Source organism: Camponotus vicinus, unplaced genomic scaffold (assembly GCF_025532165.1).
Source record: "Camponotus vicinus isolate PSW18456_S1 unplaced genomic scaffold, iyCamVici1.0 SCAF_11, whole genome shotgun sequence".
Taxonomy (NCBI): Eukaryota; Metazoa; Arthropoda; class Insecta; order Hymenoptera; family Formicidae; genus Camponotus; species Camponotus vicinus.
Genome location: NW_028141947.1, coordinates 4,789,793 through 4,861,881, shown reverse-complemented (window position 1 = coordinate 4,861,881; position 72,089 = coordinate 4,789,793). Strand labels below are relative to the sequence as shown.

The window sequence follows — 72,089 nt, the reverse complement described above, 5'->3', positions numbered from 1 at the left end:
CTCTCCTATATGTGGGGTGACACCCCGGAGAGTCCCCAGGACGAGGAAGACATCTTTGACTTGCGGCGGCTCTTTGGGGAGGAGCCCTACGCGGAAGAGGAGATTTGGGTGCCCGGGGAGATTCGGGCGCCCAATGGCATTACATATAATGGATACAGATGTAAGTACATATTTTTCCTTCTATAAGTTTTATTGTGACTAGGTTTTTTATTAATACATCTTTCCTTTTTTTCTGTTCCAGAAGCGGCCTCCTCCTTAGCCCGGCGCATCGCCCCCTCCCCATATATATATTTTTTTAAATTTTATTTCTTATATTATTATTATTATTATTTTTTTTAATTTTATATCATTTTATATTATTATATATTAAGCGCACACATACACACACACACACACACACACACACACACACACACACACACACAAAATTGTATAATACATGCACACATTTAAATAAATTTTATATTTTAATTTAAAAAAGAATGTGATTATTTACGCGCCTCTCCTTGCGTTCCCATCCCTTGCGTCTCTCTTGCGCTAGTTGTAAGTATAGCGATATCGTTCTCTCTCTTTCGTACGCGCTATCGTTTTAACAATAAGTCTCGCGTTAGTTGTAAGTCTCGCGATATCTTCGTTCTCGCTCGCACGCGTTATCTTAGCTATTATCGTTCTCTCTCGCATACGTTGTTCTCGCGATATTATAGTTCTCTTTCGTATGCGTTCTCTTCGCGATATTATCGTTCTCTCTCATTCATATGCTCATCGCTATCACTCACTTACCTTTGCGTCGTCCTTCTCCCACCTATGCAGCATCTTACAATGCGTCGTCCTTGTCCCACGTTGACGCCATCCTTGTCACACGTTGATGATGTCACGTGTCATCCTTGTCGCACTGTCCTCTTCACACACTTTACGCTATCCTTTTCAAACCAGTGCACCGTCCTTGTCACACGTGGACACATCGCGGGCCCGCCGCGGATCCCCCCTTCCCGCGCGGAACCCCTCGTCCATCGGTCGCGCCGCGGATCCCCCCTACCCGCGCGGACCCCCTCGTCCATCGCTCGCGCCGCGGATCCCCCCAACCCGCGCGGACCCCCTCGTCCATCGCTCGCGCCGCGATCCCCCCTACCCGCGCGGACCCCCTCGTTCACCGGTCGCGCCGCGGATCCCCCCTACCCGCGCGTGACGTCACTCCCCGCACGTGACGTCATCATCCCCCGTACGTGACGTCATCATCCCCCGCACGTGATGTCATCATCCCCGCACGTGACGTCATCATCCCCGCACGTGACGTCATCATCCCCGCGTGACGTCACACCCCCCCGCGTGACGTCACACCCCCCCGCGTGAAGTCACCCCCCCCGCGTGACGTCATCCCCGTGACGCCCCCCCCCGCGTGACGTCACCCCCCCGCCGGTTCCCCCTCGCCCCTCACCCCCCTCGGAGCCCCTGGGTTAGAAACCTCATAGTATTACTACTGCCATATTTTCGAGTTATTACAGTATGAATGATAGAGTGGGACACCTTGTATATAATTATATAGCAGATATATTTAACTACATATGTACACACACACACACACACACACACACACACACACACACACACACACACACACACACACACACACATATATATATATATATACAGTATATATATACAGGGTGTCCCGCAATTCGCAATTGAAATTTTAATAACATATTCCTGAGTAAAAACTGAGACGAAAATTCTAATGCAAAAATGTTGAGGCTACAATAGTTTTTGAGTTATAAACGATCAAAGCTTGCCAATGATATCGTGTAGAATTCGCGCCCTTAGGTTCGTAATTATATTTACATGTGTACCGACCTGTCATTTGTTATTGATTTTTTCATGTTATCATCATTGTCATTAGATGATATTGATTTTTACTGCAGCTGATTTCATTTTTTATTTCAGTTTTTTATTATGTACATCATACATTATGGTGATTAATTAATATTAACAAATTACAATTCCCATATAACATCGGACATTCTATGAATATGCATATTTTCTCCATGATATGAAAATAATATCTTGTATGTAAAATGTTTATACATTTCATATACATGATTTGGATATACATAACAATATATAATATGTATATACATTGATGTATTTTATATGTATATATAATAAATGTATGTTAAATGTATGTCAAATGTCTATACATAATATGTATATATTTCGTTGTACGTCAGATATATATACATTGCTGTACATTACACGTACATACATTATGCAATCTCTAAATATATACATTGCATATACATAATATGTATATGCTTTGCTGTACGTAAGATGTATATGCATTGCTGTACATTATACGTACATACATTATGCAATCTCTAAATACATACATTGCATATACATAATATGTATATGCTTTGCTGTACGTAAGATGTATATACATTGCTGTACATTATACGTACATACATTATGCAATCTCTAAATACATACATTGCACATACATAATACATATATACTTTGCTGTACGTAAGATGTATATACATAAATTCTGATCAATCTCTCTCTCTCTCTCTCTCTCTCTCTCTCTCTCTCTCTCTCTCTCTCTCTATGTATATATATATATATGTATATATATATATATATATATATATATATACATAGAGAGAGAGAGAGAGATAGAGAGATAGAAGTTCATATAAACAAAAATCCAAAATTCATTTTTGCAGTCATATTTAACTTGAAACTTAAGTAAGATAATTACAAAGCGTGTTTTAATATATATATATATATATATATATATATATATATATATATATATATATATATATTAAAACACGCTTATATATATATATATATATATATATATATATATATATATATATATATTAAAACACGCTTTGTAATTATCTTACTTAAGTTTCAAGTTAAATATGACTGCAAAAATGAATTTTGGATTTTTGTTTATATGAACTTTTTTGCTCATTTCGATGAGTAGAATGCAATTCCTAAAATAGCGGCTCACTTTTAAGAGACACCCAATATAATAAATTATAATAATATTATTAATATATAAGATGATATAATATAGTATTATAAGTAAATATTATAAATGTAAATAATATTAATATAATATATAAATTATATATATATATATATATATATATATATATATGTATGTATGTGTGTATATATATAAATTTATATTTTAATTAATAATGTGTATATGTTAAAACATTAAATAACATTATATATATATATATATATATATATATATATATATATAATTATATAAATATATTATATACAATATATATAATATATATATTATATAATTATATTATATATAATATATATATTAATATATATATTCGCAATAATATATTAAATATTTATTATATATATTTAATTTTTAATATATTATTGCGTATATATATATTAATTATAATAGAAAATAAATTGTCAGTATCTTCTATTATAAATTCTATTATTATAATAGAGAATACTAATTTATTATTTGAGCATCAATAAAATAGCTTTTAATATGGCCGCGCGTACATGCGATGTGCAAAGTGCTCTGCGCATCACATGCGCATTACATACGCGATTCACATTTGTTTTATCTTCTTCACTGCCAAGTCGCCACGGTAAGCCAAGACCTCGTGCAGCCTGCATTTCGCGATTATTAATACCCTTTTCCCGCCAAAAGTTTCTGTAGTGTAATACACATATTTTATATATCATATTCGTTTATTGTGTATATGGTTATTGGACGAAACCTTCCTTTTCGAAGTAAGTACGATATATTATATATGTATAAAATATAATATAAATACTTGATACTCGAACATTTCTGTTTTTAGTCTAACCTAATAATAATAGCCATGAATAAGTCAGAGACGAGGAATAAAATAAAGTTTCATAGAAAGCTTACAAATAAGATTAATCGATCTCTAGCATTAATTAGCAACAATTCAGTGTTATCTTGTGATTCTCTATCAGATAATTTTAACGATTCTCAAAATATTAATAACATTAGAAAAATCGCAGATGATAATATTACTATTGATAGTGCAAATAATGATATAAACGTTAATATTCCATACAACAATGAGTTATCTACTAATAATGTCGATGAATCATCAAATAATATTAAACATAATCATAATAACAATAGTAATAATGCCCAAAATAATGTATCGTTAACTTCAAAACTAGCTGCATGGGCTATAAACGAAAATATAACTTTAGCGGCGTTAGGAAAACTACTTCCTATAATACGAGAAATACCGGGATGTAATGATATACCAAAGGATCCAAGGACACTTGTCAAAACACCCAGAAAAATAAAATCTATAGGTTGTGGGACATATTTTTATTTTGGTATAGAGAAAACGTTAAATTCGTTTTGTATAAATCATAAAATCAGCATACAACAAAATGAAGAGTTCTTATTAGCTATCAATATTGATGGTTTACCTTTAAGCAAAAGTTCAAATAGCTCGTTTTGGCCTATTTTATGTTCGGTAAAATCAATAAAAATTCTTATAAATCAAGTGTTTTTAGTTGCATTATATCATGGTTCAGCAAAACCAAAATCTGATGATTTTTTTAAAGATTTTATAAATGAATCTACTCATCTATCGACTAACGGAATATTAATAAATTCTGTTACATATAAATTCCGAATTTTAATGTTGATTTGTGATTCACCGGCAAAATCATTTGTTTTAGCTATTAAAAATCATACAGGCCATTTTTCATGTACAAAATGTGACCAAGAAGGTGAATTATTTAATCATGTATTATGCTTTATTGAAACAGAGCGTTTTTGTAAAAGAACCGATACTTCATTTAGAACTACTGCTCAACCAGAACATCATATTGGTAGAAGTATGCTATTAGATATACCGAACTTTAATATGATAGACAGTGTTCCAATAGATTATATGCATAATCTTTTATTAGGTGGCATGAAAAGACTTCTTTGTCACAAACGATATGGATGGATTTATGGTAAACAACCGCATAAATTACGAGCTCGTGATGTTAATAAAATTTCAGAAAATGTTCTAAAATTAAAACGATATGTTCCTCACGAGTTTTCCAGAAAGACACGTTCTATACTTGAGTGTAAAAGGTATAAAGCTACGGAATTTAGATTTTTTTTGCTATATGCTGGTCCTATAGTTTTAAAAGAAGTTCTGTCATCCAAAGTCTACAATAATTTCATTACATTAAGTCTTGCAAGTTCTATAATGATCAGTCAATATTATTCGAGATTTGAAAATTATGTGTTATATGCTAATAGTTTAATGAAAATTTATATTTGTCAATCTATTAAAATTTACGGTCCAGACTTTATATCACACAACATACATAACTTCTTACATTTAAGTGACTGTGTAAAATTATATGGCTCACTTGATAATTTTAGTGCTTTCCCTTTTGAAAATTATATGCAACAATTAAAAAAAAAGGTTCGTAAATCTGCTTTGCCTTTACAACAAGTCATACATCGTGTGTTTGAGGAAAGTAATATAAGTCAAAACGTTTTGTCTAATATTACGAATAATGATTGTGTAAAACTATTAATGGAACATTTCAATGGTCCTTTGATTAATAATTGCACATCTCCACAATACAGAAAAATACAGACAAATAATTATTATTTAGATATTTCAAAAATAGCCGATAGATTTGTCGAATTAAAAAATAATGTAATTGTTGAAATTAAAAATTTTGCTTCTTATGAAACCTCTATATGCTTATTAGGATACAGATATAGTAAGCAAGATAATTTTTACTCAAAGCCATGTTCCTCGTCTTTATTTGATATCCAATATATAAAGAAAGAAACTAACTCACTTGAAGTATGGAATATCGACTTTATCAAAAGAAAATTGATAGTACTACCTTACAAGCACAATCTTGTTTCATTTCCTTTATTACATATTTAAATGATTGCTAATTTTAAACTTATCAAAAAATGTATAATTGAAATTTACTTGTATATAATATATAATATTTATATAATAATTTTTTTTATATAAGAAAGATATGCTTATTTTATTAATATATTTGTACCTTTTTTTGCATAAAAATTTACATACAAATTTTATTTTCTATTATCAAATAAGTAAAAGTGTGTAAAATTAGCTATATTTTATAAACTTATTTATTTGCATGTGTTTTAATATTTTTTGTCATATATACATATTATAAAATATTATTTTTTTTGTTATAAAATTAACAACGATCTGATGACAAGATGACCTGGTTCGTTGTGAAATTTGATGTTGAAGATACAGTAGAAGCAGTACCGAATACATGGTATATAAAAAAAAATGCACAATGTTATTGGCCACCTGAAGGTACTATAAAAAACGTTATAATAGACTTCATAAAAAAGAAACATATGCCCGAAGCAAATTGGATACTCTATGAAGCTACTCTTTTGGGTGTATATGGTAAAGTATATATTTTTAAACATATAAAATATATCATTATTGTATAATTGCTTTCTATGTAATATAAAAAATATATATACGTACAGAATATATATATGGCACAAATATATTTTAGAAATAATTTTAGAAATCTTTATATATGTATATAGAAACTGTATTATATAAGTAATAATTATATATACTCATGGCTTATTAATAATTTATTTTTGAAGTAAAAACACAGATTTCTCACTTTTAGAATTTAATATTAATTAAATTATTTATTTAAAATATGGTTTTATAGACAATTATAAAACAGCGCAACAGAAAGCTAATAAGGCAAGGAATACGAACAATCTTTCCTCCAACAATGAAAAATTAAAACAAAAATATAGACGAAATAAAAAGAAAAATGGAAGGCATTCTAACAAATCTGATAATGAATACGAATTGTCCACTGAAACAGAAATATCTTCATCAGATGATGTAAGATATCCTGACATTCCAATTGAACAAAGTGACTCAAGCGATAGTAAGTAAAAAACACGATAATTGCATAATACATATATTATATTCATTCAATATGTTATTGTATTAATTCAATGTTTTATAATACAAAATAAGTTAGACAATTTTTGGGAAAATATTTATAATAAAAATAATATTTTAAAAAATACAAAAACATACAGGAAAAAGTTTAAAATTTTATTAGCATTTTGTCCCTATTAATTATTTGTAGTAGTTATTGTATATTATACATACAAAAGTTTAATAATTATATGCGAAAAAAGTATTTTTAATTTACATTTTTCTAGAGATGAGAGTAGACAATAATATTGATAAGAATATTCAGCTCAAAGCTTCTACTTCTAATACACATACTACTTGTACATCTGGAACTATAGTGAAAACTGCATCGCTATATCATAAATCTGGTTCGACTTTTGAACAAAACATTAGTGAGAAAGGTATTTTGATATTTAATAATTTATTATACTATCTATATGTAAATAAATAAATAGAGAGTGAGAGAGAGAGAGAGAGTTTTTAAATTAAATTCTGGAAGAAAGTATTATTATATGTAAGAAAATATTACTACACAATATTTACAATTATATAATTATTTACATTTTAGAGTTTCAAAAACGGGTTTTGAGAGAATTGTACATTCTCAGTTTGAAAATTGATGACATTTCTGAAATTATGAATGCTGTACTGAAAAATAAAGCAGATGCAACGAATAAATTATCTGCATGTAGTGAGGCTCCCGATATTATCAAATTGTTCCCAGTAAATGATGATGCTTTGGTTCAATTGGAAGATTGGTTAATGAGTTCCGAACAAAATAAAACAATATTGGTAAGAGAAATCAAAATATTTCTCTACTAAATAAAGAGTGCAGTAGTGTCAAAGAATTAATATATCATATTAGAATATTCTGTAATCATGTAATATATATAATATATGTTCAATATTTTCTATATTTAGCACTATATTTTCTACATTAACATTTTTTTTCTATATTATTTAACTAAAAAAATCTCTGTAAGGTTATATATATACAAAAATATATAATAATATAAATAATTTGTAATATATTCAATATTTTCTATATTTAAAAAGGTCTGTGAAAATATATATATATTATATTGAATAATAAATATAAATAATTAAATTTTTATCTTCTTATCATTCCAGTCTCAAAATTTAAGTCGTATTGGAGGACTTAACGTTAAAGAAGTTGTACGAAGGATAATGTATCGGGTTTTTACTAATGAAGTCGGCATGTCTTATTCTTGGGAAGGAGCAAAGAAAAAAAAAGTATTCAAAAATTTAGCTGTTGCATCTATTATTATCTGTAAGTTATTAAATTACTTTATAAAGTCTTTTTGTCTAATTTTATCAAAAAATAAATAATATTAAGTATTTTTTAAAGTGGAAACATTAATATTACATAATGAAATGAAAGAAAATAAAGAAAGAATAATTGAAAAGTATCATGTGTATTCGTTAAAGTTGTAAATAATTTTATTTTAAGGTATATTTATATTTTATTTTATATTATAAATATTACATAAACTTATAATATTTTATTATTTATTTATTGACATATACACATAAACAACGAGACTTTTTAAAAAATTATAATTATTTCTGTAACATATATTATAATGCAATATAGAGTTTTTGCTTTTAATAGCCTATCTAATAGCCAAACATATGGTAAAAAAGTTTTGTATAAAATCGTTAATATTTTTTTATTTGAAATAAAATTTCAAAACGAGTACAACATCTTTGCAAGCATTCATATTTTGATATACTTTTATCGGCATATATTTATATTTTATATGTTACTAAAAATGTGGTATGATCTAATTTTAATTCAGTTTAATAAAACTATATGAACTGGAAAAACAAATAATGTTTTATAATTTTCATATAAATTATAAAAATTAAAATTAAATATGATACAAACACATACTTAATTTTAATATAAGGTATTAAGGGATACTGTCGCGTGTCCTGTGCACAAAACACACGTGTAGTAAATAGTAAGATGGATTGCTTATTTGGTTGAGGGAGTTAGTATGAATCTTAAAGATTAACAAAGAAAATAAAGCAATTTAGACATAATTGTTGTATGTGTATTTACGTGTAACATAATTTTAAATATTTATGTATTTTACATAAAATATATTTGAAATATATATATATATATATATATATATATATATATATATATATATATATATTGTGGCACAAGCACGCGTATGCCTTAATACTTTATAACATAAAAGATATACTATATATATATATATTTTTTTTTAAATAAATACATATATATATATTTTTTTTTCTATATATATATCTTGTATAAATGTTTACAGCTGCTGTACGACTTAATAAGAACACTCAAGATTGTACAGATTCCGAAATAATATGTTTTATAAAAGCGTGGCTTGTAAGAAGCAAAGATCGCTTTAACAATAATAACAAAAATAAAAACATCATGTCTGAAGAAGATGAAAGAACTGAAGAGTCGACTCATTAACAATGGAAAAGAAATTTTGACGTAAAAAGTTCATGCTTAATATTAAGTAATAATATTATTTCAATATACAAGGTATTTTACATAAAGTATTATAAGCTGTCTCTTCTGCAACTGCTAGAGATATTAATTTGAATTTTTGAATTAAATGAGAGCTTCAAAATTTGGTGAATAAAAAAATAAATGTCGGAGGCTTTTAACGAACAAAAGAGGATTCTCCTAATTTTTTTAAGTGGAACCACTATATTTTTTTTATATAAACCGATTTCTTGCAATATTTGACACAAAAAGTTATAAGGGTAGGATGATCAAAACGTGAATATTTTATACGATATTTTGTACTTTAATGTGGCATAAATTTTACATAAACTATATAATATTTTTTAAAATACGCAATTTCTGATGATTTTACCTCAACACTTTTATGCACAAAATAATGAGAAGAATCAATTGGTGTAAAGAAAACACGTGTTGTTTTCAAGAAAAAGTATATAAATTGCAACTAGCAGTTACATATTTTTTCTGGAAAAAAACTATGTTTTCTTTACATCAATTGATTCTTTCCATTATTTTATGCATAAAAATATTGAGATAAAATTATTGGAAAATGAATATTTTGAGAGATATTTTATTGTTTATATAAGATTATTATGTCATATTAAAGTACAAAATATCTATTCACTTTTTGATCATATACTATTCTTATTCTTTATGCTAAATATTGCAAGAAATCGATTTATATAAAAAAATTATAGTAGTTCTATTTAAGAAAAATAAAAGGAAAGTTTCCCTTTTGTTCCTTAAAAACTCCCAACATTATTTTTTTTGATCCATCAAATTTTCAGGTATCTTGCTCCATTTAATAAAAAAATTCAAGTTAATCCTTAGTACTGGCAAAGAAAACAACTTGCAACACTTTATGTAATACTCTGTATTATATATATATATATATATATATATATATATATATATATATAATTTAATCTATTTTTTGTTTTATTATATATTATAAATCAATTAACTTGTGCAATTTAATTTTTAGATGTAATCTAATTTTCTTATTGCTTACTTTAAAATGGATTTTAATATTTTATTTTCTTTTAAAATTTAAAACATGTTTGCAGTTTTTTTATTGTTTAAATTTTTAAATCAATTAAATTAATTTGTGCAATTTTTTATTTTTACATGTTAAATAATTTTCTTTTTGCTTAAATAATAATAGATTTTAATATTTGTAGTTTCTTCTTGTTTACATTTTTTATTATATTACAATAATTATATAACTACAATAACAAGATGTATTAATTAATAAAATAGCCTATAATTTCCAAAAATATCAAAAAATAATTTTTTTATCCATTTTCGAGATTACATGTATGGATAATATTGTATTCAATATTATATATTCAAGAAAAATTTATGTTTTTATAAAGACATAAATAATTGTATCCGAAGTTACATATGCAATATATGTGTGGTTTATTTAAGTCTGTTTTTTCTTTAGTAGTGTTGTTTCCCTTTTACATGATTTTTATGTATATGTATATATAATAATAGTATAGTATAATATAGTATATATATAATATAGGTAGATTAGTAAAAGCATAAAATATATAGTAGAATTGCTTCTCTTCTACATGACTTTACACACATACACACACACACACACAAACACACACACACACACACACAGAGAGAGAGAGAGAGAGATACCATGGATCTTCTATGTATATACAGAGTAAAGATTACATTTGCACATACATATCATATGTCAATGTATGTCTATTCGATTAATGAAGTATATACATGAAATATATAAATGTATATACGATGTATATACTAAGTATATTATTTTAATGTTTATTTGATATGTAATTTATATACAGATGTACATACACAGTATGTACATACTAAATGTAAAATGTATATACAGAATGTATATACATAGATTGTACTAATCATGTGCATATGTATATACTATGGATCTATTATGTACATAGTTCCGGTTACATTTGCATATACTTTTCACATACATTGTATGTGTATTTGCTAAATGAGGTATATACATGGAATATACAATATACATAAATGTATATATACCGCATATACTATGTATATTTTAATGTTTTATGGGAAATAATATACAGAAAACATTTAATTTTTTTTTAAATAAAAATTTAAATAATTGTTCAGCTATTACATTTAAACAGAATTATACAATCTAACGTTTTAACATATTTGAAAAATGAGATACATTTCTTTTTAATCAAAGAAATATTTGTAGAAATTATTCTATTATTATTATAAAGTAAAATAAAAAAATAAAATCAGCTGTGCAGTAAAAATCAATATCACATGAAAAAATCAATTACGGATGATAGATCAGTACACATGTAAATGTAGTTACGGATCTAAGCGCGCGAATTCTACACGATATCATTGACAAACTTTAATCGCTTATACCTCAAAAACTATTGTAGCCTCAATCTTGTTGTGTCTCAGAATTTTCGTCTCTGTCTTTGCTCAGGAATATATTATTAAAATTTCAATTGCGAATTGTGAACACCCTGTATATATACATATAATTAATAATAATTTATTACATATATATATATACACGTAGTGTACATATATATAGAGTTTATTTTATTTACCAAATTAGATATGTTTAAAAATAAACATTATAATAAAATAATTTTAAATATATTTAATATTTACATGTTAATCTTTCTTTCTCAATATATTTATATATATATATAATTATAATTATTATTAATTTATAAGTATTATTATCTTATATTCTGATATAAATTATGTAAATGTAGGATCCCGTGTATTTCGTTCGTTACAACAAACGGTTACTGAACAAATATTTTGGGAGAGTATCCGCAAATATGTAAGGGATAAGTAAGTAATATACTGTACTACTATAATTATTCTACTACAGAAAACTAAATATGATGAATGATTGATTATATATCATAAAAGTCTTTTATATTTATTTTTATTTCAACTTACATCGAATCTTTCATACTTTATTATTAACCATACACAATTTCCTTTATCTTCAATGTCATTAAATATTCAAGATAAACTTTCAATTTACACATACACTTATCTTTTAAAAATAATTAAGTTAGGCTATTCCTAGTTAAATTATAGTTAAAAACTGTAGCATATCAAATATTTATGGAAACTATAAGTCATATGATTAATTACATAATTATTTATATAACTAATTCAACTAAATAAAAAATATAATTAACGTAGCAATTTTATATATTGTGTTAATATTGTGTTAATTTTATATGTTTTTATAATATTTATATGTTGCTCATAATACTTTTTGACACTTCGACAATAAATTTTGCACAAATTTTGTAACTTTAGCAAACCTGTTGACTATTTTGCTGAAATGGAGAATCCTTCTACACAAAAATCTGCAAACAATTTATATCTTATATGGCTGATAATTAAATCTTGGACAGTAATATTATCACAAAAATATTATCCTGTATTGAAAATAACACGAGAATATAGTTCTTCTGTAGAACGGGTACAGGTATCAACGCACAATTTAAATAATTTAAATAAGTTGGCGAATTATGACGTACCTATAACGTGTACTACACAGACGCATATTGGTAATTCATATAAAATTTCATTGAACGATGTTCTACGATTGGGAATACCTCTTGGTTTTGAAGAGGATGGCTGGGTACTATTTGACATAAAACAAACTGGTAAATATGTAACAAATTTATCACACTTTATAATGTTTATAATATAATGAAAATTTTATATTATTTTAATTATATACAAGCTCCTAAATTATCTAAACGTTTTCACTTGTTATATATTCAAAATGATTGACTGTAGAATATAATGATAATTATTCTGTTACTCTCTAAAAGTGAATCAGTGTACTATTACTGAAAAACAGAAAATAATCACTGATATTATAGCAGTTATAAATACAGCACTGTAAATCACTAATATAGCACTGTAAATCACTAACATTTCACTGAAAGAATTAGTAATATTAACTGTCTGAATCAGTATCAGTAATATTTTATTTATATTTATTATATTAAAAATTTTATTTTATTTATATTATATGCATGTTGAGAACTTGTTGTCTTAAATATAATAGATAATGAATGGATCATTTTCGTTTATTCGCCGGACATTTATTTGTGTCCGACTTATAAAATCGATTTAATATCTGAAGTTCCTCTGTTCAGATTGTATCAGAAATTAAATCGAAGTAATATTTTTAATTTTATCTGTCGTCTTTTGCAAACTTTACTTCTCACGACTAAAACTTAAATACGAAAGGGATAGCGCATCGTAGCGATAAACGAACAAACTAGCGATTACTAGTTTTACAATGAAATTTACTTCCACTGACCATAATCAGTGAGATATAAGATGAAGTAACAAAAAATAAACGTTTCCACTGAAGAGGGGCGGGAGGGGGGGGGGTCAATGAAATACTCGTTGATTCTCATGTCAATGAAATCTTATTTTATTATTTAAATTAGTGATATTTTCATTGATTTATTTTTAGAGAATACATTATCATTTGCAAAAAGATATACTTCTTTTTGTATAATATTGAATAACAAAGTTATTTATTCTTACAAATGTATAGTAAATTTAATAATATATCTTCTGTGTTAAATTTAAATATATAATTTCAGAATTCCATTAAATTTTTGAGTTTACAATGCATTTAAGTCTTCAATAAAATTGTGTTTGTTTTGATATTGTATATTATTAGACATGGATATTTTAATTAAAGTTTAACTACAACAAAAACTTTCCTCTTATTTTGCTTAAATAGTTTTTTTAAATGCATAATGTAATTTAAAGTAAGATATAATTCATATAGATGCATTGTATATATAAAAATAAGATTCTTTTCATCTAATTAATAAATGTATTATTTGATAATTTAATCAACTTATTTACCATGTTACAAACTATTGCAGATCAATTTTATTATCAATTTTATTATTTTGGTAATATATACATTTTGTATTAAGTAGCATTGTGTGCGCGCGCGCGCGTATGTGTGTGTGTGCATGCATTTGTGTGTAAATTTTAAGCTACATTTTAAACCATTTATAATCCACTATATAACACGAAATATAATTAATGATTATAAAAAAGCTTTTTTATTATAGTTTTAGATTATGTTTTTATATGAATATATAGATAAAAACAAATAATATTATATAATATAATGCTATTTGTTCATTATTTATATAATTAAAAAGTTAGTTTATATTTATGTAAAATTTTTTGTACAATTATTATACATACTTAATTTTAGTGCAAAATAATCTTATATTTATATTTTACAATCTGTTTTTCTATTTATTTATAATTTTTGATACCTTTTTTATGTGAGTTAATGTACAAAAACAGATATTTGTATAGAAAATTGTCTGAAAGAATTATAATCGTTATATAATTTATTTGTTATCGGTAGGATATTTTCGAGTCAATTACGATATCGAGAACTGGCGAAGAATTGCATGTTATCTAAATTCTGAAAATTATATGAAAATACATGTTTTGAATCGTGCCCAAATTATCGATGACGCTTTCCACTTAATGATAACAAACCAACTTAATTCCACTGTATTCTGGAATATTACGAAATATCTATCACGAGAAACAGACTACGTGGCATGGTATCCTATGTTCAAAACTTTGGAATATCTGTCCAATATCTTTCTATTTTCGGAAACAAATTTTGAAAACATCAAGGTAAATATTATAAATTGCCAATAATGATGTTAAATACACTAAAACGTACTTATTTCATATATTAATAATTATTAATCATTATTACATATATTAATAATTAATAAATATTACATATATTAACAAAAATTACATATATTAATAAATTATGCGCTTTTATAACAATAATTATCATATACTTTCCAAAAAGAGACATACAATAAAATACATGTAGCTAAAAAAGTTTGATTACGTTTTTTTAAATATATTTTGGATGAAAGATAAGTATCTATTTGTAAATTAATATTCGAATAGAGTATGTAGGGGAGACCGGAGACAAAAGTAACAACGTCATGAAAGTGTAACAAGCCTCCTACTAAACTATACAATATGTTGAATACTTTATATTATATAGTCAAACGCGTACGCCCCGATTCTCTTCCTTTTTAGCTAATTGTTGTAGAACGATCGCGCCAGTTACACATGCAGGAATGAAATTAGTGTATTTGCATTATTCACCTAAGTATTTCTTCTTTTAGTTTTTTTGTATCTATGTCTAATTAAAGTGTATATATTGACGTAATTATTTGCCGGTGTATTCTTCTAAAATGTATTCATAAGTTTTTATAGTTGATTTGGCTAAGTCTTGCATCATATTTAGATTATAATGCTTTTATTTAAAAAAATGTGTTTGGGGACAAAAGTAACACGACACTTTGTGGACGAAAGTAACATGTTTCAATGCTTAGAATGTAAGGGCTGGTCCCATAATAAATGTACCAAAAGCGATTCTTATTACGTATAATTGTGATTCGGAATAGATATCAATCTATTTTGTATAAGTAATTATCATACAATTTTTACACTATTATTTAGAATTAAACTATTATTTAGACTTAAAAAAGTAGAAAACTGGTGTGATATTAAGTATAATTATTTTATGATATTACTTATAATTATTTTGCTTAACGAAGATTATTTCTTTTAAGTTTTTCGAAGATGATAAAGTAAATATTTATTTTATTTTTTATTTTAATATAACATAATACAAAATAATAAAAGTTATCTTGCTTAATAAAAGATTATAATAAAAGTTGCCTTAAATTGAAAAAAGTCATATTTATTTTATTTTTCCGAAAATAAGAACTGGAACTTTTATCCCCATACTATGTTACTTTCGTCCCAGTATAAAAGTAACAATCAACGTACTTGCGAGAAACTATAGTAGCTCTTTAAATATCTATCATTTGAGATTGAAACACAGGTATAATAATAGAGCAATAAGTGGAGTTTTTTAACATATAATATAATCTTTTTTTTTATATCTCTAACGATAATTAATTAGTGATCTATAATACAAAAAATGTTACTTTTGTCCCCAGTCTCCTCTACTAATTATAAGAAGTTGGAGAGGGAAAAATTTGAAAATTGTTACCATTTTTAATCACAGCATGATATTCATAATGACGATTTAAATATCATTAATTTTGAGATAAAAAATTAGTAGGAAACATATATATTAGTTATCTATGTGTTTAATACACAAACAGTTTAAAAGTTGATGCATTATATTATACATATAATGTCCAAATGTATGTCTACATGTCTACAATATATGCATAAAATGTATGCACTTCTGTATGTTTATTTTATGATATGGACATGTGTTAAGCATGTGTGAATGTGCACATCAAAAAAATACAAATTTGTGTGTAAATACGTACATAATAAGTACAGCTATATAATAGATATCTTTATAAAAAAAATTCACAGCTTTTTACTAATGCAGAACGTTCTTTATATATAAAACCATGTAAAATATAATTGCGGAAAGTATCTTTTTATATAGCAAAATATAATGCAAGAATCGAAAAATATAAAATTTATATCAATTAACAATATATATGCACTTATATATTTAGATGGATATGAGTAACTTATTATACAATTTGCTTGACAAACTTGGATACAATGAAGTTTCTAATGAACACGATCTTACAAAGAGTTTAAGAGTGGAGGCTGCGAAATGGACATGTAATCTTGATGGTCGCATATGCATAGAAAAAGCCCAACATAACTTAAATCGACATCTCGCAGATCCTGAAAATAATACGTAATTTTTCTTGTATATTCCCGATTATTTTAATTTAATTGTTTTGTAGATACATGTGCAATGTTTATTACATTATTTGATCAAAATTTAACTTTATTAAATTATGTTATAAAATTATAATTTGTTAAATTATTTGATCAAAATATTAGATTAATATATGCAAAACTTTTATAACAGAATTTGTTTTTTATTGAATCTCGTAGGCTTTTGCCATGGTGGAAAGAATGGACATACTGTCAAGGTTTAAAAGTATTGTACTATCCTCTTAGAGGATTCTATGAAGATTCTCCTTGGTGGGGAGTATATCGTCTAGGAAAAGAAAAATTTAAAACTAAATTTTTAAAATATCTGTCTTGCCCTAAGGATTCACAATTTATCAAAGATTATTTAAATCTAATAAAAAATGATAGTACAACATCGATTATGTTTTTAAAAGATTTTTCCGATCAAGATTATATTAATTATTTTCTTTTTATTATCGCGAAGCATGCAAAGAATTCTGCAGTACTCAGTTTCATATTACACAATCTTGAAAATATAAAACCTAAGTAATACAGTTTTCTCCGTAAATATATATCTATCATTCAACTATTTATGTGTGTATCAATAAATTTATTATTTTACTGTTATAGACAAGTTAGCGAGTATGCAACGTTTATTGTTATTATTAATCATGTTTATTCTACGAATCAACTCGAAGAGGTAAAAATTGCATGTGTTTATATATATGTATAAAATAAATAACCATGATGCGACATCAATTTATCATTAAATATTGTTGTTCAATATAATCAAAATAATCTGTTTTAGATAAACGACTTCCTAACAAATATATTTATTAGTCTATTACAAGTTGAATTAAGTGAATATAAGAAGATAACATGGTTTTCATATAAGAAAGAGAAAGAGAAAGATGTGAAAGTAAAGGTAAATTTTATGAATATCATTTTATCGAATATACATATATTCCGTTATTAATCGTTGATATTTTTTGTTTTCATACAGAATATATTAATTTAGTCACAGTATCTCAAAGCGACAAGCAAAAATTAATGTTATCTAATTTCTCTTATAAAATAACCATATTTTTATTTCTAATTTCCAAAAATATACTGTTTTTAAAATACACTTCTCAAAAAAAAAAAAAGAATACTTTTTGTACCTTAAAAATTGGGCTATTTTCAACCGCCGAAACTCGTCGAAAAATCATCGTAGATAAAAAATTAGAAAAGCAAGCTTGAAAGCTTCGAAGCTTGAAGTTTCAACTTTAATGCGCAGTTGGTGGTTTTTAAAATTTTTTTATCTTCCTTATTCTGCGTTTTAAAAAAGAATACACTGTTTAATTCCTTAAAATTATGTATTTTTAACACGCAACTTAACTCTTGATATAAAAGGGGCCGTGGAGCTGGGACGATTGTGTCAGAGATAAAGTAAAATATTCTTTGCTAATAAACTCTGTTACGAAACTTTATTAGAAAACGAAGCGACCCGACACTCGCGTGATTACTGCGTAATGACGAGTGCACGAAGATAAAGAGGTACGCATACCGGGGAGGATTGACAAAAGAAAAAAGTCTTTAACTGAGAATCTATTAGATATCGCCACGGGAGTCGCCACATAAGACGATATAACATTAACAATAAAATTTTCTCGAGAAATTCACCTCAAGTTCTATAAATTACATTTTCCCTGCGAAAAGCTTTTTTAAAAATTTTCCTCCGACTTTTCTTGACCGAGTAATATAAAAAATAAATACGATTTTGAAATTAAACCAGCATTTTTTAGATATGATGTTGATACTCGGCGAAAAATTGTCGTAGACAAAAAATAAAGAAAGCATTTTGAAGCTTGAAATTTCATCTTTAACGCGCTATCGTTAGTTTTTTTAATTTTTTATCTTCCTTGTTCTATGCTTCAAAAAAAGACATTGTTTTGTTTATTACGTATTTTTGACACTCTGTAGTTCGATAAAAAATACTGGTTTATTTTCAAAATTGTATTACTCGGTCAAAAAAATCGTAAGAAAATTTAAAAAAAAGCGTTTTAGCAAAAAGCGTTTCAGGCAAAATGTTGTATTTTATGAAATTTTAGTTGAATTTCTCGAGAAAAATTTTTTTATCAAGTTTCGGTGTGTTAAAAATATATAATTTTAAGGAACCAAACAATGTGTTCTTTTTTAAAGCGCAGGATAAGAAAGATAAAAAAATTTTTTAAAATCACCAACTGCACGTTAAAGTTAAAGCTTCAAGCTTCAAAATACTTTTTTGTCTACGATGATTTTTCGACGAATTTCAGCGGTTTAAAAATAGCCCCATTTTTAGGGTACAAAAAGTGTTCCCTATTTTTTTTTAGTAGTGTATCATAATTTTTAGTGAATAAGAGAGTGAGAAAGAACATAGGAGCAAGCGAAAGCAAAAGAGAAAGAGAATTTCTTTACTTGGAAATTTTAGTGATCTTAATAAAAAATAGATTTATATAAACTTTAAAAAGAGAATTTATAGCTTTCAGATGTTAAATAGTTGTTAGTTAAATAAATTGAAATATTTCTTCAATATGATTGAGAGAGTTATTAGGTAATGTGATTAGCATACTCTAATATTACATGAGTCATTTGTTAAACTAAAACTGTGATAATGATAGGTTAACACAACAATTAATGCAATGACCTGCTAGATAGAACAATTATAATATTATAATATAATGATATTTTCTCTGTGATAGCCGTAGCTCTTATAAATTTCTAATTTTAAATCGCTAATTATAAATTCTGTGAATTTTCAAATCGCTAATTATAAATTCTGTGAATTTTTATTTGTCAAGAATTACTTATAAAATATTACTTATAAACATTCTTTGCAGACATAAGAATTGTTAAATAAAATATGGTGCAACACTATGCACATAATGTAATAGAACACGTAGTATAATAGGAGTATGATTTCATTTTTGTTTCAGCAACTTCATCTCGATATTTTTTCGCCTACGCTTTTTTATAGGGATTAGGGATTATTTATTTTAATAAAAATCTTAAATTAAGACTTCGTTATTTAGTATCGCATCGAGGAAAGAAATGTATTCCATGTACGACGATTTATTTTGAAAGAAAAATTAATTTTCTTTGAAACTGAGGTTATAACTATCATCCGCATTTCACTTTCTCTTCCTAGTTCGAAAAATTTAAATTTATATTTCACATTTAGAGCTTTACTAATTTCTTAAAATTCATATCACTTTATTCGATTGCTGACAAATTTTTTACAAATATACGAAACCTGGATAGAAATCGACATAGTAATTTAAAATGTTTACAAACTTATAAATCCGTTTTTTCTTCGGGATAACTAAAATTTTGATTCTGAGAAGAGAATATAATCTTCATAATCTATAATTATTATTTATTCCAATTATATTTAAGATTATTATTATAAATAAAATGTTTATAATATATATATATATATATATATATATATATATATATATATATATGTATATATATACGAGATAATATTTAATATAGTATTTATTGATAATTGATAGTTGCTATTCACTACTAATTAATATCGATATAATCTGTTTTAGACAAGCGAATTGGGTAGAAATGTCGAAGAGTTCAAAAGTATTAAGCAATATATTTTAAATATTCAAAGCAAGATACAGACACGTTTTCGCGAAATCAAAAGTCAAAAGGATTACTTTCAGAATTTTGTAAAATATCAATAATATCCGTTTAATGAAAGTAATAATTATGATGCAAATATATCTATATATCTTTCATTAAAATAGCTATTTATAATGTTTATAGTTATCGATTTATTATTTATGCTTATGTGCATTAATAATATATAATTAAATGCATTTACAAGGATTTATTTTATCCTGCAATTCATATTTGCACTGATGTTTTTATATCCTTATTTACATGAAGTAATGCAAAGTGTAAATTATATTTATAATTATAATATATAAATAATTATAATTAAATTATGTTATATTATAATTAAATTAAATATAAATTATGTTCATAATTATAATATATAAATAATTATAATTAAATTATGTTGTATTATATAAATAATTATAATTATATTAAATGAGAAAGTATCTGCAATATATTTAACATTATATTATTAATGTACTAAAAATGTATCATCTAATTTAAATTGTATCCTGATTTATTTTTTAAATTGTATTTTAATTCTTTAATATTTATATATACATATATAATAACAACTTTATATATATTGTATATATATATATATATATGAATGATAAATTGTTGTTATAAATTTAATATGTATTATTAATATGTATTTAATGTGTATTATTAATATCTTCAATATATATTATTAATTGTTTGAAACTCATGAGCTTTGTAAATTTCATATAATCTTTAATTTATAATAAGTCACATGGCACAATTTTCTTATACATCTACATGTCTATTTCTCTATACTTCTTCTTACATATATTTAAAGAAATGTAACATATATACACTCGCGTGCATTCGTGCGAATATTTACACACGGACGCGCGCACTAATGCAAACAAATTATTTTGCACCTACATGAGCAAATAGCGATATTTTTTAATAAAAAAGAAATTATAATCATGAATCATTTTTTTCTGTAATTTATAACAATATAGAAATTATCAAATTTAACAATTTTCACTTGATGTCACATAAAAGTCACTGCTTTTTGTTAGATTGATATATATATATATATATATATATATATATATATATATATATTGATATATAGATTAATATGTATATTCGTGAATCGCTGCATACTATCCGATTTCAATCCGAGTTCAATCTTTGGATGTTCGTTTAAAAAACGGCGTGGTAATTATATACATTAGCGATATATATATATATATTGTATATATATTTTATTTTTTGTATGTTGTATATATTTGTATTGTATATATATATATTTTTTTAAACAACTATGTATTCCATTAACAAAAAGGATTAAGTTGACCTTTATAAAATTTTAGTACTTATACCCAAGATCAAATTAATATCCTTATTATTTTCTCCTACAAACAAAATGGTTTTTATCTAAAACATTCTTTGTCATAATGCGTATTTTATGCAAAAATGGCTTGTAACACTTTAAATACCTCACCCTGTATAATACATTTAAAAAGATACTCTATAATACGAAGAGAATTATTTGGCACATTCAATCGCAACACATGTACATTGATTAAATTTAATGTGCTTTCTACATCTATAATTTGCGTGATGCGCTCGGTGATGCTTTTAAGCAGCGAGATATATGCTGCGCATCGTAGCGTTCGGCAGCATCGGAGATCGTGATTGCAATCGTGAACTTGTATATATTGCCATTACGGATGAAATGCACGTACATCGCGGTTCCAGATCTTCGGATGGTCAGGCACCGGTTACAGCGGCGAATAAACATGGTCATCGTGTGTAATCATAGCTTGCACGTGGATACGTTCTGTACGACGTCGCCTGTCATCGACAAACGGCGATCGGATTATGTATCTACGAGTAATCGCTGTGACAGGTGGCCAGGATAATCAGGGGACGGAACTGTCGTTCACGAGAGTTTCTGTTATTAGTTCGCAAAGCAATAGAATAGCGTAATTGTACCCAAGGGGACTCGAAATTTCAATTTCTATTCCTACCTTCGCTGCCGCATATACAGAGTGGCCCATTTTAATCCATCCAGTCGAATATCTCGAAAACCAAGCCCGGGAGAGAAAAATGTTTCAGACAAAAGTTGTTTGGTTTCGAGGGGGCCATAAGATGGTACCATTGGTTTGACCTTGAAGAGTCATTTGAAGGTCACGTGAAGATCACCTTTAATTTCTTAAATGGAACCTACTATTTGTCATTACATATTCTTGTAGCTTATCTCGAGAGCTTTCCAAAACACTATAATTAAGTACCTTTTCGTTAAGTACTTTTTGAGTTATGAGGCTTGAAATAATTTCTTAATTTTACATAAACCGTAAAATATCTTGTAAAATATTCATTTTTCGATTATCTTACCTTAATACTTTTACGTACAAAATAATGAGAGGAATCAATTGGTGTAAAGAAAACACATAGTTGTTTTTAAGAAAAAATATGGAATTGTTAATTGCAAATTACATATTTTTTCTTCAAAACAACTATGTGTTTTCATTACACCAGTTGATTCCTCTCATTATTTTGTACGTAAAAGTATTAAGGTAAGATAACCGAAAAATGAATATTTTACAAGATATTTTACGGTTTATGTAAAATTAAGAAATTATTTCAAGCCTCATAACTCAAAAAGTACTTAACGAAAAGATACTTAATTATAGTGTTTTGGAAAGCTCTCGAGATAAGCTACAAGAATGTGCAAAAGTATATAGGGTATCCCATTTAGAAAGTTGGAGGTAACCTTCACGTGACCTTCAAATGACTCTTCAAGGTCAAACCAATGGTATCATCTTATGGTTCCCTCGAAACCAAACAACTTTTGTCTGAAACATTTTTCTCTCCCGGGCTTGGTTTTCGAGATATTCGATCGGATGGATTAAAATGGGCCACCCTGTATATATCGGGAGTTCCATAATACAATCAAGTATTTAGCGTTGTCACTTCGTCAAAACTGGACCGCAAAAATCTATGTAATTGTAGATAAAAAATATGTTCGAGCTATGGTAACGTTATAATTATAGTTGCAAAAAATTAGATTACGTGTTTTGATGATGATTGTACTATATAATGAAATATGTAGTGATATTCTAGTTAATGAATTTTCGCGAAAATACGCTATTTAAATAATTTGTATAAGGTAATTATTTTTACGAAGAAATTTACATGAAAAAAATGCTGCTTGAATGCAAACTATATAAAATCGTAATTGGAATTTTGCTCATATTGAATAATTTTGAAAGACATTATTCACGAGTTATATTTTTTATTATTATATTTTTTTATTATTTTTGTTACATTTTTTGTTACATTTTTAAAAAATTTATATTATATTATTTTATTATTATTATTATATAGCCTGTGTGTATGAATTTAAAAGTCCAAGACACATGAGTATAGTAGCTTATTGTGTCAAATGGAATCAGGCACAAGATTGATACGATGTACGTATATGAGAGGAACAAAACTCATCGGTATATTAAAATTTATCTCGTGCCCATCTCGGCGCTAGCAGAAACCTTCGATTTTTTGCTTCAGTCCACCTACTGGACTTCCAAGGATGAATCCATAATCTTGCGAAGGTCGATAGGACTTTAGGAGAAACTATTTCCGACTCTTATCTCCCGCGGTCGACGACAACCAATGAATGTCAATGAAAAAAGAAGATTGCCCGTACGGCAGAGATCAATTAGGAAAATGTAGAACGTTACGTACTTGAATAATCAATGGCCGAATCGATACATATCTTTTTTTGCTTCGCAGTGATATTTATAAACCTCAGCCTCTTTCTTTCGCGACGAAAGGAAAAAGAATTCATCTGTCTGCTAAAGATAACGATGAAATAAAGATGCTTCAAACGCACGCGGTGAAAAATGTAAAAATGGAGAACGGAGGAAAGCACTCTTCTGTAAGAACACTCTTCATATTATTAAATTCGAGAGATAAGCTCTGTAGAATTTGATGATCGTATATAAAACGTATTTAATAGTTCCCTCCAAGTGCAAGATCTTATATTAACGAATGAAAGATGAATATTTTCTATATAAGCAAAATTATCTTATTAATTTCTTTTTCGAATTCTCTCCGTTCGAATATTAAAGTGAAGAGAAAAAATGCGAAGCAAATTAATAATGTGTTATAATAATAATTTGTTCCGATAGTGTCATTATTTAAGCACGAGCAATTGTGCTTAAATAATAAAATAATTTTGATATTTCGTATATACAGGGTGATTCAAAATAACCCCTGTGTCCCTGAAATGACATATTCTTGAATCAATTCTAAGACGATTTTTCCTTCGGCAAAATTTCGTCCGAAGCTTAGTTTTTGAATTATTAAAGGAAGTAGTTAACGTATGACGGGTCGAATACAAGAGGCAGGCAAGGGTGGCGCGATTCACCGTCAGACGCGGGAGCTTACGCGGGGCGCCTGCTGCGATCAGCTGATCGCTATACACAGACACACATGCGAACACATACATTCTCTCTCTGTCTGTCTGTCTGTCTGTCTGTCTGTCTGTCTGTCTCTCTCTCTCTCTCTCTCACTCTCTCTCTCATTCGCTCACTCACCTGTACATTTTTTTTTTTTTTTTTTTTTTTACGAGAGAGGGGAAAATGCATTTTATGCATACCCACCGGTCGATCCAGTGAGTTATGTGGGACTCGAGTACCAAGTCGAATTACCAACTCGGTACTCCCTACCCACTAAAAACCCCTCTCTTTTCACGAATTTCCTTTAACACACTGTCCCTCTGACTTCCCGAGATCTGTTTTCACATAACGTCAAAAAATAGTTATTATTACCTTGTTCGATGACTTTTGATGTATTGCTGTAATTGCTTGAAGGAGAAATGAATTTTCCGATAGATCGTACGTTCTCAAATTTAACGTAGATATCACGTTGCAAAAGACAAGAAATCCACACTAAATTATTAACTGAAAGTTTTTCTTCTTTCATGAACTGTATTCTTTTATTAAACTTTAACGTAATCACATTTATTTACTCACTCGATGAGACGAGAAATTTACTAATGACTCTATCACTAATCACTATTAATCACTGTCGAATAATAATTGTTGGCGATTAAAAATCATTCGATGAAAGAAACACGCGCGGACACGTTATTACACGACGCGACGACGCGACTACGCGACAATGCGACGATAATTACGACTCGGCGACTGCAAGCAGTTTTTTGTCATGGTAGGTTGCGGTAGGTTAAGGTACTACTGGCGCTATCGAACGCGATCATGTGTTCGATTGAAGAATGCGGTAAACATAATAAACATTTAACATATTAATATTATTATTATCATGAATGTGTGTGATATCCATACATCGTATGATATCTATTTAAAAATTAATTAGATTAAATAAGTGTTTTTAAAATATTTATTACATTTACTATTATCATATAAAATATTAATATTAAATATTTATTTAACTATTTTATCTATTTATTTATCTATTGCACCTATTTATTTTTAACTATTTATTATCAATGATCGAAAATCGGTCATTGATAATAAATAGTTAAAAATAAATAGATGAAATAGATAAATGAAAACATATTAATTAATCGCGTTTTATTCTCTCTCTCTTTTTCTTGTGTTTTTAATTGCAAAATAAGATACTCCATACGTTAAAAAATTGGTCGCTCTGAAAAGAGCGGATTGTTTTTGATCGCCTTAAAAAGGGCGGATTAATTTTGAACATTTATAATAAATGTTCGAAGTGGCCCCCATCCATTCTAACGCAAGCTCTCATGCGTTTCAATAAATTTTGTTGAATATTTTCCATTACGTCTTCTTCTATGGACCATATGGAATATCGCAATCTTGTTTCTAAATCTTCTACATCTTCAGGGAGCGTTTTGTAGATCGTTTCTTTGCAGTATCCCCAAAGAAAAAAATCCAATGGATTTAAATCCGGGGATCTTGCAGGCCAACGTATCGGACCATATCGGCCCATCCAACGTCCAGGAAACTTGTTGTTTAGAAAATTTGTCACAATCCTGGCATTGTGTGGACCAGCACCGTCTTGTTGAAATATAATTTCTTCTCTTTCCAATAGCGGCACTTCTTCTAGGAAATCTGGTAAATTATTCTCCAATAATTCCAGATATGCTCCGCTGGTTAAAATATCCGGGAGGATAACAGGGCCCAGTATTTCTGTTCCCATAATTCCAGTCCAGACATTGAGCTTCCAACGAGTCTGAAAATTTCTGACTCGTGTAGCTCTGGGATTTTCTTCGCTCCACAAATGCATGTTATGTGGATTAAATATTCCTTCTCGTGTAAATAGCGATTCATCGCTAAATATTATACGAGAAGGGAATCTAGGATCTCTATCCACGCTCCTAAGAAAATTTTCGCAGAATGTTCTTCTCAGAGGATAATCTTCTGGTCTTAAATGTTGCACGCGGGTATAATGATAAGCGTGCAACTTTTCTTCTCGTAATATCCTCTGTACCGTTGAATATGAGAGATTGTGCTCTCGAGCAATAGTCCGAATACTTGTCTCAGGCTCTTGCTCGACAGCACGAATCACTTCTTCGGTATTCCGCAAATTTCTTGCGGTTCGGTTTCTTCCAACGTTGTGTTTATTCAGGAGAACATTGCCCGTTTCGAATAATCTTTGGGCTGCTCCGAGTATAACATCAGGCATTGGATGTCTCGCCCGATTTGGGTATAATTCGGCGTATCGTCTTGCAGCAACGTAATGCTGCCCGTCGGATGCACCGAGTGACATTATCATGTCGTAATATTCTTCAATCGTATAGCTTGCCATGTTCTCTTAACTCTTCTTCTAATAATCGAGCGATTATTGATTTCAATATCGATCGTCTCTCCGTATTTATACGATCCTCGCGGGGGTCCATGCCCCCTCCGCGCCTCCCGCGACGAATCCGCGACCCGCGTGTCGCGGGTCGCGTGTCGCGTGTCGCGGGTCGCGGATTCGTCGCGGGAGGCGCGGAGGGGGCATGGACCCCCGCGAGGATCGTATAAATACGGAGAGACGATCGATATTGAAATCAATAATCGCTCGATTATTAGAAGAAGAGTTAAGAGAACATGGCAAGCTATACGATTGAAGAATATTACGACATGATAATGTCACTCGGTGCATCCGACGGGCAGCATTACGTTGCTGCAAGACGATACGCCGAATTATACCCAAATCGGGCGAGACATCCAATGCCTGATGTTATACTCGGAGCAGCCCAAAGATTATTCGAAACGGGCAATGTTCTCCCGAATAAACACAACGTTGGAAGAAACCGAACCGCAAGAAATTTGCGGAATACCGAAGAAGTGATTCGTGCTGTCGAGCAAGAGCCTAAGACAAGTATTCGGACTGTTGCTCGAGAGCACAATCTCTCATATTCAACGGTACAGAGGATATTACGAGAAGAAAAGTTGCACGCTTATCATTATACCCGCGTGCAACATTTAAGACCAGAAGATTATCCTCTGAGAAGAACATTCTGCGAAAATTTTCTTAGGAGCGTGGATAGAGATCCTAGATTCCCTTCTCGTATAATATTTAGCGATGAATCGCTATTTACACGAGAAGGAATATTTAATCCACATAACATGCATTTGTGGAGCGAAGAAAATCCCAGAGCTACACGAGTCAGAAATTTTCAGACTCGTTGGAAGCTCAATGTCTGGACTGGAATTATGGGAACAGAAATACTGGGCCCTGTTATCCTCCCGGATATTTTAACCAGCGGAGCATATCTGGAATTATTGGAGAATAATTTACCAGATTTCCTAGAAGAAGTGCCGCTATTGGAAAGAGAAGAAATTATATTTCAACAAGACGGTGCTGGTCCACACAATGCCAGGATTGTGACAAATTTTCTAAACAACAAGTTTCCTGGACGTTGGATGGGCCGATATGGTCCGATACGTTGGCCTGCAAGATCCCCGGATTTAAATCCATTGGATTTTTTTCTTTGGGGATACTGCAAAGAAACGATCTACAAAACGCTCCCTGAAGATGTAGAAGATTTAGAAACAAGATTGCGATATTCCATATGGTCCATAGAAGAAGACGTAATGGAAAATATTCAACAAAATTTATTGAAACGCATGAGAGCTTGCGTTGGAATGGATGGGGGCCACTTCGAACATTTATTATAAATGTTCAAAATTAATCCGCCCTTTTTAAGGCGATCAAAAACAATCCGCTCTTTTCAGAGCGACCAATTTTTTAACGTATGGAGTATCTTATTTTGCAATTAAAAACACAAGAAAAAGAGAGAGAGAATAAAACGCGATTAATTAATATGTTTTCATTTATCTATTTCATCTATTTATTTTTAACTATTTATTATCAATGACCGATTTTCGATCATTGATAATAAATAGTTAAAAATAAATAGGTGCAATAGATAAATAAATAGATAAAATAGTTAAATAAATATTTAATATTAATATTTTATATGATAATAGTAAATGTAATAAATATTTTAAAAACACTTATTTAATCTAATTAATTTTTAAATAGATATCATACGATGTATGGATATCACACACATTCATGATAATAATAATATTAATATGTTAAATGTTTATTATGTTTACCGCATTCTTCAATCGAACACATGATCGCGTTCGATAGCGCCAGTAGTACCTTAACCTACCGCAACCTACCATGACAAAAAACTGCTTGCAGTCGCCGAGTCGTAATTATCGTCGCATTGTCGCGTAGTCGCGTCGTCGCGTCGTGTAATAACGTGTCCGCGCGTGTTTCTTTCATCGAATGATTTTTAATCGCCAACAATTATTATTCGACAGTGATTAATAGTGATTAGTGATAGAGTCATTAGTAAATTTCTCGTCTCATCGAGTGAGTAAATAAATGTGATTACGTTAAAGTTTAATAAAAGAATACAGTTCATGAAAGAAGAAAAACTTTCAGTTAATAATTTAGTGTGGATTTCTTGTCTTTTGCAACGTGATATCTACGTTAAATTTGAGAACGTACGATCTATCGGAAAATTCATTTCTCCTTCAAGCAATTACAGCAATACATCAAAAGTCATCGAACAAGGTAATAATAACTATTTTTTGACGTTATGTGAAAACAGATCTCGGGAAGTCAGAGGGACAGTGTGTTAAAGGAAATTCGTGAAAAGAGAGGGGTTTTTAGTGGGTAGGGAGTACCGAGTTGGTAATTCGACTTGGTACTCGAGTCCCACATAACTCACTGGATCGACCGGTGGGTATGCATAAAATGCATTTTCCCCTCTCTCGTAAAAAAAAAAAAAAAAAAAAAAATGTACAGGTGAGTGAGCGAATGAGAGAGAGAGTGAGAGAGAGAGAGAGAGAGACAGACAGACAGACAGACAGACAGACAGACAGACAGAGAGAGAATGTATGTGTTCGCATGTGTGTCTGTGTATAGCGATCAGCTGATCGCAGCAGGCGCCCCGCGTAAGCTCCCGCGTCTGACGGTGAATCGCGCCACCCTTGCCTGCCTCTTGTATTCGACCCGTCATACGTTAACTACTTCCTTTAATAATTCAAAAACTAAGCTTCGGACGAAATTTTGTCGAAGGAAAAATCGTCTTAGAATTGATTCAAGAATATGTCATTTCAGGGACACAGGGGTTATTTTGAATCACCCTGTATAAATCAGCAAAAAAGCGTTTTTTCCTATAAAGAGCTGTGTGCACGCGTCGCAAATGTTTACTCGCGCAAGTGTATGTGTGATCCATAGGCTGCGGGAACTTGAAAGTGAGAGTCCGGTATTACTCTATCCATATTCCACTAAACTTGACCCAGTCTTTGTCTCATGATACGATATCTATATACATGATACGGCATCTATACACAGTAAAAAATAAAATGTTAATTATAACATTTTTCACATGTCCCAGAAAATCCACTCTAAATTTTAAATTAAAATAACTCATTCGTCGTATGTTTTTTATTGCCAAACTAAAAATGTTAAATAATTGACACAATATTTTACATTTATTTGTGTTAATTTGTAGTTTTGTTAATTTTAAGTGTAATATAAAAATAACATACAAATTAATTAAAAATTACATGAAAAAATAGTTACAATAACTCGTAAGAAATGTTGAGGATATTAACATATAATAGTAATTATTTTAATTTAAATTATTTGTAATAGAAACATTTGATTTTAGTAAATTTGATTATTTTTGTATGTCAAAGTTCAAGATTATTTGAAGAGTCACTTTAACTTTTCTTAGAATGTTAAACTGACTTTGAGACATGTTGATTGTTTAAAATGATTATGTTCAAAATACTCAAAATAATATTCCATTTCTAAAAGACATATACAAAGTTATGAAGGTGACATAAATGTAACACATAAAAACGTTATAAAAATAATAATATATAGGTTGTATGTTAATTTTACATTTAAGTTCTAATCAAAATGTGGTAACACAAGAAAATTTTAACATATGGATGCACAATCTTTTACTGTGTAACGTCGCGTACATTTGCATCATCTCACTTCCTTCTTCATTGAAGCCTACCTATGCGGTTGATCACGCATATAAGTTACCTGCATTCAGCACAGATAACGTGACATGTTCCTGCAGCTAGGTAACTAGGTCAAATTCATTCCGGAGACGAGATAATATAGTAGACACACGGAAGTCTTATTTCACGGTCACAATGCTGAAAAGTTATGTAATATTTCCACTGCATTTATTAAGAGTTAATGATATTTATTGCTTTTAATTAGAATTTTTTGTTGGTATAATTTTATTAATAAAAAATTCTGGTAAATATATTCACCTTTATATATGCTTCCCACCACAAATGATTTTGATCTTGACATATGTTGTCAAGGTCATGTCCCTGAGTAATATGCAAAATAAAATGCGTTTTAATTTCTTAGGGTTTTAATTATACTGGAGGTAGGGTTTTAATTGTCTTGCAAAGATACTCTATGCGTTTGTATTATAAGGGTACTTCATGCATGATTATAAATTTTCTTATAGCTCTGCAAATCTGAAATATTTAAATCGTACTATTAATTGTGCAAATGAGAGAGTTATTTTTTAATACGTAGATTAATATATTTTGTTAATATTATAAAAATAAGCTGATTGCTGGATCCTTACTATAGTAACTCCATACATATAAAATTATATTTTAATATTTATTTATTTATTTTAACATCTCTTAAGTTTTTTATTATATTAATAAAATATATCAATATATAAACATTTAATATAATATAAAATTATTATGAATGTTGTATATAATAAAATATTATATGTGTAATTAATATTATAAAATACTGTACATATAATTAATATTTAAATATACCTACTTGTATATAAATATTAACAAATTAGTGCGTTATATTAATATATGTTATTAATATTTTAAATCCTATAAAATTATTCTTTATGAATATGTTTTATTAATATACTATTAATGGTTAATTTAATAATAAATTATATGGCACAATTCTTGGAGCATGCTATCTCCATAATATTTCTATTCCACATTATGAATAAAAAACCTTTCTCAATTTAAATTTAAAAATCTGCTTCGTTATAAGAAAGACATGATTATTGATTTGATCGATTTGAGGGATTTCCTGTTGTTTTATTCATAAATCCAAATAAATTTGAAAGAGCTCGTGAACAAAAATCTAATAAATAATATTTATTTATTACATTTTCCTATATACGATACTGTAATATTATACTCTAGTGTGAATAAGTTACGTTTTTTCGTTAACTTGTTTAGAGAGAATTTACCGATACAATCTTGTAATAATATAGTTTTTAAAATTTTATTTGAATGTATATTGTAAATTATAAAAATTCTAAAATCTTTGGTAAAGGAATATATTACTTTTAAATAGTATAAAAAAATTCAAATATATATATATTTATATATATTTATAGATTTTTGTATTCTACGCGACGGTGGCCCCTTTTGGTTTAGACCGGCGCGAAATAGACGGGCCTGCTTTCTTACGGCGCTCGACCGCTAGCACGCATTTGGAGTAGGAAAAACGGCACCGTGCTTTGCTATTACATACCGTTTCTCGATCAAACGTATGACCTCAGAAGTTGTGTGTTTACATGACATACATATTTATTACAATATCGCGTACCCCAAGTGTTGTTAGTCTTTGGAAGTTTCTCGAGATATTAAGAAGTCATAACTGTGCATATGTATACTTTCCATATTACACTGATGATAATGGATAAAACATTGATTTATTGCGGCGAATTCTTATAAGGGGACATACATTTGCATCCATTTTGTTATATATCTCAATATACAGAGTAAGTCATTAAAAATTAAGTACAGCTACATGTTTGTCTTTATTTCTTCTTTCTTATTAAACTATGACTAGAGACAGCGTTGTATTTAATTTGTCCGTTTGTTCTTTTCAACAAAAAATGTTTTTACAGATATTTAAGAAGATAGTATCATGTTTGTAAAACTATTATTATGTAGCAGTTTAACAATCATCGTATCGGTCTTTTCAATTGACGATCAGATAAGCAAACTAAATGAAACATATATGCAATCATTCTATATAATACCGAAAAAATATGATATCATTTTTACATCATATGTTGAACGTTACGCTTTTCGCGGCAACTGTTATATGAGTATTAGGATAGTATCAACAAAACCAATTCGAAGAATACGCTTGTATTTAGATATACGATATGTTAACGATATAATAATGTTTAATGATCCACCAAAATTTACTGATGATGGAGAAATGATCGTTTATAAAATGATAGAATTGTCTCGTCATAATGATGTTCTCGAATATATATTCCTGGTTTATATATGGCCGGGACATTACATCATAAAATTAACCTATAGTATACGTGATAAAACAGGCCTTTTTAAAAACTTTTATAAAAAAGAAGAACAACAATGGTAAGTTAACTGTTAAACTATTAAAGTATTAAATATGTAGTAATTACAGGATGATACAATCCTGGTGCAGCATTCTATTTATTAAAAAGTGTTTTCTAAGAAAAGACTTATATAGACATGTGCCTATCTGAAAAGTTTCCATTCCTAATTATATGTTTCTTAAGATTTTAATAACAAATGTATTTTGCAATTTATTATTATTATCATTATTATTATCATTGTTTTTAAAATGAATGTAAACTGCAAATAAAAATCAATTTAATTAAATCAGCAATAATGCACGTCTTATACAATATTTTATCGTCAACAGTCGGACGAATTCAAATATTCCGGTAGTGTCTTGAATTGTTTTCAAAATCTAAATAATACAAATTCTGAAATATTTATGTTTGTTTTCATAGAACTTGCTTATTTGAAATTTAAAATTTTGACAAATATTTCATTTTCACATTATTTGCTAATACTAAACTTTGAGAAATCATTATTAATATTTAATAAAGCCTATTACCGAGGCATTTATAACATAAAATTAATCTATAATATAGCTGATGACACAGATCTAAAATATTTTTTTAAAAGTTATAATAATTCGGAACGAAAACATTTCCAGACACATGTATGAATTTTTGTATGAATTTTGTATGAATTATTTGTATGAAGTTTATATGAATTTTCTTGTTCATATATTTCATAGAAGTCACTAACAAAATTTGATTAGATCATGAACAATCACTCAATTTTCATAAACACTTTATATATAAAATTAAATATAAATATATAAAATTAAATATATATATAAGCTATATTTATGCTGTTTTATATATTTAAACATTTACATACACGCGCACACATAGTACCCATTTAAAAACAACTAAAAACATATATATGTGATTCATTTAACAAATTATCACTAAAATATGCAGTTTCTTTAACATGTATAAAATTATGTATGGAATGGTTAGGTAATATATCAATGTCAATAATCACAGTATAGTAATTAAAATCAATTAAAAGAAGTTATTGTTCTAATACTGTGTAATATTGAAATTTATTTTAATTTTATTGAACGAAATTTTTTTAATTTTAATTTACTGGAAATTTATAATTTTGATACTAAAATATTAACAATTAAATATTAATTATTTATTTTGTACCTGTATGTCCTAAAGTAAACATTTCATGACCATTACTTTTTATTAATGTCAAAATAATATCAAAATCATTATTAGATTAAGTAATGTTATACAAGATATAGATCAAAAGAGTAAGAAGAACTCTATGCCATAATTTTCTATATATATTATTTTTACATATAAATTGCATCCGTATATCTTCTATTTATTCAATTTTTAATATTTCTATGTAATTGTTGAAAATTTATTATCGTTAATTCATATTTCTAAATGTGATAGGTTGGCAACATATGTTGGTAGTAGTGGGAACGAATACATAATTCCACGTGTGCTCAAATTTGTTGCATTGTCCCCTTGGCCTGCCTATTATAATATTAGTATAAAACACGATCAAAATTATATAGTTTTTTCAAATATACCGATAGAAAAAATGGAAATGAATGATGAAAGTATGACGATGATAACACATTTTCATACTACGTTTGTAAGGCCTAATTATTTTGTATTTCTGTCTAACCGGACTATATCTTTCATGCCTGGTCCAAGTGAAAGTAAGGTCAAGGTTGATATGTGGTGTGGAATGCACTGCGCATTTGCACACGAAATTGTTCAAAATATAACTCTATACTTGTTTCGTAAATGGGGACGCCTGAATAAATTTTGGCGAATAAATCATGTTGCAATTCCGGATATTCCGGAAAACGAAAACATCATAAATCTGGGCCTTGCTATTTATAGGTAATTATATAATTAAAAAATATTAATATATTTCGAAAGATGAAAAAAGGATAATAATTTGTACCTAAAATTATCTACATATCTTTTGTCTATTTTAAAAATATTATTTAAATATATTTTAGAAAGTAAGTAAAATTGTATAAGACAATGAGAGAAATATACTTAAATGTTTATTATATCTTTAATCTGTATCAACTTATACGAAAAATAAAATTAAAATATATATATATGTATATGTATATACCCACACAGAACATAATATCTATTAGATATCTATTAGATATTCTCAATGGGCATTAGGAATATCCACGAATATATAGGAAACATTTATTAGACGTGCTTTAGATATCCAGATGTCCGCCATTCGAGATCTCATAAATATTCATAGGATATCTACATAAATATCCATTAGATATTCATACAATATTTAGTGGATATTTCTGTAGATCCATTGCATGTATACTGGATATTCATCAGATTTCTGCGTGGATATTTATTCAATGTTCTATAAATATCTACAGAATATTTAAACCAATATCCTGTAAATATCTATACAATATTCAGTGGATATTTATTATATATAGATACATTTATTACGTATATATTGATATTTATTTTTGAGTGGATATTGATTTAATGTTCTGTATATAGATACCATATATAACGGAATTTAAAAAAAAATTAACCGTCTGCGGTTAATTATATGGAGCTCTGGAGCTCCTCGCAAAAGCTAGAGGACATGCGGCTATAATAGTCTGCGCTCTTTGACCGATAAGCCGTGACTCGTGGGACCTGTGCTGCGGCCTTATATAATGTCTTAGATGGATCCCACTTTCGGGTTAGGCGTTTTCCTTTTCGCCACCTAGCGGCGAGGCGTGAAGCTCGTAGAAATATATGAATATCCATTGGATATCTTTGGTAGATTTTCAGTAGATATGGATATGTGGATTTTATATGGATGTCCAATGGATATCCTTGATAGATTTTCAGTGGACATGGATATGTAGACATTATATGGATGTCTAATGGATATCCTTGGTAGATGTTCAGTGGACATGGATATGTGGACAATATATGGATGTTCAATGGATATCTTTGGTAGATTTTCAGTAGATATGGATATGTGGATTTTATATGGATGTCCAATGGATATCCTTGATAGATTTTCAGTGGACATAGATATGTAGACATTATATGGATGTCTAATGGATATCCTTGGTAGATGTTCAGTGGACATGGATATGTGGACAATATATGGATGTTCAATGGATATCTTTGGTAGATTTTCAGTAGATATGAGTATGTGGATTTTATATGGATGTCCAGTGGATATCTTCCATAGATTTTCAGTAGATATGGATATAGGGATTTTATATGGATATTCAATGGATATCATCATTGGTTATTCAGGAGATATAAACATTTTAGACGTCTTTTAGATATCTATTGGTTATCCATAGTGGATATGGATATTAAATGGATATGTAGATATCCAGTAGATATCCATTAGATATTTTCTTCTGTGTGGGTATATACATATTTATATATATATATATATTTTATAATCATAAAATTAAAAATTATAAAATAAAAACATTAAAATAATTAAAATTAAATAACGTATTATTTTAAAGTTTTCATATTCTTTATCGACCAAAATTTAAGAAACATATATGTATATATATGTATATATATATATATATATATATATATATATATATATTGGAAGCATTATTAAGTAAGTATCGCATTATTTCGTGATGAATCATTCATACGCGCAAACATTATAAAACATTAATATATAATTAATATGTTAATTTATAGAATTATTTAATTATATTAAATTTGTAAGCACAAAATGTTTTCAACAGTAATAAGTTTTCTATGAAACATTTTTTTTTTAATTTTCAGAGATGCAGATGTTACCTACATTCAGAATGTCGATTCTGTTGCGAGTAAAATTAAAGTTGCTCACTTCATAGCCCATAAAGTAGTACAGGAATGTCTTTATTATGAAAATCCACTTTGGTCGTTATCCTCTTCGTTAAATCAGGCTATTATCGCACTTCTTGAATTATATGTCACCGATAAAGTAATTAATTTAAGCATTCTTTAGCGCAAAACTTGTAACTTACTTTTGTAACTTAACTTGTAATATACATATATATGTATCATATTGTTTGCAAGTGAGCAAGGTTTGAGTTAAACATAAAGATATATGTATATACATATATAATGTAAAAGCTCTTTATAATTTTAGCTTTATCAGAGCGTATAAATTTTTTGGTGAATTAAAATATTACGCGAAGATTCTATATTTACAAAGAAAAATGATAATTTAAAAAGAAATGCTAATTTTTCCAAGTAAATCAGTAACAAACGTAGATAAAATATTCTTATACTTTTGTGTTTCTTTTATGTATTAAAGTCACTATTATATTACATTTGTTCGACATCTTTAAGTTATTATATAAAAGAGAAATTATCATTCAGATTGCATAAATTATAGATAAAGTTATTATAAAGTTAAGCATATGTATACATATGGAAATTGTGTAATATAATTGTGAGATAATTTTGCTATATTTTATAAATAAGAAATATTTAATTTAAAAGTTATATTGTGTAGCCATTTTTGCTATTATTAATATTATTTTTGAATTATTTATTTTATATTTTAAGATTATTTTAATATTATTTATTTTATATTTTAAGAGTATAAGTAATAAAGTTTTTTACATAGAAAGTAGCAGCCCTAGTACATATTGCTGCTGTATGTAAATCTAATATCAAATGACTAAATACATTAAAATTATTTTTTATAGGCTCTCCCAAATGTCCGAATAATAGACTTGTTTGTGGTACAGTTTCAACAAGAATCCCTTCATTTTGATACTGAATATGATACATCACTTTATAATACATCATTGAACAGTGCTTTCAAAAATCCCCGTTACATTAAAGGTAAAGATATAATTAAAAATTGAGTTTTGAATATGCTTAAAAAGTTAGGCGTTATATGTAAAACTTATATATAGATTTAAATGTGTAGGTCTCATTTTTTAATATTTACACCGTAATAACTCGAGAACAGTGCGTTTTGGAAAAAATTTAAATAAAAGTTATAGGGTTTGGAAAGGGAAAGAAGGTAAAAATATTAATATATATTGGACTATTTGAATGTAGGTGTCAAGGTCCTGTGAAGGCCAATTTAGTTCTTTATAATGAGATTATCTTAATTTGTTTACATAAAACAATTCCTTATAATATTCCACGTAAAGAGTTATAAGGATAATATATCCAAAAATTGAGTAATTTACAAGATATTTTATACTTTAAATTGCCAAAATTTTACATAAACGATAAAATATTTTATAAAATATTTATTTTTCGATTATCTTACATTACTATTCAAATCAATCAATGCACACAATAAAAGAAATTAATTAAAATTAATAAAGAAAACACATAATTATTCTTAAAAAAAATGTGTAGCTGTATGTTGCAAATTCTTCACATTATTTTGTGTATAAAAATATTGAGGTAAGATAATTGAAAAATAAATATTTCATGAGATATTTTATAATTTAGATAAAATTGTCAACATATATAAAGTATAAAATATCTCATAAACCATCCAATTTATGACTCTTACTCTTATAACTTTTACATGGAATATATGAGGAATCATTTTATATAGACAAATTAGAGAGAGAGTAGTCTCATTTTAAAAAACTAAATTGATCTTCATATGACCTTAACACCTACATCCAAGGTCCAATTAATATTCTCTAATATAATCCTCTTTCCCTCTCCAAACCCTATAACTTTTATTTAAAACTTTTCTTTTCCAAAAGCCATGTTTACGAATTATTACGGTATGAATGTTAGAGTGGGACACCATGTATATATTTCTAGAAGGTATATTTAACTACACACACACACATATATATATATATATATATACACGGTGAGTCATTTTAATCTATAATCCCAATTATCTCGTTGGCAAAGCATGACAGAGAAAAAATTTTCCCACAAAAGTTGTTTGTTTCTTTAAGGGCCATAAGAAGGCACCATTGGTTTGACCTTGAAGAGTCATTTGAAGGTCACGTGAAGGTCACCTTCAATTTCTTAAATGGAACTTACATTTTCTCATTACATATTCTTGTAGCTTATCTCGAGAGCTTTCCAAAACACTATAATTAAGTACCTTTTCGTTAAGTACTTTTTGAGTTATGAGGCTTGAAATAATTTCTTAATTTTACATAAACCGTAAAATATCTTGTAAAATATTCATTTTTCGATTATCTTACCTTAATACTTTTACGTACAAAATAATGAGAGGAATCAACTGGTGTAAAGAAAACACATAGTCGTTTAAGAAAAAATATGGAATTGTTAATTGCAAATTACATATTTTTTCTTCAAAACTAAGGTAAGATAATCGAAAAATGAATATTTTACAAGATATTTTACGGTTTATGTAAAATTAAGAAATTATTTCAAGCCTCATAACTCAAAAAGTACTTAACGAAAAGGTACTTAATTATAGTGTTTCGGAAAGCTCTCGAGATAAGCTACAAGAATATGCAATGACAAATAATAGGTTCCATTTAAGAAATTGAAGGTGACCTTCATGTGACCTTCAAATAACTCTTCAAGGTCAAACCAATGATACCATCTTATGGCCCCCAAAGAAACAAACAACTTTTGTGGGAAAATTTTTTCTCTGTCATGCTTTGCCAACGAGGTAATTGGGATTATAGATTAAAATGACTCACCGTGTATATATATATATACAGGGTGTCCCAAAAGTCCCGGAACGGTCGAATATTTCATAAACTATGCACTTTAGAAGGAAATGTTTCAGACAAAAGTTGTAAGGCTTGAAGGGGCCATAAGATGGTGTCATTGGTTTGACCTTGAAAAGTCGTTTGAAGGTCACGTGAAGGTCACCTTCAATTTCTTAAATGGAACCCCCTATTTCTTGTTACTTATTCTTGTAGCTTATCTCGAGAGCTTTTCAAAACACTATAATAAAGTATTTCTTCATTGAGTACTTTTCGAGTTATGAGGCTTGAAATAATTTCTTAATTTTACATAAACCATAAATATCTAGTAAAATATTCATTTTTCGATTATCTTACCTTAATACTTTTATACAAAATAATGAGAGGAATCAATTGGTGTAAAGAAAAAACATAGTTGTTTTTAAGAAAAAATATGTAATTTGCAATTAACAATTCCATATTTTTTCTTAAAAACAACTGTACGTTTTCTTTACCAATTGATTCCCCATTATTTTGCGCATAAAAGTGTTAAGGTAAGATAATTGAAAAATGAATATTTTACTAGATATTTTATGGTTTATGTAAAATTAAGAAATTATTTCAAGCCTCATAACTTGGAAAGTACTTAATGAAAACTAACTTAATTATAGTGTTTTGAAAAGCTCTCGAGATCATCTAAAAGAATATGCAAAAGCATATAGAGTGTCCCACTTAAAAAGTTGAAGGTGATCTTCATGTGACCTTCAGGTGACTCTTCAAGGTCAAATTAATGACCTAACCATCTTATGTCCCCCTCGAAACCATACAACTTTTGTCTGAAACATTTTTCTCTAAATTGCTTCGTTTCTGAGATATAAATTTGTAACTCTTTACGTGGGCCACCCTGTAAATATATATATATATATATATATATATATATATATATATATATACAGGGTCACATTCTATAGTTAATTTTAGGTAGAGTTTACTTTAATAGAATTTTAATTTAAGACTAAGTTAGAAAGATACATGATGACAAAAATTGGGAATATACAAAAAATAATGATCTCCCTCGACATTTTCGCTGAGGAAAAATCGTTTTTAAATTGGCCAGAGAATCTGCCTTTAAAATATCAAGCATTAGTTTCGGGACACCCTGTATATATATAATTGTAATTATTATTAACTTATATGTATTATTATCTTATATTTTGATATAAATTATGTAAATGTAGGATCCAATGCATTGCGTGTGTTTCAACATGTGGTTAATGAAGAAATATTTTGGGAAACTATCCGCATATATGTAAAGAATAAGTAAGTAATATACTGTACTACTATAATTACTGTATTACAGAAAACTAAATATGATGAATGATTGATTATATATCATAAAAGTCTCAAATTTTATAGTTATTTTATAGTTATTTTTATTTTAACTTACATCGTATCTTACATACTTTATTATTAACCATACACAATTTCTTTTACCTTCAATGTCATTAAATATTCAAGATAAACTTTCAATTTACACATACACTTATCTTTTTAAAATAATCAAGTTAGGCTATTCCTATAGTTAAATTATAGTTTAAACTATAGCATATCAAATATTTATGGAAATTATAAATCATATGATTAATTACATAATTATTTATATAACTAATTAAATTAAATAAAAAGTATAATTAACGTAGCAATTTTATATATTATGGTAATATTGTGGTAATTGTATATGTTGCTTATAATACTTTTGACACTTTAACAATAAATTTTGCAAAATTTTGTAACTTTAGCAAGCCTGCTGCCAATGTTGGTGAAGTTTTCAAGCACTTTTCGTCTCCACAAATATCTCTAAACAATTTAGTACTTATATGGAAGATAACTAATTGTTTGAATGAAATATTATCACAAAAATATTATCTTGTATTGAAAATAACACGAGAATATAGTTCTCCTGTAGAACGGATACAGGTATCAATGCACAATTTAAATAAATTGGCGAATTATGAAATACCTGTAACGTATACTACACAGACGTATCATAATTTTACTGGTACTTTAAATAATACTTTATTGTCCTATTTTCTGACTTTTGGATTACGTTTGAAATTTAAAGAGAATGGCTGGATACTATTTAACATACAACAAACTGGTAAATATGTAACAAACTTATCACACTTTATAATGTTTTTAACGTAATGAAAATTTTATATTATTTTAATTATATATAAACTTCTAAATTATTTAAACATTTTTCACTTGTTATATATTTAAAACGATTGACTGTAAAATATAATAATAAGTATTCTGCTACTCTCTAAAAGTGAATAAGTGTATTATAACTGAAAAACAGTAAATAGTCACTCATTATAGCAGTTATAAATACAGCACTGTAAATCACTACCATTTTACTGAAAGAATTAGTAATATTGACTGTCTCAATCAGAGTATCAGTAATATTTTATTTATATTTATTATATTAAAAATTTTATATTACTTATTTATATTACTATTTATATTATTACTATTTATATTACTTATTTATATTACTTATTTATATTACTATTTATATTATTTTATTTATATGCATGTTGAACTTGTTATATTAAATAGATAATGAATGGATCATTTTCGTTTATTCGCCGGATATTGATTTGTGTCCGACTTATAAAATCGATTTAATATCTGAAGTTCCTCTGTTCAGATTGTATCAGAAATTAAATTGAAGTAATATTTTTAATTTTATCTGTCGCCCTTTGCAAACTTTAATTCTCATGACTAAAACTGAAATATGAAAGATACACTGAAAAAATTGTATTCTCAACTTAAGAATATGCCACTTATCTTTAGAATATATACTAAAATAGGTGCCAAGAGCATCTCTTCTTGGCACCTATTTTAGTACATATTCTAAAGATAAGTGGCATATTCTTAAGTTGAGAATACAATTTTTTTCAGTGCATAGCACATCGTAGCGGTAAACGAACGAACTAGCGATTACTGGTTTTACAATGAAATTTACTGGTTTTACAGTGAATTTTGCTTCTACTGACCATAATCAGTGAGATATCAGATGAAGTAACAAAAAATAATCGTTTCCACTGAAGGGAGGGGGGGGGGGCAGTGCAATACTCACTGACTTGCTTCTCTTGTCAGTGAATCTTATTTTACTTAAAATTAGTGATATTTTCATTGATTCACTTTTAGAGAGTACATTATCATTTGTAATAAAGATAAATACTACTTTTTGTATAATATTCAATAACAAAGTTATATATACTTACAAATGTATAGTAAATTAGATAATATATCTTCTGTGATAAATTTAAATATGTAATTTCAGAATTTCATTAAATTTCTGCAATGCATTTAAATCTTCAATAAAATTGTGTTTGTTTTGATGTTGTATATTGTTAGGCATGGATATTTTAATTAAAATTTAATTACATCAAAAACTTTCTTTTCATTTTGCTTAAATAGCTTTTTTAAATGCATAATATAATTCTTTAAAGTAAGATATAATTTATATAGATGAATGTATATATAAAAATAAGAATTTTTTTATCTAATTAATAAATTTATTATTTGATAATTTAATCAACTTATTTATCATGTTATAAACTATTGCAGATCAATTTTATTATCAATTTTATCATTTTGGCCATACATACATTTTGTATTACATAGCATTATTAAATAGCATTTTGTGTGTGTATGTGTGTGTAAATTTTAAGCTACATAATTTTAAACCATTTATAACCTACCGTTTAACACAAAATGTAATGATTATAGAAAAACTTATTTATTTTAATTTTAGATTATGTTTTTATATGAATATATAGATAATAACAAATAATGTTATGTAATATAATGCAAATTGATCATTATTTATATAATTAAAAAATTGGTTTAAATTTATATAAAATTTCTTGTACAACTATTATATATACTCAATTTTAGTGCAAAGTAATTTCATATATATAATATTTTACAATCTGGTTTTCCTATTTATTTACAATTTTTGATACATCTTTTTATGTGTGTTAATGTATAAAAACAGATACTTAGGCCCAGTTCAACAGTGGCCAGTTAGCTTAACTAGTAGTTAAGTAGTGATGCCACCCACTGAAACAAAATTCGGTAAGCTATTTACAAGGTTAGATTTTGACAAGTTTACTCGTCCAATATCTTCAGCCAAGCCTCTTCTTTGTCTCTGACACTCACAGCATCAGTCCGCTTATTTTCTATTATCAATTTATATTTTTTTATTAATGATACAAGTACCAGTTTTTCCTCATGACAAAAATTTGGTGTTCGTATACGATTTGTGATATCCATTTTCGATGAATATCGTAATGAGAACGAAGCTGAATATTAATTAAAATAGCTTGTAAATAGCTTACCGAATTTTGTTTCAGTGGTTGGCATCACTACTTAACTACTAGTTAAGCTAACTGGCCACCGCACTGAAAAAAAGGCTTGGTTATAATAATCCAAACTTGATAAATGTTACCCACCGCTGTGGTGAAATAGTTTCAACTAAACGTATAGGTGATTAAGACGAAATTATTTAATTATTTTTAATATTTAGTGAACTCAATTAAACGTAAAATATTTATAACTATTTTTGGAAAATGTTTATAACTATTACTAAATATTTTGTTATTATTATCATACTTGATGATAAAACCTAAATATTTCAAAAAATGCATTACTAAATGCATCTCATAGATTTACCCAGAATTTTTTTTTAGTATGTTGAACTGGGCCTTATATTGATAAATCTATTTGAAAGAATTATATCGTTATATATTCATTTGTTATCGATAGGATATTATCGAGTCAATTACGATATCGAAAACTGGCGAAGAATTACAAATTATCTAAATTCTGAAAATTATATGAAAATACATGTTTTGAATCGTGCCCAAATTATCGATGACGCTTTCCATTTAATGATAACAAACCGACTTAATTCCATTGTATTCTGGAATATTACGAAATATCTATCACGAGAAACAGACTACGTGGCATGGTATCCCATGTTCAAAGTTTTGGAATATCTGTCCAATATCTTTCTATTTCGGGAACCAATATATTTTAACATCAAGGTAATAACAAATATTATAAACAATATCAACAGTGATGTATTAAATATATTAAAACGCTTTAAACACATTACTTATGTATTACACATATTAATATTGTGTGCATTTATGACAATAATTATTAAGTGCTTTCCGAAAAGATACATACAATAAAATACATGTAGATAAAAAAATTTGATTACGATTTTTAAATATATTTTGGATGAATGATAAGTATCTATTAGTAAATTAATATTCGAATAGAGTATGTAATAATTATAAAAAGTGCAGAGGAAAATAGAGAAAAATATGAAAATTGTTACCATTTTTAATCACAACATGATATTCATAATGACGATTTAAATATCATTAATTTTTAGATAGAAAATTGGTAGGAAACATATATGTACATTAGTTATTTGTGTGTTTAATACACACACAAACAGTTAAAAAGTTATTAAATTATATTATACATATAATGTCTAAATGTCTACATGTATGTCTATATGTCTACAAAATATGCATTTTTGTATGTATATTTTGATATGGACATGTGTGCATGTGTTAAGCATATGTGAATGTGCACGTAAGAAAAATTCAAATTTGCGTAAATACGTATACAATATAAGTATAGCTAATAGATATCTTTATAAAAAGAAATTTAGAATTGTTTACCAAGACAAAACGTTCTTAATATATAAAACCATGTAAAATACATTTGCGCAAGATATCTTTCGGTATGGCAAAATATAATGCAAGAATCGAAAAATATAAAATTTATATCAAGTAACAATATAAATACATATAAATATATATATATATATATTTATATATTTAGGGGAAAATGCTAAACTTACTATACGATTTGCTTGATAAACTAAAATACGATGAAGTTTCTAATGAACACGATCTTACAAAGAGTTTAAGAATGGAGGCTGCGAAATGGGCATGTAATCTTGATGGTCGCATATGCATAGAAAATGCCCGACATAATTTAAATCGACATCTCGCAGATCCCGAAAAGAACACGTAATTTTTCTTATATATTCTCGGTTATGTTAATTTAATTGTTTTGTAGATACATGTGCAATGTTTATTACATTATTTATATATCAAAATTATATATCAAAATTTAAATTTATTATGTTATGTTATGAAATTATAATTTGTTAAATTATTTAATCAAAATATAAGATTAATATGTGCAAAACTTTTATATTAGAATTTGTTTTTTGTTAAATCTCGTAGGCTTTTGCCATGGTGGAAAGAATGGACATACTGTCAAGGTTTAAAAGTATTGTACTATTCTCTTAGCAATGAAGATTCTCCTTGGTGGGGAGTATATCGTCTGGGAAAAGAAAAATTTAAACCTAAACTTTTAAAATTTCTCTCTTGCCCTGAGGATTCACAATTTATGAAAGACTATCTAAATCTAATAAAAAATGATAGTACAACATCGATTATGTTTTTAAAAGATTTTTCCGATAAAGATTATATTAATTATTTTTTTTTTACAATTGCGAAGCATGCAAGGGATCCTGTAATACTCAATTTCATATTACATAATCTTGAGCATATAAAACCTAAGTAACACAGTTTTTTCTCCGTAAATATATATCTATCATTCAACAATTTATTTGTGTATCAATACATTTATTGTTTTACTGTTATAGACAAGTCAGCGAGTATGCAACGTTTATTATTATTATTAATCATGTGTATTCCACAAATCAACTCGAAAAGGTAAAAATTGCCTGTGCTTATGTACATATATATATGTAAAATAAATAACCATGATGCGACATCAAATATTGCTGTTTAATATCATCAAAATGATCTGTTTTAGATAAACGACTTGCTAACAGATAAATTTTATAAAGTGACGCAAGTTGAATTAAATGAATGTAAGAAGTTATGGTTTTTTGTGAAAGAAAAAAATACGAAAGTAAAGGTAAATTTTATGAATATCATTATACTAATATTTCATTTATTAATCATTGATCTTTTTGTTTTCATACAGAATATATTAATGTCACAGTATCTCAAAGTAATAAGCAGAAATTAATGTCATTTAATTTTTTTTATAAAATAAGCGTATTTTTATTTCTAATTTCCGAAAATATATTATTTTGAAAATATGTAATTTTTAATGAATGAAAAAGTGGGAAAGAGTGAGCGAGCAAGCAAAAGCAAAAGAGAAAGATAATTTCTTTACTTGGAAATTTTAGTGAAAATCGATTTATATAAATTTTAAAAAGAGAATTTACAAGCTTCAGATTTAAATCTTAGTTAGTCTAGATGTTTAGCTCTTAGTTAAATAAATTTAAATGTTTTTCAATATGATTGAGAAAGTATTACGTAATGTGATTCGCATACTTTAATATTGCACAAGCCATTTGTTTACTAAAATAAAAATTTAATTAAGGTGGATAAGTTAAGAAGAATTAATGCACTTGCTAGATATAACAGTTATAATATTATAATATTATAATGATATTATCTCTGTGACAGCTGCAGCTCATATAAATTTCTAATTTTATTTTTAAAATTTCTAATTCTAAATTTTGATTTTTATTTGTTGAAAGTTACTTGCAAAGTATTATTTATAAACAGTGTTTTCCGTTATCTGGATAAAATTATCTAGATTTTCACCTAGATGCAATTATTGTTTATTTTATCTTTTATCTATATAATTCAAGTTTGTGGTATCTTTATCTGTATCTCAGATATAAGAAAAGTGATATCTTTTATTAAAACACATAAGATAATGTAATCAGTGTGCACTGAGTACAATTTCTTCAAACTAGCAATTTACCGGCCGGCTACTCTAATCGGTCAATTTCAACATTTCAATCGTAATCGAGCCCGCAACCTATAGTGTAATACGGATTTAAAAGCGTTCCACTTAATGATCGCGGAACTCGTAAACATAATGTGTCTTTGTTTAACTTTTAGCGAACAACAAGGAGAAGATGATTTTGCGAGCGTTGCGATTGTTAAGTGGAACGTAGCCATAATCACATTGGTCGATTGACATTGACATTGTGGACACGGCCTATACTCGTTATTATTGTCAAATGAATACATGCTTATTTTCTGTAACTTTTTGTCTGGAGTGTATTATTTTTATATATCCTAAATTGTCTTAAATATTATCTTAAAAGTATCTAGATAAAATATTTAACTAATACATCTTTTATCTAGATACACTCAAACCGAATTATCTTTATTTTATCTGAGATACATGAGTATATGATTTATCTAATCTGTATCTAGATTATTTTAAGTTACCTAAGCGCAACACTGTTTATAAGCATTCCTTGCAAACAAAAGAGTTGTTAATTAAAATATAGTGCAACACAATGCACATAATATAATAGAACACATAGTACAATAGAAGAATGATTTTATTCTCATTTCAGCAAATTTGTAATTTTCATAATCCATAATTATTATTTATTCCTATTATGTTTAAGATTATTAATATTATTGTATGTATTATATATATGTATTAAATGTATTAAAATTATATATACAGGGTGTGTCATTTTAAGTGATGCAGCTGAATATCTCTTAAAGTAAAAGAGATTGGGAAAAATGTTTCAGACAATAGTTATATGGTTTCGAGGGGGACACAAGAAGATGCCATTAGTGTGACCTTGAAGAGTCAGCTGAAGGTCACGTAGAGGTCACCTCCAACTTTGTAAATGGGACACCCTATTTCTTCTTGTAGCTCATCTCGAGAGCTTTCCAAAACACTATAATTAAGTTAGTTTTCATTAAGTACTTTTCGAGTTATGAGGCTTGAAATAATTTCTTAATTTTACATAAACTCTAAAATATCTTGTAAAATATTCATTTTTCGATTATCTTACCTTAATACTTTTAAGTACAAAATAATGAGAGGAATCAATTGGTGTAAAAAAAACACATAGTTGTTTCGAAGAAAAAATATGTAATTTATAATTGCAAATTACATATTTTTTCTTCGAAACAACTATGTGTTTTCTTTACACCAATTGATTCCTCTCATTATTTTGTACTTAAAAGTATTAAGGTAAGATAATCGAAAAATGAATATTTTACAAGATATTTTACAGTTTATGTAAAATTAAAAAATGATTTCAAGCCTCATAACTCGGAAAGTACCTAATGAAAACTAACTTAGTTATAATGTTTTGGAAAGCTCTCGAGATAATCTACAAGAATATGCAAAAGCATATAGTGTGTCCCATTTACAAAGTTGGAGGTGACCTTCACGTGACCTTCAGCTGACTCTTCAAAGTCAAACTAATGGCACCGTCTTATGTCCCCCTCGAAACCATACAACTATTGTCTGAAACATTTTTCCCAATCTCTTTTACTTTAAGAGATATTCAGCTGCATCACTTAAAATGACACACCCTGTATATACACATACACGAGATAATATTTAATATAATATTTATTAATAATTATTGGCTATTCACACTAATACTTAATACCGATATAATCTGTTTTAGACAAGCAAATTAACAGAATTAGCAGAAAAGTTCAGATGTATGCAGCAATATATTTCAAATATTGAAAGCAAGATACAAATGCGCTTTTTCGAAATCAAAAGTCAACAGAATTACTTTCAAAATTTTGTCAAATATCAACAATAACCGTTTAATAAAAGTAACAATTGTGACGCGAATACATCTATATATCTTTTTTACAAATAGCTTTTTATAATGTTTATAGTTTTCGATTTATTATTTATGCTTAATAATATATAATTAAATGCACGTGCATTAACAAGGATTCATTTTAGCCTGCAATTCACTGATGTTTTTATTTCCTTATTAACATGAAGTAAAGCAAAGTGTAAATTATATTCATAATAATAATATATAAATAATTATAATTAAATTATGTTATATTATAATTAAGTATATAATTAAATTAAGTGTAAATTATGTTCATAATTATAATATATAAATAATTATAATTAAATTATGTTATATTATATAAATAATTTTAATTATATTAAATGAGAAAGTATCTGCAATATATTTAACATTATATTATTAATGTACTAAAAACGTATTATCTAATTTAAATTGTATTCTGATTTATTTTTTAAATTGTATTTGATTTGTTCTATATTTGTAAATTTATTTGTTAATATTTATTAATTATATTATCTTGAATCAAATTTTTATTATAGGTATAATATAGATATAATAATGCATATTAATATTTAAATAACATCTAAAATTAAAAATTTATAAAACGTATTACAATTCTTTAATATTTATATATATAATAACAATTTTACATATATATATATATATATATATATATATAATAAATTGTTGTTATAAATTTAATATGTATTATTAATATTTTAAATATATATTATTAATTGTTTGAAACACATGATCTTTGTAAATTTTATATAATTTTTGATTTTTATAATAAACCACATGGCACAATTTTCTTATACATCTACATGTCTATTTCTCTATGCTTCTTACATATTTAAAGAAAACATACACTCGCGCGCATTCGTGCAAATATTTACACACGCACGCACTAATCCACACAAATTAATTTGCACCTACTATATAAGCAAATAGGGACATTTTTAATTAAAAAATAAATTATATAATCATGAACCACTTTCTTCCATAATTTATGACAATATTAATTATAGCGATAAAAATTATCAAATTTAATTCACTTGATGTCATATAAAAGTCACAGCTTTCTATTAGAGTGATATACGATATGTACATATATTCGTGAACCGCTAGTAATGTATGTGGTTATATAGTATCCGATTTCAATCTGAGTTTAAATTACGGATGTTTGTTTAAACAACGGCGTTAATTATAAATTTATTTAATAAGTTCTGTTTTCTGAAGCAGCATAAAATATGAATAATTTACGATATTTAAATTATTTGTCAAAGAATATTATGTGTTTGTTTAGTTCTCCTCGGTTTAAGTTTAGTTCTATGTCATATATCATATAGTAGTGTCATTTATATCGTAGTATTGAACTTACAAGGAAAGGCACGGAAGTGTCCCCCTCCGATTTTGATGAACTTTTAATATGTTATTTTCTAGACAAAAATAAGGAACACGTATTTTTTTATTCGTGCCCATACGCGTGTCTAGGGGGTAAAACACCCCTTTGAAAAAAATCGATTTTTTCCTTTCGAGATGAATATTTCAGAAACTATAAGAGATAGAAAAAAATTTTCAAATTAAAAGTTAAATGGCTTCAAGAGTACTTTACAATAGCAACAAAAAAAATTTTAATTTTTTTAATTTTTCAAAATACCCCCACCACTAAATATATATTTTTCTAATTTTGAAATTTCTTTATTACCAAGTGAAAGGTTATTTTTTTACAAATCCAACTATATATGATTGTTATGTTTCGAAAAGTCATTTTTCAGAATTAATTATAAACCTCTCTGTAATACGCTATTCGTGTCCGTCCATGCGCTCGATTTTTCGCGCAACACATCTTGTTATTCTGTAATAAAAGATAACTAACACGGATACATTTATCTATGTAATTATGTTTTTTTCGCGTGCATAGCTAGAATAACATTGATATAACAAATCAAATTTATATTTAATATGTTATAAGATATTAAAACGTTAAATATAAATAAGCTCAAAATATATGCATGAAATGACGCACGAGACTCTAAACTTGTTTAATTTAAGATGGCACAAGATGAAATAATAATAATAATAATAATAATAATAATAATAACACTTATGTAAATAATATTATAAAAGAAGTAATATATATATGAAAATTTTGTAATTGTAACATACAATTTTATAAAGATCATCAATAAGAGAGGAGGAGAAAGGATAAGATAAAAGAAGATGTAAACATATAATATCCATTTATTAAATCATATACAGGGTATCCCATTTTAACTTTCACACTCGAATATCTCGAAACCATGGCGATTTCGGTGAAAATGTTTTAAACAAAAGTTGTATGGTTTTAAGGGGGCCATAAGATGGTGTCATTAGTATTACCTTGAAAAGTCGTTTGAAGGTCACGTGAAGGTCACCTCCAACTTTCTAAATGGGATACCCTATATACTTTTGCATATTCTTGTAGCTTGCCTCGAGAACTTTCCAAAACACTATAATTAAATATTTTTTCATTAAGTACTTGTCGAGTTATGAGGCTTGAAATAATTTCTTAATTTTACATAAACTATAAAATATCTAGTAACATATTCATTTTTTCGATTATCTCACCTTAATACTTTTATGTACAAAATAATGAGAGTAATCAATTGGTGTAAAGAAAACATACAGTTGCTTTTAAGAAAAAATATGGAATTGTTAATTGCAAATTCCATATTTTTTCTTAAAAACTGTATGTTTTCTTTACACCGATTGATTACTCTCATTATTTTGTACATAAAAGTATTAAGGTAAGATAATCGAAAAATGAATATTTTACTAGATATCTTATGGTTTATGTAAAATTAAGAAATTATTTCAAGCCTCATAACTCGAAAAGTACTCAATGAAGAAATACTTTATTATAGTGTTTTGGAAAGCTCTCGAGGCAAGCTACAAGAATATGCAAAAGTATATAGGATGTCCCATTTAAAAAGTTGGAGGTGAAGTTCACGTGACCTTCAAACGACTTTTCAAGGTAAAACCAATGACACCATCTTATGGCCCCCTTAAAACCATACAACTTTTGTTTAAAACATTTTCACCGAAACCGCCATGGTTTCGGGATATTCGAGTGTGAAAGTTAAGATGGAACATCCTGTATATCATATATATGGTGTAAGAAAACGTTATGTTTAAAACATTTTTTCATCCACCATCTTTGTAACAATTTTAAACCATAATTTTATTTATGTACATAATTATATCAAATGCATTTACACATTTATATTGTGCAATTGAATTATACAATTATGTTATAAAATTTCTTATTTGTCTATTTAATAAACAGCATTATATATTTATATATGATTTAATAAATGGATATATATTTACACCTTCTTTTATCTTATCCTTTCTCCTCCTCTCTTATTGATGATCTTTATAAAATTGTATGTTACAATTACAAAATTTTCATATATATTACTTCTTTTATAATATTATTTACATAAGTGTTATTATTATTATTATTATTATTATTATTATTATTATTATTATTATTATTATTATTTCATCTTGTGCCATCTTAAATTAAACAAGTTTAGAGTCTCGTGCGTCATTTCATGCATACATTTTGAGCTTATTTATATTTAACGTTTTAATGTTATTCTAATGTTTATCAATGTTATTCTAACTATGCACGCGAAAAAAACATAATTATATAGATAAATGTATCCGTGTTAGTTATCTTTTATGATGGAAAAACAGGATGTGTTGCGCGAAAAATCGAGCGCATAGACGGACACGAATAGCGTATTACAGAGAGGTTTATAATTAATTCTGGAAAATAACTTTTCGAAACATAACTTAATTATATATGGTTGGATTCGTAAAAACATAACCTTTCACTTGGTGATAGTGAAATTTCACAATTAAAAAAAAATATATTTAGTGGTGGGGGTATTTTGAAAAATTAAAAAACTAAAAATTTTTTTTGTTATTATTGTAAAGTACTCTTGAAGCCATTTATCTTTTAATTTGAAAATTTTTTCTATCTCTTATAGTTTCTGAAATATTCATCTCGAAAGGAAAAAACAGATTTTTTTCAAAGAGATGTTTTACCCCCTAGACACGCGTATGGGCACGTATAAAAGAATACGTGTCCCTTATTTTTGTCTAGAAAACAACATATTAAAAGCTCATCAAAATCGGAGGGGGACACTTTCGTGCCTTTCCTTGTTAGATCAAAATTAAAGATAAAAAGTGATGATTTAAGTGATAGATTGTTAGCACGTTGTACTGTTGTACTAAAATTGTCCTGGCAAGAATAGTAGAAAGTGTGCCCGAGCACTTGAATATTTTTGATTAAGTAAATAGATAGACCACCCGAGCACTTGAGATAGATATAAACAGATAAGTGCTCGGGCGTTTTCGGTCCGCGATGTCAAGAGGCAGTGAGAATCTCGGCGTCGTTGCGAGAGCACGATTAGTTGCAGAAGGATCGCGCGAGTAGAAAGATCGACCCCTTGTATACATGCAGTTAATAAAGAATTATATCCTTTTAAGCTCAGAGAAGTGGCTCAGCTCATTTACAATCCCGATATTCGCGATTACGTTCATAACAACTGGCGACCGTGACAGGACAATTTGTTCGCGAAATCGGGAATTAGAATTTGAATCTTTGTTGTGTCGACGCCGTGAAGATGGATGCCCTAAAGAAACGAAGAAAGGCGCTTCGTATAGCCTTTACAAAGGCTCTCACTGCGTTCTCAACAAGATTAGAGAGCGACTGCTCAAGAGAAGAAAAGATAGTGGCGTTGCAATTCCTTGAAACGAAAATGACTGAGCTGGATGCAGTACATTCTGCATATAACGAAACACTGTTCGAATCAGAGGCGGACGAGACTGATATCAACAGAGAGTTAGAATCGGGCGATGTATACAAAATTCAGTACCTATCAGCGAAAATGAAAATATCTAAGATAACGCCATCGACGTCGGACAACATATCGAGAATGGTCTCGACGAACACCCTGAAAACGTCGAAGCTTCCTAAGTTAAAATTATCAAAATTTGGCGGTAATATTAAAGATTGGCTTTCTCTTTGAAGCCAGTTTAAGAAGATAAGCGAAGATCCTTCAATTAGTGAAGAAGATAAAATGCAATATCTACAACAAGAAATGATACCGAATTCGCGCACGAACGAGCTCGTGCGAAGTTTCCCGCCTACGGGGGAAAATTATAAAAAAGCAATTTCGAGCCTAAAAAATCGTTTTGGACGAGACAATATCATTGTGGAATTTTACGTGCGCGAACTACTAGGTCTCGTGTTGCAAAACGCAGTAAAGGGAAATAAGAAGTTGTCCCTTACGAGCCTATACGATAAGCTCAAGTGCTACATTCGTTCATTGGCGTGACGACGAACAATTGTGCCGCTATGCTGTACCCGCTCGTCAAGTCGTCTCTCTCAGAAGAGGTTCTTCGAGCATGGCAACACAGTGGACAACGGAAAACGATGGAAACAAACGGACAACGTGAAACAATAGATCGACTCACAAAACTTCTTAGATTCCTGCAGTTGGAAATGGAAAGCCAGGAGCGCATCGACATGGCATTGACAGGCTTCGGTTTATCGACGGAACAAGAGAAAATGAAGAAGCTGAAAGGTAAAACAGAATCGACGGCGGAAGGAGGCAGCTAGTGCTAGTGTGCTTCTCGTGGCAAAGGACCAATGGAGGCTAGAGTGCATTTTCTGTAAGTTAAATCACGATAGTCTAAACTGCGAATCCGCGCGTAAATTAATATTAAATGAACAAAAAGACATTGTTAAGAAAGAAGGCTGTTGCTTTAATTGTCTAAAACGCGGACATATTTCATAAAAATGTAAAGCTAAAGTAAAATGCGATTGGTGATCGAGACAGTACGTTCTATTAATGTGTCCGAGTATAGTTCGCAAGGAGAACAATTCCGTAATTAAACCGAGCGTTTCTGTAAATAAGTCGAATGATAACGAAAAGATTGTCGATGATCAGAACCTAGCTTTATTTTGCGAGACGCCGGATGTTTGTTTACAAACTCTTCGAATAAAATTGTGTTCTCAAACGCGAGAGAAAAGTGTAAGTGCGATTTTTGATACGGCGTCACAACGTTCGTATATCCGCACAGATATTGCGAGAGAATTAGGTTACGTTTCGCTTGGTGAATTAAAAGTTTCACATTCGCTGTTCGGCGGAATCAAATCGGGAAGCGAAATTCACAATATGTTTAAGATACACATTCAGAATTTAGATGAATCGTACGCGTGCAATTTCTCGGCCATAAACCGGGATATTATTTGCGCTCCGATCGCGAGTATTAAGCGAGATGCATGGGTCGATGAATTACAAGCAAAGAATATTAATCTAACAGATATCGGAGGTAAAAGTGATTCTATAGAAGTGCTAATCGGTGCGGATGTAGCCGATAAATTATTAACTGGTAGGAAATGCGATTTAAAGAATGGATTAACGGCTATCGAGACACGTCTAGGATGGACGGTGTTAGGCAAATTATCCACGAGAAAGAATCCACGAGATCTGACGCGATGGTAATGATAACGACAATGTTCGTGCAGGAGGCCAATCTATGCGATTTGTGGCGTCTAGATGCTATCGGTATCACAGATTCGATCGAGAAAGCGGATTAAGCAGCGAGAGACGAACAAACGCGGAAGTTTTTGATAGAAACGGCTAAATTGAACGCGGACGGTCGATATGAAGTTTGATTACCGTGGACGGAAAGTCATGAGCTTGTTTCCAGCAATTACGATATAGCGCGCAATAAATTTGAAAGATGTCTGGATAAACTTGCTTCAAAAAATTTATTAGAAGCGTATGATAATGTTTTCAAGGAATGGCTGTCAGAAGGGATTATTGAAAAAGTACCTGACGATGAAATTGACAATTTAGGCCATTATTTACCGCATCGCCCAATGATAAAATTGAATAGTACGACTAAAATAAGACCGGTGTTTGACGCTTCTGCTTCTAAGAGAGGATATCCGTCTTTAAATCAATGCCTCAAAAAGGGCCCTAACTTAATTGAGTTAGTACCTTCGTCTTTGAATAGATTTTGAGAAAGAGAGATCGGAGTAGTGTGTGTCTGATATAAAGAAAGCGTTTTTACAGATAATTGTAAACAAGGCAGACCGGGATTATCTCCGTTTCTTTTGGATCGTAGGCGGTAAAAGGATAGTTTCCCGTCATTGTCGAGTAGTATTCGGTCTAGCCTGCAGCCCATTTATATTAGCAGCGATCATTCAACTCCATTTATCGACGTTCTTAACAAACATTGACGCGAATAAAAAATCAGCGGAAAAATTAAGAGAATCGTTCTATGTCGACAATTATGTCACGAGTGTAGATTCGGAAGAAGAATGAAGAACGTTTATATCAGAATTCACGACGATAATGAAAACAGGCGGTTTCGAACTTCGTGGCTGGGAAAGTTCACATGATTCGAGAGCTAGCGAAACAACACTCGTTTTGGGAATTTTATGGAACAAAAACAAAGACACTATTTCGGTCAATCCGTCAGTGTTGAATTTGAATATTTCAAGCGTTATAACGAAAAGAGTAATTTTGTCCGCAACGCACAAAATTTTCGATCCTATCGGCTTTACGTGTTCCATATCGTTGTTGCCTAAATTATTGCTTAAAGAATTATGGACGGAAAAGAAAGATTGGGACACAAAGGTCGCGGATAATCAAGCAAGTAAATTCGTGAACTGGGTAAACGAGTTACCTTTATCGAATCGAATCGACATCCCGCGAAAACTCGGCAGGGATGATTTAACATTACATACGTCGTTTTGCGACGCCAGCGATTCGGCTTATGCAGCAGCTGTTTTCGCGAGAATGGAATATGAGAGCGCAGTAAACGTTACACTTTTGAGTGCGAGATCTCGCATAGCTCCCGAAAAAGCTACAATTCCGCGTCTCGAATTGATGGCGGCCACAATAGCGGTCAGACTTACAACCTCTGTTATTAAGTCTTTAACGCGAAAGAGTTCTAGAACGACGTTTTAGTTAGACCGACTCGACTACAGTGTTGGCGTGGATCAAACGCGACATGCAATGGGGAACGTTCGTTCGGAACAGAATAAAAGAAATACGCGAGTTCAGTAGACAAGAGGAATGGAAATATGTACCCGAGGATTTAAATCCTGCGGAAATTCCGTCGCGTGGTTGAAGTCCCGCTCAGCTAGTACGATCTGAGTAGTGGTTAGGCTCCTCATGGCTTTATAAGCCAGATATAGATTGGCCCAAAGGAAAGGGCGACTTTGTCGAAGAAGAAATAAATAGAGAAATTAAAAAGTCGGCTTTAGTATATACAATTAGCACGGAAACTACTACGTTTAAAGTCGATGATTACTTTTCGTCTTATAATAAGCTAATACGTTTTTTGGCATGGATGCATAGGTTTCTTTTAAATAGGAAAAAAGAGATCGATAAAAGAAAGAAATTAAACGACGATCTTGATATGCACGAATTGCCTAAAAAAGCATATTTATCTGAAAAAGAACGAAAGAGATTATACTTAACTTTCGCGGAAATAAAAGCAGCAGAAACTAGATTATTTAAATATCTACAAGACAAATGTTTACGACTGTAAAAGGTAAAGAAAAATTATCTACCTTTAAGATAATGAAGAATAAATACGATTTATACGTCTTAAAGACTAAGATTTGTAATCGAATCGATGATCTCAATTTTTTATGTCCTATTCTTTTAGATAATAATCATGACATAATTTATATGCTAGTGAAAGAAACTCATGAATCCATGGGCCATGCCGGAACACAGATTATTATCAATTATTTACGGGAAAGATTTTGGATTATTTCTCTTCGAAAAATAATAAGAGCGATGATAGTGTTACGTCCAGACTCTGGAATGGATGGGCCGTATGGAAGGTCGCAACTTACTTACCCCGTGACACACTTTATTCGGGCGTGTGTATAGATCGGGTCGAACGAATGTGAAGGGCCTGACACAGGTCAGCGACCGAAGGTCTCTATAACGCTGCGTTTTAAGCCTATTCGTTCGATGGTCCCTTTTCGATAAAGGAATTTAATCCTTATTACGCGGGATGGGACCTAGTGCGATCTCAGGATTTAGGGAAGAGAACGGGTTAAATAATTAAATTATACATTAAATTAAAGGTACATATATTATGCAAAAATAAAGAAAGAAAAATACATTTTAGCAGTTGTAGCTATGGGTGAGTAGGTATCTGCGGGTGTGTGTATATATTCTCGCGGGTGTTACAATCGTTCGGAGGTCATCAATCAGAATATACAGGGAAGAATTTACGTTAAGAATTAAATTCTGACTGGTTAATACAATATACATATAATTAATATAATATAAGAAATAAAGCAAAATGAAAAAGTGAATGTGTAAATAAAAAAAAAAGGATGAATAACTCTTACTAATTAAGGGAGGTATAGAATTCGTCGGTTGCGGATAAGTGTGTGTAAGTTACAGGAAGTGGGGGGTTATGTACAAATTTATTGGGTGAGGGAAAAAGCGAAGGGTCAGAGTTCTTCAATCCTAGCTGTGGAAGGAGGAAACCTCCTCCAGAGGGCTTGGATAGGGACAGCTAAAGGGAGGTGATAACCCGGGAGGTACCAGGGGATGACGGAATTGGAAGGGGCGGTGGTTATGTGATTCAGTAGGTCTTGGTGGTTAACTCGGCCTGGGCCCACGCAGAATGTTCCTTCAGGTATGGGGAGATCGAAGAAGGGGAACTGAGATAAGAAATAATTTAGAGAATCGGGATGGGGAGATTCAGGTGTTTCGTTATGGTGAGGATGTTCCGACGGGGAATCGGGAGGGAAGTCGAAATCGGGGGAATCTTGTTCAAGGTCGGGAAGATCTCTCGCGAAATCTCCTAGAGCCTCGCTGAATTCAGAAAACTCTGAGGAGGTGGAAGGGGAAGGAGGGTCTGAGTCGAGGGTGATGACAGGTATGGGAGGAGTACGCTCCCGGACAGGAGGTGAGGGGGAACGAGGGGGTTCGGGAGAAGGCAAAGGAGAGGGTTGGAATACAAGGGTTGATGAAGTAGTTGGGGAAGGAGAAAATTCTGGTGGGGTCAGGGTAGGAGATCTGGGGGATGAACCAGACGACGGCGCGGGGCCTGGAACAGGTGTACCGGGGAAGGTCGAGGAATGCCCTGGGGACGAGATTGGAGAATAATTCGGAATACAGGGTGAGGAAGAGGGGTTAGGTGTGTGTGTGTTAGTGTCGAGTTTTTTACTGCTAACGGGCGCGTCAATATTATCTAAGGTATCGCCATTAATAGGTTTAGGTAAAGATTGAGCCTGTATCCGTCTGTTCAGCCGATTCCGCCACCGCAACGCTGCCCGCCGTTTACCGGTGGGAGGCACTAATAATAATTTTGACGCTGAATATCTTACTGATTTGATGTTAGACTAGCTATTATAAAATATATCACTGTTGTCATTGGGAAAAGATGGATAAGCCTTAGGCAAAATAATAATTCGTTCTGAAAGATTTTATTCTTAAGTTTAAATTGGTCATACAAATAAAGAGATAGTTAAGTAATAAATAGAAGGGGAATGAAATGAATTAACGTGACTCTAAAATGGTTTCAAATAAAGGTTTGAAATTTAGGAGAAATTCGGTTTAGGATTTGTTCGCGAATCGCCTTGCGGAGATTCCCGGCGAACGAGGGATTGTTCGCGAATCGCCTTGCGGAGATTCTAGACGAACAGGGAGAGATGAGGAGGATGATTAGGAAGAGGAAAGAGACAAGAAGTAATTAAACGATTATTAAATTGTCGAAATTTATCTTCTATAGATTAGAGGAAAAATCAAGGATCATTCCCAATGACAGTTGGTTAACACGAGAGAGGGGAATTGAACTGTTAACGATAGATTGCTATTGATGGTTACTATGGAATTTTAACTGATCGGGAGTATTATTGATTAAATTCTTATTACCTTAAAGATCTGTAACTCAACTCTTTAATTACTTAAAGATCGTTTCTCAATCGAATGGGAAGGAGAAATAAGGACTGAGAGAGGATTTAGACTTACTACTTATTGAGAGCGTTGATATATATATATATATATACATATATAACGATTTAGTCAAGGCGAGTCTCTAGTCGCGGTCGGAGAGGCCCCAATGCTGGAGAACAGGTGACCTGGTTGATGTTGGACTCTGTTCACTTCGTGCACTTCGGGTTTCTTTTTTCGGTTAATCTAACTCGCGAAAGCTAAGACTCAGACGCTCAAACTGCGGAAGAAGTACTGGCAACTGCAGGAGAAGTTTTGAGTACGGAAAGGCTGTGTCTCGCGTCTTGCGCTCGAGTTTTTAAAGTCATTGCTCCTCCTCTTTTCTGGATAGTGGGAATCCCTTTTGGGCGAATGAGATAATTTCAGTTGCTCCCCTTCTTAAGAACAAGGAGGCTGATTTTGGAGGGAAAGGCGGTTCTAAGATTGTAATAGGCTGCCCCTTTGGTTCCAAATTCTGGCTCTATCCAGCAGAGAGTGGGAGCTTAGCGGACAGATTTTATGACTTGCGAGAGTCTTTTCGCGTTTCGGTTAGCGCTTAAGGGTGGCCAGGCGAATTGTTTAGTTTCCCCTTTTGATTACTAGCTTAAGATTCTGCAGCCCTGGAGGGTTTCTATTTTCATAACTCCACGTGTGGAGCGCTATAAAAATTTTATTGCGGTTCTGGTTCCGATTTAAAATTTCTAAGTTCCAACGACTGACCATCCTTAGCTCTAGTTTTTCTTGTATATTTTTGCTTCGAGTCTCTCGATCTCAGATATCCGCTGCAAGGGTTAGATATACATATGTTTATAGTTGGTGCGATTCTTAAGAAGGATCGCTTTGTTACTAGAGTTCCGATGGTTCTAACGGACGTCCCAACTGTAAACATGTGCGAGTTCGATTTTATTACAGTTCTTTAATTTAGTGGAAATTTTCTATTTATAATAACATGCTGTCCGCGTAGTCTAGACTCATTTATTACTTTTCGTTTCCTTGATTTGGATATCGCCGAGAGTTATCCGCGCACATGGTTATCGTATAGTTTTTGTATAGTTTCAAAGAAAGTAAAGAATCACGACGTCCATCGGACGTAACAATAGCCAATTGTATAGTCTGCAAGAGGCAGAAAACGAAACGTATGAAAATCGAAGTTCCTCCTTTATCTCCCCATCGCGTTCGCGACGCAACAATTTTCGAGATAGTTGGGATCGATTTTGCAGGTCCACTATTTTTGCGGGATGGGGGGAAGGGATGGATTTGTATTTTTACCTGTGCCGTGTACCGAGCGGTACATTTCGAGTTAGCATCAACACTATCGATTTAGGGTTTCATAGAATGCTTACGTAGATTTATAGCAAGACGCGGACGACCACGTACCATACCTATATAGCGATAATGGGATTAATTTTACTGGCGCCGCTAACGCATTAAGCAAATTAGACTGGGAAAAAATCGCTAAACACAGTTCGGCACACAGGCATTACAGATCGAATGGTATTTTAATTCGCCAGCAGCACCGTGGTGGGGTGGTTGGTGGGAGAGACTCATAGGAATTCTGAAAACACTATTGCGAAAGATACTAGGAAAAGCGAGTCTTTCATACGCAAGTTTAAACACATTTCTGTGTGATGCAAAAGCAATAATTAATACTCGACCTCTAACGTATATCTCAGAAGATCCCGAGGATCTTAAGCCATTGTCACCGTCGGTATTTCTTCAAGAAAATCGAGAATACGGTGTATCCGACTGCGATATGCTATATCGGGCAAAATTAGAAAAGAAACTCAAACACAGACAGAAAATTATCGAAGACCTTCGAAAAAGATTTCGTACGGAATACTTAGGTCAATTATTATTGAAGGAAGGAAAAAAGAAAGAAACGCGGAAAATAGAAATCGGCAACGTCGTTCTAGTCGGCGACAACACACACAAGCGCATAGATTGGCCCTTAGCACGCGTAGTGAAAATAATTCCGGGCCGCGACAGTCAAGATAGAGTGTTTGTTTTAAAAATCAAGAATGGTTTGTTTAAGAGGCCGGTGTAAAGAATCTATCCGTTAGAAATAAAGCGAGGAAGGTCTGAGACCCTCATCAAAGATTTAGACAGGCGAGCGAGCTCCAAAGAACTTAGCGATAAAATTGATTGTATTAGAAAGGAGCAATCTGTTTATAAAGAGAAAGTCGACGATCTAAAGATTGTAACCACACAAAGTGGACGCGCTAGTAAGAAATCTGATCGTTTTGAAATCAAGCGTTAGAAGAACATATTTAGCGTTTTGCTTTGTATAATTTCCTGAGTTCATTTTTTCTGTATTGAGCTATTTCGATATATGTACAATCTTAGACTAAGCTTTTACGATAAGTTATAGATATTCGTTCCCACGAAAAGGGGGAGGATGTCCTGGCAAGGATAGTAGAAAATGTGCCCGAGCACTTGAAATATTTTTCTAGAAATAAACAGCCGAACACTTGAGTTAGAGATAGAACAGATAGGTCGCCCGGGCATTTTCGGTCCGGGATGTAAAGAGACAGTGAGAATCTCGGCGTCGTTGCGAGAGCACGAGGAGTTGCGAAAGGATCGCGCGAGTAGGAAGATCGACCCCTTGTATACACGCAGTGTTAATAAAGTATTATATCCTTTTAAGCTTAGATAAGTGGCTCAGCTCATTTACGATCCCGATATTCGCGATTACGTTCATAACGATAGTCAAACGCATACGCCTCGATTTTCTTCCTTTTCAGTTAATTGTTGTAAAACGATCATGCCGGTTGCACATGCAGGAGTGAAATTAGTGTATTTGCATTATTCACCTAAATATTTCTTGTTTTAGTTTTTTTGTATCTATGCCTAATTAAAGTGTATATTAAAGTGTATATATTGATGTAATTATTTGCCGGTGCATTCTTCTAAAGTGTATTCATAAGTTTTTATAGTTGATTTGGCTGAGTCTTGCATTATATTTAGGTTATAATGCTTTTATTCTAAACAATATGTTTTAGTAACACAATACTCTGTGGACGAAAGTAACATGTTTCAATGCTTAGGGTGTAAGGAGGCTGGTCCCATAATAACTGTACCAAAGGCGATTCTTGTTATTCACGTATGCTATAATTGTGATTCGGAATAAATACCAATCTCTTTTGTATAAGTTATTATACAATTTTTACACTATTATTTAGAATTAAACTGTTATTTAGTCTTAAAAAAGTACAAAACTAGTGTAATATTAAGTATAATTATTTTATGATATTACTTATAATTACTTTGCTTAACGAAGATTATTTCTTTTAAGTTTTTCAAAGATGATAAAAATAAATATTTATTTTATTTTTTATTTTAATATAATATAATACAAATTTATAAAAAAAGATATCTTGCTTAATAAAAGATTATAATAAAAGTTGCCTTAAATTGAAAAAAGTCATATTTATTTTATTTTTCCGAAAATAAGAACTGGTACTTTTATCCCCAGACTATGTTACTTTCGTCCCCGGTCCCCAGGATAAAAGTAACAATCAACATACTTGCGAAAAACTATAGCTCTTTAAATATCTATCATTTGAGATTGAAACATAGATATAATAATAGAACAATAAATGGAGTTTTTTAAGATATAATCTTTTTTTATTTCTCTAATTAATTAGTGACCTATAATACAAAAAATTTTACTTTTGTCTCCGGACTCCCCTATCCTGTGTACAAATTTAGAATCCAAGAAACGCGAATATAATAGAATAGTGTGTCCGATGGAATCAGGCAAAATTGATACGTATGCAAAGGAAACAAAACTCATCGATATGTTAAAATTTATCTCGTGTCTATCTCCGCAGAAACCTTCGGTTTTTTGTTTTGGTCCACTTACTTTTCCAAAGATGAATCCATGAATCCGAACTATCTTGCGAAGGCTAGTACGACTAGGAGAAATTATTTCTGACCCTTATCTCCCACGGTACCCAATGTACGGCAACACTCAATGTCAATGAAAAAAAAGATTGTCCGTACGGTAGAGATTAGGAGAATGTAGAACGTTACGTACTTGAATAATTAATGGCGGAATTGATACATATCTTTTTTGTCTTACCATGATATTTGTAAACCTTAGCTTCCTCCTTTCGCGGCGAAAAGAAAAAGAATTCATCTGTCTGTTAAAGACAACGATGGAATAAAAATCCAAACGCGCGTAAAAAATATAAAAATAGAAAACGAAGGAAAGCACTCTTCTATAAGAACACTTTCCATATGATTAAATTCGAGAAATAAACTCTGAAGAATTTGATGATCGTAGGGGAGACCGGGGACAAAAATAACATTTTTTGTATTATAGGTCACTAATTAATTATCGTTAGAGATATAAAAAAAAGGTTATATGTTAAAAAACTCCATTTATTGCTCTATTATTATACCTATGTTTCAATCTCAAATGATGGATATTTAAAGAGCTACTATAGTTTTTCGCAAGTACGTTGACTGTTGCTTTTATCCTGGGGGCCTGGGACAAAAGTAACATAGTCTGGGGATAAAAGTATCAGTTCTTATTTTCGGGAAAATAAAATAAATATGACTTTTTTCAATTTAAGGCAACTTTTATTATGATCTTTTATTAAGCAAGATAACTTTTATTATAAATTTCTATTATATTATATTAAAATAAAAAATAAAATAAATATTTATTTTTGTCATCTTTGAAAAACTTAAAGAAATAATCTTCGTTAAGTAAAATAATTATAAGTAATATCATAAAATAATTATACTTAACATCACACCAGTCTTGTACTTTTTTAAGTCTAAATAATAGTTTAATTCTAAATAATAGTGTAAAAATTGCATGATAACTACTTATACAAAAGAGATTGGTATCTATTCTGAATCACAATTATGGCATACGTAATAAGAATCGCCTTTGGTATAATTATTATGGGATCAGCCCCCTTATACTTTAAGCATTGAAACATGTTACTTTCGTCCACAGAGTGTCGTGTTACTTTTGTCCCCAAACACATTTTTTAGAATAAAAGCATTATAACCTAAATATGATGCAAGACTCAACCAAATCAACTATAAAAACTTATGAATACATTTTAGAAGAATCCACCGACAAATAATTACGTTAATATATACACTTTAATTAGGCATAGATACAAAAAAACTAAAACAAGAAATACTTAGGTGAATAATGCAAATACACTAATTTTATTCCTGCATGTGCAACTCGATCGTTCTACAACAATTAACTGAAAAGGAAGAGAATCGGGGCGTACGCGTTTAACTATATAGTACAAATTATTCAACATATTGTGTTATTTATTACGAGGCTTGTTACTTTCATGACGTTGTTACTTTTGTCCCCGGTCTCCCCTATATAAAACATATTTAATAGTTCCTTCCAAGAGATCTTATATTGAATGAAAGATGAATATTTTCTAAGCAAAATTATCTTATTAATTTTTTCCTGTTTTCAAATTCTCTCTGTTCGAATATCGGAGTGAAGAGAAATAATGCGAAGCAAATTAGTAGCGTAATTGGTTCTAATAAGTGTCATTATTTAAGCACGAGCAATTGTGCTTAAAATATTTTTGATATTTTGTATATATAAATCAGCTGTGACAGGAAAATGAAAACCTTCCTCGACGTCAACGCTCGATGGGACTCCTCGAGCGCTAATTGCGAAAATTGTGTATTTGTCTTATCCGTCAATTATTTGGTACATTATTAATTTAATTAAAAGTATAGAGAAGCGACTACGGCCGGGATATACTGGGTGTTAAAAAAGTTTGGACATGGTCGAATATCTCGATAAGAAAGAGTTTTACTAGAAAGTGTTTCAAACAAAAGTTGTATGGCTTGAAGAGGGGCCATAAGATGGTTTCATTGGTTTGACCTTGACAAGTTGTTTGAAGATCACGTGAAGGTCACCTCCAACTTTTTAATGGGACACCCTATATACTTTTGCATATTCTTGTAGCCTTCCTCGAGAGCTTTCCAAAACACTATAATTAAATATTTTTTCATTAAGTACTTTTCGAGTTATAAGGCTTGAAATAATTTCTTAATTTTACATAAACTGTAAAATATCTTGTAAAATATTCATTTTTCGATTATCTTACCTTAATACATTTATGTACAAAATAATGAGAGGAATCAATTGGTGTAAAGGAAAAACATAGTTGTTTTTAAGAAAACATATGTAATTTGCAATTAACAATTCCATATTTGTCCATTTGTTCCATTTTGTCTGAAACACTTTCTAGTAAAACTCTTCTTCATCGAGATATTCGACCGTGTCCAGACTTTTTTAACACCCAGTATATCGATCCGCCGAGAGAGAGAAAAGGGCCAGAGCCCCGGAGAGAGACACGCGACGGCTGACGCGGACGCATCAGAATATTGATTTCGTCAGCTAAAATCCTCTTAGCGGGGGAAGAGATCGATCGCCTAGCGCGACGATCAAGGAATCACTTTTTGGCTCGAGGCCCTAGCAATTAGATTGAATTGTAAAAGAAGTCAGCCCTTTCGGAGTCCTGTCGCCTCGTAAAAAAGAAATTGTAAATTACAGCGTAAAAGATTATCACGGTACTTCCCAGGTAGAACATGAAACTCATAATGACATCATTATGACGTCATCTAAAAATCATTTTTAAGTCATAGAAAAATCATAATGATCTCATTTGATATACTTTTGGCAATGTTTTGGTGACTTATTTATATATATATATATATATATATATATATATATATATAAGTATATTACGCAATTACTTGTTTATTTAATTATTCATGTATATTTTAATTATATTTAAGCAACATAATCTTTTTAAAATTATATAATGCGATTATTGAACTTAAAAATTTATGATTCTTTTTGTCATCTTTAACTCATTTTTTTAATCATTTTTGTTTAGGTAACTTTTAAGTGATAAATAAAATCATGATGACGTCATAATGATGTCATTATGAGTTTCATGTTCTACCTGGGATTGTCAATGATCCGGTATAAAAGATTCGTGTTGTTCGTCAAATTGTTGTATAAAGAACTTAAAGCATTTTGTCAAATTCCATATTATACAAGTGAATTGTGATATAAAGATCGAAAGTCGGGGTCAGCCTGAGCGTACAACGACAAAGAGTGAATTGTGTTCGTCGTATCAAACGTGAGTCGAATTATATGAATTCGTATTTTCTTACTCGAGCACTGCTTCATTTATTTTGCACGCCTTTCCTCGGGTCCTCAACTGTACCCACCTTACGATTTGTCCCATGCAATTGTTCTTATTATGTGCGATAAAATCCAGAGAGTCGCTAGTCTCTTTAAAGCTAGCTGGCGCCCAATTAAATTATTTAATAAGAATAAACTTGAATGATAGTCGTAACTCAGAGCCCTACCAGCCTACGGACCCAGGCCGCGATAGGTGAAGCCACTTGAAAAAAGTGACTGTCTTATTTCGTCCAACGTGGGGCGAAGTTGGAAAAATTTGTAAAATTTGTCAACCAGTATAGAGAATAGAGTGTCGAGAAGATCTTTTGTATTTCGAGCATATATATACAGAGGGAGTCATGGAAATTTTAGCCCACGCGAAGTAAGGAGGTAGATTGGCTCAAATTAAGAAGGAAGGACTTGTACTGTTTTGTGATATGCGCAATAATTAACGAAAAATTAAATAAAGAATATCGCCAATCTGCGTGAGTAGAAGCGCGCGGCGACGAGAGTCGTCCCACTGTAAACCTATACTAGGCGCGCGGCGAAGCGATGGGCGGATCGCTCTCCGAGACATGATGGTGGTGTGCGATATATCGCAATACCGCGCCGAAAAATGACCCGTCCTTTTAGTGGCGAGAAAATGATGCGCTATCATTTCCACACCACCTTGCGGTAAATAGCATGGTGCGCTTTTTTTATAGTGGTTTCCCCCATAGGCCTATTCCACTCTCAATTTAAATATTTGTGAAAATTGTTCAAAATGCCGTTACTGTACGCTGAATGTATCGTAAATGTAAAAAATTGATTATGACAGTACCTTCACAAAAATTTATCCGTGGTTGAAAATCCCTCAATAAAATGTATTGCACACGTTGGTAATGATACGGGCGTAATCCGTTACACGTAAAGCGTGATGTACCGCGTATCGCGAAAAACCAAATTCATGTGCCACAGGACGCACGCTAGTTCCAGGATTTTCATAAAATGCTTCGAGAATCCTTTCTTCATCTCGTACACGAAGACACACTGCTGGACCGGTTATCCCGATATTATGCACGATACCCAGTTTCACATATTTATTAAACAACACGTAAAAATGTACGTCCACTTGGTTTTCGTGCACGCCTGGAAAATCATTCCACGTAAATTACGGCCGCGCGATAAGTATTTTCTCCCGCTAGCCCGTATGCCACAATCATATCCGTATATTCTTGCAGAGTACACTTCATTTTCACTGTTAATTTACTACGCGAACACAAGTTTTTTACTAGAAGAACTGTCTGAGCTCTCGCAGGCTGTTGCCAGAGTGCATACGCACGCAACTACAGCTGAGCGGACATGCGAGTGTAAGCGTACGTGTGAGCTCGGCGCCTGCGCATTATGATTACACTCACATGTCCGCTCAGCTGTAGTTGCGTGCTGCTAGCGAATGCACTCTGGCAACAGCCTGCGAGAGCTCAGACACCCTGGCAAAAATGAGACGTTTGTTTGGCGTTTACATGAACGTTTGTGGAAGTTCATCGAGAGTTTAAAAACGATTAGTAAAGAGTTTGTAGAACAAAAATTGCAACATTGCAGCGTTTAAAAGACGTTTGTACGTTATAGCGTAAACGTAAACGTTTGAAAAGTCTGAGTAAACTCTGTACACGAAGATGTATCAACGTTTACTGAACGTACTCTAAAAAATGTTACCTCAGCATTGCAAAACTTTCATGTAACATTATATAAAGAGTTTGTAGAACAAAAATTGCAACACTGCAGCGTTTGATAAGCATTCAAAACCCAACAGCGTTATGTAAGTGCTCTTACAAAGTTTGAAAAGCATATAAACTCTCAGAAAACCCTCACTCAACGGTTGTTAACGCTTTATAAAGTTTCTTATTTTCGCCAGGGCAGTTTTAGTAAAAAACTTGTGTTCGCGTAGTAAATTAACAGTGAAAATGAAGTGTACTCTGCAGGAATATATGGATATGATTGTGGCTTACGGGCTAGCGGGAGAAAATACTTATCGCGCGGCCGTAATTTACGTGGAATTTTCCAGGCGTGCACGAAAACCAAGTGGACGTACAGTTTTACGTGTTGTTTAATAATTATGTGAAACTGAGTATCGTGCATAATATCGGGATAACCGGTCCAGCAGTGTGTCTTCGTGTACGAGATGAAGAAAGGATTCTCGAAGCATTTTATGAAAATCCTGGAACTAGCGTGCGTCCTGTGGCACATGAATTTGGTTTTTCGCGATACGCGGTACATCACGCTTTACGTGTAACGGATTACGCCCGTATCATTACCAACGTGTGCAATACATTTTACCGAGGGATTTTCAACCACGGATAAATTTTTGTGAAGGTACTGTCATAATCAATTTTTTACATTTACGATACATTCAGCGTATAGTAACGGCATTTTGAACAATTTTCACAAATATTTAAATTGAGAGTGGAATAGGCCTATGGGGGAAACCACTATAAAAAAAGCGCACCATGCTATCTACCGCAAGGTGGTGTGGAAATGATAGCGCATCATTTTCTCGCCACTAAAAGGACGGGTCATTTTTCGGCGCGGTATTGCGATATATCGCACGCCACCATCATGTCTCGGAGAGCGATCCGCCCATCGCTTCGCCGCGCGCCTAGTATAGGATTACAGTGGGACGACTCTCGTCGCCGCGCGCTTCTACTCACGCAGATTGGCCGATATTCTTTATTTAATTTTTCGTTAATTATTGCGCATATCACAAAACAGTACAAGTCCTTCCTTCTTAATTTGAGCCAATCTACCTCCTTACTTCGCGTGGGCTAAAATTTCCATGACTCCCTGTATAGTCGATACAGGCCGGCATACGCTTGACCGTGAGCGAGCTAATGTAAACACTCGAAAGCTATAAAGCAATAAACTGTATACCTAAACTTGTACCCTCTATTCTTCGCTTAGAATCTCTCTACGTTTTCTACACGCATGAAATAATATTCGAAATAATATTTGAAAGAATATTTGAAATAATATTTCGGAAAACTTTGTAACGCGCTTAATATTCTATCGCTTGTAACGCTGTTTTCTTCAACTGTTTTTCTATGCTTATTATCGCTTCGAATTTAATTATTTGATATTATTGTGAATATTCCAAAATGATTATTGGCTCTGTTATATAAAATTATTTATGATATTATGTTATGTGTACGTCATTATTTATTATTGATCGTATTTATTACATATTTTCGCAATTATTGCAAAGAAATAAAATAAGTTAAAATTGTCGAAAATTTTGCGAAATTAAATGCATTGAAGCTGTCGCAATTTTGCGAAATTAAAATAAATAAGATTCACGATACTTTGAAAATTTAAATAATAAAATTTGTCATATTTTGCTAAAGTTTGAATAGGAATCAGTAGAATTCCATGAAATTCGGATAAAATAATCAAATAATATCCCTCAGCTTAAATTTTGAAAATGGAAATTGTGTCTTGGCAAGATAATTAAAGGAAAATTAGTAAAAATTGAGTAAATTAGTTTTCATGGAATGAAACACGCAGT

At 30.0% G+C, this 72,089-nt stretch overlaps 4 protein-coding genes and 1 pseudogene across 6 annotated transcripts in view; all 5 read left to right on the top strand.

Annotated features, from left to right (window-relative positions):
• LOC145962200 (uncharacterized) overlaps positions 1-3,856 on the top strand; it is a 4,181-nt gene extending 325 nt beyond the window's left edge. The window contains exons 2-3 of the mRNA XM_083083173.1: positions 1-160; positions 3,852-3,856. The exon at positions 1-160 is cut by the window's left edge and continues 87 nt beyond it. Of these exons, the coding sequence (XP_082939299.1) occupies positions 1-160; positions 3,852-3,856 (165 nt within the window). The remainder of the gene's footprint in view (positions 161-3,851) is intronic.
• LOC145961344 (uncharacterized) lies at positions 3,618-9,928 on the top strand. 3 transcript variants are annotated; one of them, XM_083081442.1, is made up of 7 exons: positions 3,618-3,780; positions 6,260-6,458; positions 6,742-6,969; positions 7,253-7,405; positions 7,573-7,796; positions 8,136-8,295; positions 9,326-9,928. In XM_083081442.1, exons 2-7 carry the CDS (start codon positions 6,260-6,262, stop codon positions 9,487-9,489), a joined length of 1,128 nt encoding a protein of 375 aa, XP_082937568.1. In that variant the 5' UTR covers positions 3,618-3,780; the 3' UTR covers positions 9,490-9,928. The 3 variants fall into 3 exon arrangements, with proteins under 3 accessions (XP_082937568.1, XP_082937567.1, XP_082937569.1); XM_083081441.1 differs by lacking the exon at positions 3,618-3,780 and adding an exon at positions 4,681-5,468; XM_083081443.1 differs by lacking the exon at positions 3,618-3,780 and having other exon boundaries at positions 6,006-6,458.
• Positions 9,929-33,670: 23,742 nt separating this feature from the next.
• On the top strand, positions 33,671-50,314 carry LOC145961634 (aminopeptidase N-like). The gene is made up of 12 exons (XM_083082060.1): positions 33,671-33,932; positions 35,345-35,803; positions 37,715-37,895; positions 38,629-38,767; positions 41,814-41,895; positions 42,375-42,733; positions 45,412-45,692; positions 46,507-46,697; positions 46,917-47,255; positions 47,342-47,411; positions 47,515-47,619; positions 50,171-50,314. The coding sequence occupies exons 1-12, from the start codon at positions 33,730-33,732 to the stop codon at positions 50,312-50,314; spliced, it is 2,553 nt and encodes an 850-aa protein (XP_082938186.1). The 5' UTR covers positions 33,671-33,729.
• A 4,685-nt stretch (positions 50,315-54,999) lies between these two features.
• Positions 55,000-56,886, top strand: LOC145961831 (uncharacterized; annotated as a pseudogene).
• Positions 56,887-57,744: 858 nt separating this feature from the next.
• Positions 57,745-58,362, top strand: LOC145961830 (uncharacterized). Its single transcript, XM_083082310.1, has one exon. The coding sequence runs from the start codon at positions 57,745-57,747 to the stop codon at positions 58,360-58,362; it is 618 nt and encodes a 205-aa protein (XP_082938436.1).
• Positions 58,363-72,089: the final 13,727 nt, after the last annotated feature.

Excerpts from the sequence above, each read along its gene's own strand:
- LOC145961830 (XM_083082310.1), top strand. The coding sequence starts at position 57,745 with ATGAAAACAGGCGGTTTCGAACTTCGTGGCTGGGAAAGTTCACATGAT.
- LOC145961344 (XM_083081441.1), top strand. The coding sequence starts at position 4,683 with ATGTTGATTTGTGATTCACCGGCAAAATCATTTGTTTTAGCTATTAAA. Across the intron at positions 6,970-7,252 it reads ACAAAGTGACTCAAGCGATA|AGATGAGAGTAGACAATAAT; the intron begins GTAAGTAAAAAA and ends ACATTTTTCTAG. Across the intron at positions 7,406-7,572 it reads ACAAAACATTAGTGAGAAAG|AGTTTCAAAAACGGGTTTTG; the intron begins GTATTTTGATAT and ends TTTACATTTTAG.
- LOC145961634 (XM_083082060.1), top strand. The coding sequence starts at position 33,730 with ATGTTTAATGATCCACCAAAATTTACTGATGATGGAGAAATGATCGTT. Across the intron at positions 38,768-41,813 it reads AAATCCCCGTTACATTAAAG|GATCCAATGCATTGCGTGTG; the intron begins GTAAAGATATAA and ends ATGTAAATGTAG. Across the intron at positions 42,734-45,411 it reads ATTTAACATACAACAAACTG|GATATTATCGAGTCAATTAC; the intron begins GTAAATATGTAA and ends TGTTATCGATAG.